This window comes from Bidens hawaiensis, unplaced genomic scaffold (genome assembly GCF_021521415.1).
Source record: "Bidens hawaiensis isolate Kalapana, Puna unplaced genomic scaffold, B.hawaiensis_p1.1 tig00011078_1, whole genome shotgun sequence".
NCBI classification, from domain to species: domain Eukaryota; kingdom Viridiplantae; phylum Streptophyta; class Magnoliopsida; order Asterales; family Asteraceae; genus Bidens; species Bidens hawaiensis.
The window spans coordinates 426,209-498,297 of NW_027491855.1; the positions used below are offsets into that span (position 1 = coordinate 426,209).

At 39.6% G+C, this 72,089-nt stretch overlaps 4 protein-coding genes across 4 annotated transcripts; 1 reads left to right on the top strand and 3 right to left on the bottom strand.

Moving 5' to 3' along the window:
• The first annotated feature begins 19,991 nt into the window (after positions 1-19,991).
• On the top strand, positions 19,992-23,557 carry LOC143537048 (oxygen-dependent coproporphyrinogen-III oxidase, chloroplastic-like). The gene is made up of 8 exons (XM_077030908.1): positions 19,992-20,528; positions 21,537-21,612; positions 21,914-22,008; positions 22,232-22,315; positions 22,542-22,629; positions 22,810-22,934; positions 23,025-23,123; positions 23,409-23,557. Exons 1-8 carry the CDS (start codon positions 19,992-19,994, stop codon positions 23,475-23,477), a joined length of 1,173 nt encoding a protein of 390 aa, XP_076887023.1. The 3' UTR covers positions 23,478-23,557.
• A 14,470-nt stretch (positions 23,558-38,027) lies between these two features.
• Positions 38,028-39,795, bottom strand: LOC143537081 (protein SHORT-ROOT-like). The gene has a single exon (XM_077030933.1). It carries the CDS (start codon positions 39,676-39,678, stop codon positions 38,419-38,421), a length of 1,260 nt encoding a protein of 419 aa, XP_076887048.1. The 5' UTR covers positions 39,679-39,795; the 3' UTR covers positions 38,028-38,418.
• Positions 39,796-43,120: 3,325 nt separating this feature from the next.
• LOC143537049 (uncharacterized) lies at positions 43,121-46,536 on the bottom strand. The gene is made up of 10 exons (XM_077030910.1): positions 46,373-46,536; positions 46,236-46,296; positions 46,093-46,138; positions 45,949-46,003; positions 45,787-45,874; positions 45,584-45,699; positions 45,313-45,438; positions 44,329-44,422; positions 43,968-44,122; positions 43,121-43,227 (listed from the first exon to the last, which is right to left on the bottom strand). The coding sequence occupies exons 1-10, from the start codon at positions 46,472-46,474 to the stop codon at positions 43,168-43,170; spliced, it is 903 nt and encodes a 300-aa protein (XP_076887025.1). The 5' UTR covers positions 46,475-46,536; the 3' UTR covers positions 43,121-43,167.
• A 3,077-nt stretch (positions 46,537-49,613) lies between these two features.
• Positions 49,614-53,276, bottom strand: LOC143537050 (uncharacterized). Its single transcript, XM_077030911.1, has 10 exons — positions 53,157-53,276; positions 52,170-52,273; positions 51,735-51,934; positions 51,376-51,657; positions 51,118-51,176; positions 50,951-50,987; positions 50,806-50,877; positions 50,565-50,715; positions 50,227-50,361; positions 49,614-50,106 (listed from the first exon to the last, which is right to left on the bottom strand). The coding sequence occupies exons 1-10, from the start codon at positions 53,254-53,256 to the stop codon at positions 49,693-49,695; spliced, it is 1,554 nt and encodes a 517-aa protein (XP_076887026.1). The 5' UTR covers positions 53,257-53,276; the 3' UTR covers positions 49,614-49,692.
• Positions 53,277-72,089: the final 18,813 nt, after the last annotated feature.

A 72,089-nucleotide genomic window follows, 5' to 3' on the forward strand; every position in this document is an offset into this window, starting at 1 on the left:
CTTTTTCATCAGAAATAAAGACAACTTTGTTAACATGCTATAAACCATGACATCTTGTGATTTTTGTATGCTTCTATATTAACACAAATTAAATAGACATACCTAGACTCCAAAAATTCAACAACAATAGATTTAAACAACGTTTGTGTATCCCCATCTGTATATACTGGCTTACATGTGTCAATTCGTAGTAGAGTGTGACCTGTACCGGCATGCATGTATCTATTCATGGTAGAGATCACCTGCACGTGGATGAAAAGGTGTCTTTAAAGGACTTACCCTGCATCAAATGAAAGTGTTAACATGGAAATTATGGGGCTACATTAGTGTTTGTAAAGATAGTACAGGTCAAATATGGTAAATTTTATGTGCGAGCCTATTACAACCGTAATAAGTCTGATCAATAGTGTCAATTAGTAAAGTAGAGGGACTGAAATGTAATAGTTGTATAATTGTACATGGTGATGTTCGTTAAAAATAGATTGGCCTAACATAACAAGCGGTTAGGTTGGATTTGGATTAATTTCTTCTCTCTAGTTTTCTTCTTTCAATTCTAAAACTAACAATGGTATCGCGGTGGGTACCATTGTTAAATACTTATATAGTGGTCAACGTCAGTGCAACCATTAGAAGATGATGGTACATTGATCGGCGGTATGGGATATAAAATTGTTGTACGAGTACGTTTAATATAGTTATTTTAGTTGTGTATGTATGAAACTATGAATGTGTAGATGGGCATATATAAAATTCACTCATGAAATTAAACGGTTCATACATCTATCAAAACAATTTAAAGGAGATCTAAAGTTGTAACTTTTTTACTAATGTGGATCATGTGAGACTAATGCCTCCTTTGTGCAACCATTAGAATATGAAGGTACATTGATCGGCGGCATGGGATGTAAAATTATTGTACGAGTACGTTTAATATAGTTATTTTAGTTGTGTATGTAAGAACTATGAATGTGTAGATGGGCATATATAAAATCCACTCATGAAATTAAACGGTTCATACATCTATCAAAACAATTTAAAGGAGATCTAAAGTTGTAACTTTTTTACTAATGTGGATCATGTGAGACTAATGCCTCCTTTGGTTACCTCGTCGAAACCGGAAAGGATCCAAACCCTCTCTCTGTGGTTGCTATTAACCGTCGCATTGCTTGATTTGCAAAGGAACCCTAATGCCTCTGTCGATTACCTTGCTGTAAACTAGAAATGATTCAAACCCTCTCTTTTAACTGTTCTAAATAGAAGCATTGCGACAGTTACACGGCTAGAACTCAACCCGTATCAGTTCGGTTCGTTACAAACTTACAATACCATAAAAAAAATTGTGACAAAAGTTAAAAAATTTGGTGGCCAGAGTACAAAAAGGAAAAAGTTTTGAAATTACTTTCTATAAGTTTGGTGGTTAAAGCATAAAAGATAAAAGTTTTGAATTGAGTTTCATAAGGTTCACAAGTCACAACCAAAGTCACAACCAATGTATAGATAGCAAAACTGTAAGGCCCCATTCCCGGAAGCCCTACTTTGGCGTTGGATTTACTCATAAATACAGTTCTAAAATCAGAGTTAATAAAAAACTTTTCGCGGAATACATAATATTAAACATTCTTACATCTCTTCTTTTTTGGCCATTTTAAAGCTATTTTACTCCGTGACTCTTTATTAGGACCTGATTTTACCCTTTTTATGGGTTTTGGGTTGTATCAACTTTGTATACCCGTGTTTTATGAGATCCGAACATCACCTTTTTGTCCTATAACATACCCGTGAGGTTATAACTCACCAAGTTTATGTTTTTCTTACATTTCACAGCCCGATCTATCATCCTATCAGTTTGCATGTCGAAACCGACTAAAAACTTAACCATTTAAACTGAAACCTACCTTTTGCTTTGGGTTCGGTTCGGATCCGAGACGACTCGAGGATCTGGACGTGATTCTTGTTACTTGAAGACACTTGAACACCAAGATCTTCCTTACTTTAACCCGGATTTGGATTCGGGTCTTGAGAGAGAAAGTGTGTGTTTTTGAGTGGGTGTGTGTGATGAAAGGAAAGAAAAGTGGTGAAAGGAATGATGGGTTGGATTATATATATAGGGGCTATGGGCCCCACAACCCACTCGCAATTCCAATTATTATCCAAACACTTTAACACCCGACTAACTTAACGACACACGGTTAATAACAAAACTTTATGTTATTTATTATTTAACAAAAGTTGGATGTTACAAGTCTAACCTCCTTAAAAGAGGTTTCGTCCTCAAAACCTAACTATTACAACTAAACAAATACGGGTAAAACTTGCGCATCTCTTCTTCAACTTCCCAAGTGGCATCTGATCCCTTGCGGTGCTTCCATATCACTTTCACTAGGGGAATCACCTTATGACGAAGTTGTTTTTCCTTGTGGTCCACTATCTCGATAGGCTGCTCAACATAGTTCAACTATTCGTCCACCTCGATGTCCAGCAATGGCACGTGGGACGTGTCATCCGTTAGACATTTTCTCAAGTGGGATACATGAAAGGTAGAGTGAATTTCTTCTAGCTCTTCAGGTAGATCTAGCTTGTAAGCCACTTCACCCACACGGGCCACGATTTTGAACGGTCTTATGTACCTTGGACTCAACTTTCCCCTCTTTCTAAAACGTATAATCCCCTTCCAAGGCGAGACCTTAAGCATCTGGTCTCCAACACTAAACTCAATCGGCCGTCTCCGCTTGTCGGCATATGACTTCTGACGATCTTGCACAGCTTTCACTCTTGCCTTGATTTGATCAAATCTTGAGGAGGTTTCTTGCACAACTTCCAAACTACCAATCTCCTTCTGACCGATTTCTCCCCAACAAACAGGAGTTCTACAACGTCTACCATATAACATCTCAAAGGGAGGCATGCCAATACTTGAATGATAACTGTTGTTGTAAGATAATTCTGCCAAGTGTAAATGATCATCCCAGCTTCCTCCAAAGTCTAACACGCATGCACGTAGCATATCCTCAAGGGTTTGGATAGTCCGCTCGGACTGTCCATCTGTTTGAAGATGATACGCCGTGCTGATGTTCAGTCTTGTTCCCATGGCTTCGTGGAACTTCTTCCAGAATCTTGAAGCGGGTATCCCTGTCTGACACAATCGATAACGACACCCCATGCTTTGAAACCACTTCCTTAACGAACACGTTTGCCAACATTTCTGACGAGATGGCCTCTCGTATAGGCAGAAAATGAGCAGTCTTCGTCAAACGGTCCACAATCACCCATATGGTATCGTAATTTCTAGCTGTACGCGGTAGCTTAGTTATGAAATCCATGGTGATGTGTTCCCACTTCCATTCCGGTATAGGCTGAATCTTTCCATACGGTTTATGGTGCTCTGCCTTGACCTGCAAGCAAGTCAAGCACTTGCTGACATAATCTACCACCTCGTTCTTCATACCCGGCCACCAATAGTCCTTCTTCAAGTCTTGGTACATCTTAGTAGATCCTGGATGAATCGAGTACCGCGACTTATGGGCCTCGTCTAGGACCCGATCTCTAATATTCCCATGACGAGGAATCCACATCCGATCAAATCTGGTCTTTACGCCATGAGTATTATCTATCAACTCGTTCTGCTGCCCAAAAATCCTCTCTTTCTTCATTAGCCCTTTATCGGCTAACACTTCCATCTGCACCTTGCTGATCTCTTCGAAGAAATCTGAATTGATGATCAACTTATAAGACTTCACTGTCGCGATGACTTTTGCGTTCTTCCGGCTTAAGGCATCAGCAACCACATTAGCTGTGACACCCGGTAAATTCCCAATCCCTTAAACTAAGTAATCAACCTAATAATTAGGTGATTGTAAATATTAAGCGCGTGCATTTGTTATGTGCGCCCTGCGCGAGCGCGCCATGTTAGTCAGCGCGTGCATTTGTTATGTGTGCCCTGCGCGAGCGCGCCATGTTAGTCAGCGCGTGCATTTGTTATGTGCGCCCTGCGCGAGCGCACCATGTTAAGAACCAGCGTGAGCATATGTTATATGCGCCATGCGTGAATGCTTTGGCTTTATGTTTTCATGTAACTTAACGTTATGTTGTCTATGGATTGACCATCCCGCATGATGCTAAGGCGGGTGCATCCTAGATCGTTTATGCGCGTGCGGAAGGGAACTAACCTCCCCGCATGGCGGGAACATTGAGAGCTAGTTTGTCTGAAGCTCCAAGATGGAATTGACTTCAACATGACTGATCACTATGTTGAAATACCAAGACCACCTGGAGAATCTACAAATGAAACTCAATATCCCCAACTGCGAGAAGGTTACGCACCTACCCGCAGCAAAGAAATGTCCTACACGCAGAAAGCTATGCGCACAAAGTGATGCGCACAGAACACTTAGTCTATTCTCCAGACATAAGGAGATTACTCCCGCCCAAAAGGAAACAGTAGCGTGTTTCAGAGATTTTCCACTTTTTACTGTACACTGATAAAAGTACCTGAAAAAGCACACTGTAACATGAAAAGTCAACTGTCAGCCACCCTATTCTCACCAACCCCAGACCTGCATGTCCTGTCCAAATCAAATCAAGATCTTTTGTTCACTCCTCCACTTTTAAGTAAACAATAAACAATAATAATTTCCATACTTTATCATCATTACCCCTAGATATGAAAAGATTTCAATCCCCTAAAGCAAGGGATTGTGTTCCCTTGAGTTTGCCTATAAATATGTAACCTAAGTTATCACTCAAAACACACTCCAAAGAACTGCAAACTTGCACTAATCATCTCCCGAGCATCCGTTATTTTCGATTCCGTTCCAGTTACTAGGTAAGCCGAGGTTATAAACTTGAGATCTACTTTCCAAACCTCATATTCTCCTATTTCTTGATCTTAATATATATACTTCTTGTTATTTAATCGTATTCTAGACCTTCGATTCCGAGGCCAACACCAAGAAAACCCGAATCTCGATTAATCCCTTAACAAGAACCACAGGTGAGTCTCACAGCCCCTATTTTCACTGTTTTCACTATTTTTAAACTGTTTTCGGGGCGAGGGACACGTACTTAAATAATGTTTTATCATGGTATACTTACAAGCTATGCAAGCGATTATGTGTTTAAGTTACGTTTCATGATGAGTAATGCAAACGGTTATCTAAGGTTTTCGATGTATGTGCGCTAGAACTCGAGTAAGTGATCACTTTACCATTGGAACTCTAAGGGTAGGGACTGCTGGTTTGATCCACCCACTCGTAGGGGTCGCACCTCTTTGCATGGACGAGTGCCTAGTATGGTCATGGGGCAGTACTATGGGATTGAACCCGCTCGTAGGGGTCGCGCCTCTTTGCATGGACGAGCGCCTTGTTTTCCGGCACAACGTCCGCGCGTAACCCGCGGGACGGTATTATTATTTTAGCTCGTAGTGGCAGCGCCACTTTGCATGGACGAGCACATGTTCCTGAAACGTTCGCGCGTAACCCGCGGGACGGTATTACTTATTTTAGCTCGTAGTGGCAGCGCCACTTTGCATGGACGAGCACAGTTTCCAGAAATGTTCGCGCGTAACCCGCGGAACGATTTTATCAGAATATGTTGATATAACTATGTTTCACCAAGCATGTGTTTTAATGATGCTATCAGAATTATGTTTCAGAATGATTTGTATCAAGATTATGATGCAATACGATTTATCAAGTTACTAAAACTTGTGAACTCACTCAGTTTATACTGATTCAAATGTTTTTACGTGTCTTTCAGGAGATAACTAGGTAGCGCATGGAGTCACACTTAGAGCACCTCACGCTGAACATCTAAACTAGCTTTTTGGAAGATTTTAGTTCTATCCCTTCGATGCGCGTGGTTGTTCCCGCCGCGCATGGGGATATGGCGTGGAAATCTTCAACAATTTTTATACTTGGATGTTTTTATGAAATTTTTAAACAATGTAATGTATTTGTATTAAACTTTTCATGCGCAATGAAAATCTTACTTTGAATGTTTGCAATGGCCCGTGCTTAAGTATCAATTCCCACTCGCGCGCGCCCGGCTGTTTCCGCCGCTCAGGGCCGGGTGTGACAGATTGGTATCAGAGCACTGGTTATAGCGAACTAGGAAAAGAAGTTTTAACCTAGACTATAACCGTTGGGGAATCGCATGAAATATTTTTCAAAGAAAATATTTTCAAAAGAAACTATACACACACTTAGGAACACGGGTCACACTGTCTAGTAAATAATGATAATATTATGTGCTCAGAGTACATGCGCTAAGTCTGATATTTTCATTCTTTTAAAGCGAGAATGCCTCCAACTAAAGCCAAAGGAATTACCATGACACCCGAGGAACTCGCGGGAATAATCGCGCAGGCGATCGCGACGCATGAGGCCAGCAAGGCCGAATCAAGTCAGGGTCGTCAGAATGAGACCCCAGAACCCGAATCAGGAGCCTTGGACAAAGGATGCTCCTATAAGACATTCATGGCCTGTAAGCCTTGGCCATTCAAGGGAACCGAAGGGGCCATTGGGCTCTACAACTGGATTGACAAGATGGAGACAGTTCTCTCCATTAGCGGATGTAGTGAGAACCAGAAGGTCCTTTACGCGACCTGCATGTTCCAAGAGGCAGCTTCGTCTTGGTGGAAGCTTCAAACGAAAACATTGGGGCGAGAAGTTGCTCTCCACAAGACCTGGGAGGAACTGAAGGAGATGATGATGAGAAAGTTCTGCTCTCGCGCAGAAATCCAGAATCTACAACAGGAATTCTGGAACCACACCATGGTAGGAACGGATATCGACGCCTACAACAACCGGTTCAACGAACTTTGCCAGTTGGTGCCAGACATGGCAAACACGGAGGAAAAGAAGATCGAGAGGTATATTTTTGGGTTACCTCCTGTTGTTAGGGTTCCGCTCAACGCCGCAGCACCTCCAACCTTTGATGAGGCGGTAGCGCGGGCCATCACCCTTACAAGGGATACGATCCGTGCGGGTATGTTGACTACGCGCGGAATCGAGCAGCGAACCTCTGATCCCAAGAGGAAATGGAACTCTCACCACCGAGGGTCCGACACCAAGCAGCCACCGTTCAAGAAGCAGGAAAGCGCAAGGGTTTACGCGATTCAGGCCGCGGAGCCACCACGAAAAGGATACAGCGGGCCTCGCCCATGGTGCAACAAATGCAAGTATCACCACGAGGGTGAATGCGCAAGAATCGAATGTGCCAAATGTGGCAGACCAGGGCACAAGACGATGAATTGCCGTATCAGAGAAGCTGGAGCAAGCGACAACTGCTACGCATGCGGGAAGCCAGGGCATTTTAGTCGGGATTGCCCGCAAAAGGGGAACCAAGCTCGCGGGAGAGCTTTTGTGATCGGCGCAGGCGAAGCTAAAGAAGAGCCGAATGTGGTAACCGGTACGTTTTTGCTTAACGGACATTTTGCATCTGTCTTATTTGATACTGGCGCTGACCTAAGTTTTATATCCGCTGAGTTTAAAGACTCCCTAGGCCTAGCAACCAGTAGGCTAGACACGCCTTATACTATAGAACTAGCCAATGGTAGGCAGTTATGCGCAAACGAAAGAACTGAACAATGTGTTATAGTCATGGGAGGTCACGGGTTCAATATTAACTTGTTGCCAATAGACTTGGGAAGTTTTGACATTGTGGTAGGTATGGATTGGTTAGTTGAGAACCGCGCGGAAGTTATTTGCCATGAGAAGCAGGTTCGGATCCCACTATTGAACGGAGAAACCTTGGTAATTCAAGGGGAAAGAAGGGGAGTTGCGACGAAACTGATTTCGTGCCTAAAGGCGCGAAAGTGCCTAAGGAAAGGGTGCTACGCCTTCCTGGCGCATGTCGTAGAGAAGAAAGGAGATGAGCGAAGAATTGAAGACTTACCAGTAGTGCGCGAATTTCCAGAAGTTTTTCCTGAAGATTTGCCCGGATTACCGCCGCCGCGACAAGTCGAGTTTCGTATTGATTTAGTCCCAGGAGCTGCGCCAGTAGCTCGAGCGCCTTATCGACTAGCTCCATCTGAGATGCAAGAGCTATCCAATCAGTTACAGGAACTATTGGATAAGGGTTTCATACGCCCAAGCTTTTCACCTTGGGGAGCTCCAGTACTGTTTGTTAAGAAGAAGGATGGTTCGTTCAGAATGTGTATTGACTACAGGGAACTGAACAAGCTGACAGTCAAAAATCGGTACCCCTTACCGAGGATTGACGACTTATTTGACCAGTTGCAGGGATCCAGTTATTATTCGAAGATAGATCTACGGTCAGGATACCACCAACTTAGGGTTCATGAGGAAGATGTGCCGAAAACAGCCTTCCGAACTAGATACGGCCATTATGAGTTCTTAGTGATGCCTTTCGGGCTAACTAATGCGCCGGCTGTATTCATGGATCTGATGAACCGCGTGTGCAAACCATACTTGGACAAGTTTGTGATTGTGTTTATAGATGATATTCTGATTTACTCACGGACCAAGGCCGAGCATGAGCAACACCTGAGATTGATTTTGGAATTGTTGAAGAAAGAAAAGTTGTATGCGAAGTTTTCCAAGTGCGAGTTTTGGCTTAGAGAAGTTCACTTTCTCGGTCACGTTGTAAACGAGAAAGGAATTCACGTTGATCCTTCCAAAGTCAAGGCCATCAAAAACTGGGAAGCGCCAAAAACCCCAACTGAGGTGAGGCAATTCCTAGGACTAGCTGGCTACTATCGACGCTTCATTGAGAACTTCTCCAAAATAGCTCTACCTCTGACCGCGCTAACTCAGAAAGACAAGAAGTTTGTTTGGGGCGAAAATCAGGAAACAGCATTTCAAATGTTGAAACAGAAGTTATGTAGTGCGCCAATTTTGTCTTTGCCCGAGGGGATGGATGACATTGTTGTTTACTGCGACGCTTCACATCAGGGACTTGGATGTGTCCTTATGCAACGAGACAAAGTCATAGCGTATGCCTCACGCCAACTCAAGACCAATGAAAAGAACTACACAACGCATGATTTAGAACTTGGAGCGGTTGTCTTCGCGCTAAAGATTTGGCGCCATTACCTCTATGGTACAAAGTGTATAATCTTTACGGATCACAAGAGCCTTCAACATATATTTGATCAAAAGGATTTAAACATGAGGCAACGAAGATGGGTGGAGTTGTTGAACGATTATGATTGTGAAATTAAGTACCACCCTGGAAAGGCGAATGTGGTAGCAGACGCGCTAAGTAGGAAGGAGCGAATAAAAATGCTACGAGTCAAGGCTCTAAGGTTAACCATTCACGCAGATCTCTCTACCCGCATCCGAGACGCTCAGCAAGAAGCCTTGAAACCAGAGTTTGTTAAAAACGAATGCCTTGGGGGTATTGTTAAAAATTTGGAACTTAAAGAGAACGGCAATCTATATTTCGCTAACCGCATATGGGTCCCTCTCAAGGGAAGATTGCGCGAGCAGGTATTGAACGAAGCTCACAAGACGCGGTATTCCGTACATCCTGGCGCAGACAAGATGTACCAAGATGTTAAAACGCTGTATTGGTGGCCCAATCTTAAAGGCGCCATCGCAACGTATGTCAGTAAGTGCCTGACGTGTTCGAAGGTGAAGGCTGAATACCAGAAACCATCAGGGTTGCTTCAACAGCCAGAAATTCCCATGTGGAAGTGGGAACAAATCTCTATGGACTTCATCACCAAACTGCCAAGGACACCTGGGGGTTATGACACAATATGGGTTATTGTGGATCGGCTAACTAAGTCAGCGCACTTCCTGCCGATCAAGGAAACCGATAAGATGGAAAAGTTAGCCCGACTGTATATTCGAGAAGTAGTTTCAAAACATGGAGTCCCAGTGTCCATCATTTCTGATAGAGATAGTCGGTTCACATCAAGGTTTTGGAGATCGTTACAAGGGGCTTTAGGTACTCGTCTTGACATGAGTACGGCATATCATCCTCAAACGGATGGGCAAAGCGAGCGAACAATCCAGACATTGGAAGATATGCTACGCGCGTGCGCAATCGATTTCGAAGGTAGCTGGGATACTCATCTCCCATTGGTTGAATTTTCTTACAACAACAGTTATCACACAAGCATTAAGGTTGCGCCGTTCGAAGCTTTGTATGGGCGCAAGTGTAGATCCCCACTGTGCTGGGCTGAAGTAGGTGACAAGCAAATGACTGGTCCAGAATTGATCCAAGAAACAACAGACAAGATTTTTCAGATAAGGGATCGCCTTAAGACAGCGCGCGACAGACAGAAGAGCTACGCAGATGTGCGAAGGAAACCATTGGAATTTCAAGTAGGGGATAAAGTACTTTTGAAAGTCTCTCCATGGAAAGGAGTCCCCCGTTTCGGCAAGCGAGGAAAGTTGAATCCGCGCTTCATTGGACCATTCGAGATCCTGGAAAGGATCGGTCCGGTTGCTTATAAACTCCGTTTACCCGCCGAACTCAGTGGAGTTCATGATACGTTTCATGTGTCCAACCTCAAAAAGTGCTTATCTGACGAAACGTTGATTTTGCCGATGGAAGAGATTCACATCGACAAACAGCTGCACTTCATAGAAGAACCTATAGCAGTAACCGATTGGAAAGAACAAAAGTTACGCAGGAGCAAAATCAAGTTAGTAAAGGTTCAATGGAACTCGAGGCGTGAGCCTGAATTCACTTGGGAAAGAGAAGACCAAATACGCAAGAAATACCCACACCTCTTTCAGAGCATGGCTTCTGCCAGCAACGTCTCCTAAATTTCGGGACGAAATTCGTTTAACGAGGGGAGAATGTGACACCCGGTAAATTCCCAATCCCTTAAACTAAGTAATCAACCTAATAATTAGGTGATTGTAAATATTAAGCGCGTGCATTTGTTATGTGCGCCCTGCGCGAGCGCGCCATGTTAGTCAGCGCGTGCATTTGTTATGTGCGCCCTGCGCGAGCGCGCCATGTTAGTCAGCGCGTGCATTTGTTATGTGCGCCCTGCGCGAGCGCACCATGTTAAGAACCAGCGTGAGCATATGTTATATGCGCCATGCGTGAATGCTTTGGCTTTATGTTTTCATGTAACTTAACGTTATGTTGTCTATGGATTGACCATCCCGCATGATGCTAAGGCGGGTGCATCCTAGATCGTTTATGCGCGTGCGGAAGGGAACTAACCTCCCCGCATGGCGGGAACATTGAGAGCTAGTTTGTCTGAAGCTCCAAGATGGAATTGACTTCAACATGACTGATCACTATGTTGAAATACCAAGACCACCTGGAGAATCTACAAATGAAACTCAATATCCCCAACTGCGAGAAGGTTACGCACCTACCCGCAGCAAAGAAATGTCCTACACGCAGAAAGCTATGCGCACAAAGTGATGCGCACAGAACACTTAGTCTATTCTCCAGACATAAGGAGATTACTCCCGCCCAAAAGGAAACAGTAGCGTGTTTCAGAGATTTTCCACTTTTTACTGTACACTGATAAAAGTACCTGAAAAAGCACACTGTAACATGAAAAGTCAACTGTCAGCCACCCTATTCTCACCAACCCCAGACCTGCATGTCCTGTCCAAATCAAATCAAGATCTTTTGTTCACTCCTCCACTTTTAAGTAAACAATAAACAATAATAATTTCCATACTTTATCATCATTACCCCTAGATATGAAAAGATTTCAATCCCCTAAAGCAAGGGATTGTGTTCCCTTGAGTTTGCCTATAAATATGTAACCTAAGTTATCACTCAAAACACACTCCAAAGAACTGCAAACTTGCACTAATCATCTCCCGAGCATCCGTTATTTTCGATTCCGTTCCAGTTACTAGGTAAGCCGAGGTTATAAACTTGAGATCTACTTTCCAAACCTCATATTCTCCTATTTCTTGATCTTAATATATATACTTCTTGTTATTTAATCGTATTCTAGACCTTCGATTCCGAGGCCAACACCAAGAAAACCCGAATCTCGATTAATCCCTTAACAAGAACCACAGGTGAGTCTCACAGCCCCTATTTTCACTGTTTTCACTATTTTTAAACTGTTTTCGGGGCGAGGGACACGTACTTAAATAATGTTTTATCATGGTATACTTACAAGCTATGCAAGCGATTATGTGTTTAAGTTACGTTTCATGATGAGTAATGCAAACGGTTATCTAAGGTTTTCGATGTATGTGCGCTAGAACTCGAGTAAGTGATCACTTTACCATTGGAACTCTAAGGGTAGGGACTGCTGGTTTGATCCACCCACTCGTAGGGGTCGCACCTCTTTGCATGGACGAGTGCCTAGTATGGTCATGGGGCAGTACTATGGGATTGAACCCGCTCGTAGGGGTCGCGCCTCTTTGCATGGACGAGCGCCTTGTTTTCCGGCACAACGTCCGCGCGTAACCCGCGGGACGGTATTATTATTTTAGCTCGTAGTGGCAGCGCCACTTTGCATGGACGAGCACATGTTCCTGAAACGTTCGCGCGTAACCCGCGGGACGGTATTACTTATTTTAGCTCGTAGTGGCAGCGCCACTTTGCATGGACGAGCACAGTTTCCAGAAATGTTCGCGCGTAACCCGCGGAACGATTTTATCAGAATATGTTGATATAACTATGTTTCACCAAGCATGTGTTTTAATGATGCTATCAGAATTATGTTTCAGAATGATTTGTATCAAGATTATGATGCAATACGATTTATCAAGTTACTAAAACTTGTGAACTCACTCAGTTTATACTGATTCAAATGTTTTTACGTGTCTTTCAGGAGATAACTAGGTAGCGCATGGAGTCACACTTAGAGCACCTCACGCTGAACATCTAAACTAGCTTTTTGGAAGATTTTAGTTCTATCCCTTCGATGCGCGTGGTTGTTCCCGCCGCGCATGGGGATATGGCGTGGAAATCTTCAACAATTTTTATACTTGGATGTTTTTATGAAATTTTTAAACAATGTAATGTATTTGTATTAAACTTTTCATGCGCAATGAAAATCTTACTTTGAATGTTTGCAATGGCCCGTGCTTAAGTATCAATTCCCACTCGCGCGCGCCCGGCTGTTTCCGCCGCTCAGGGCCGGGTGTGACATTAGCCTTTCCCGGGTAATACTTGATATCACAGTCATAATCCTTTATCAGTTCTAACCACCTTCTCTACCTCATATTCAACTCTTTCTGCTCGAAGAAGTACTTCAAGCTCTTATGATCTGTATATATAGTACACTTGGTACCATACAAGTAGTGCCTCCAAATCTTGAGAGCATGCATTACAGCTGCTAATTCTAGGTCATGCGTCGGGTACGTGCTTTCGTGAACTTTCAACTGTCTAGACGCATAGGCTATGACCTTCCCTCGTTGCATCAACACGCAACCTAACCCTTGACGCGAGGCATCAGTACAGACTACCAAATCCTCTTCACCATCTAGCAGAACAAGGATTGGAGCCTGTGTGAGTCTCTTCTTCAGTTCTTCAAACGCCTCTTCCTGCAACTTACCCCAACTGAACACCACAGTCTTTCGGGTCATACCGGTCAACGGTGCGGCTATATTGGAGAAGCTCGGAATGAATCTCCGATAGTAGCCAGCTAACCCTAGGAAACTGTGTATCTCGGTCGGGTTTCGCGGAGTCTTCCAATTCTTTATCGCTTCAATCTTAGCTGGGTCCACAGTAATCCCCTCGGGATTGATTATGTGACCTAAAAACTGTACCTCTCGCAGCCAAAATGCACACTTTGAGAACTTAGCAAACAACTTCTCCTTCTTCAAAACTTCCAATACTTCCCTCAGATGCTTAGCATGGTCAGACTTGCTTTTCGAATAAATCAATATATCGTCAATGAAAACGATAACCGTCTTGTCTAACATCGGACGACATACCCTATTCATCATGTCTATAAACGCCGCGGGAGCATTGGTTAGGCCAAACGACATCACGAGGAACTCGTAGTGTCCATACCGCGTCCGAAACGCTGTCTTAGGGATGTCTGCTTCTTTCATCTTCAACTGATGATAACCCGACCTGAGATCTATACGCGAGAACCAGCTTGCACCTTGTAACTGATCAAACAAGTCGTCAATCCGTGGCAACGGATATATATTCTTTACCGTAAGCTTATTCAGCTCACGATAGTCTATGCACATTCTCATACTTCCATCTTTCTTCTTAACAAACAACACCGGCGCGCCCCACGGAGAAACACTCGACCTTATAAAACCTTTGTCAAGGAGTTCTTGTAGTTGGGACATTAACTCTTTCATCTCGGACGGCGCCAGACGATAAGGTGCTTTCGCGACAGGCTGTGCTCCTGGTATCAACTCTATCTGGAATTCTACCTCACGTTCCGGTGGCAACCCCGGAAGGTCCTCAGGGAACACTTCGGGATAGTCGCACACTACTGGAACATCTTTCACATCTTTCGTCTCGGCCGTAGCTTTGACAACATACGCCAGGTAGGCACTGCACCCTCGCATTAACAAACCCTCGGCTTTTATCATCGAAATGACGTTAAGCCCTGAACTTTCTCTATTACCATAAACCGTTACTGTACCACCATCCGAAGACTTTAGTCTTATCAATCTGCTCTTACACACTATCTGAGTGTAAAGCCCCGTTCCCGGTAACCCTACTTTGGTGTTGGATTTACTCATAAACACAGTTCTAAAATCAGAGTTAATTAAAACTTTCGCGGAATAATTTAAAACTTCATACATCACATTACAAAACATTCATTCTTGTCTTAACATACAAATTGTGATTAATTAAAACAATCTTGACACTTCTTCGTAGATGCTAATGTCTTTCGTCCATGCCATGTGTCCCTCCTCAAGCCAGCTGCCTCAATCTATTTGCCTGCGTGCATACTAAAAGTCAGCTACGCTGAGTGAGTTCTAGTTAATCATTTAACATACAATACATTCATATCCTTACTCATACGAATCCGAAGATACGTATTCATACCTTATTTACTCCTACTTCTTTCATACAAACTTTATATACATGCACACGCGCTTACATACTTTCTTTCATAAGGCCTTGTAATTTACCATAGGCTATTCTATCTCTACCATCATAGATATTATTAGGGCCTGGTCCCTTCTGTCTCAGATATTATCAGGGTCTGGTCCCTTCTGTCTCAGATATTATCAGGGTCTGGTCCTTTCTGTCTCAGATATTATTAAGGTCTGGTCCCTTTGTCTCCAATAACCATACCTGTCACGTCACTCGATCATACATTCATTTTCATTCAATACTTTACATATCTTCTGGTCATATATATACGTATATGTACATATTCATTCGTGTAAACATTCCATAATAACATTCAATACTTAGTCATACATATAACATACACATATCATACACTTACCGCTTAAGTCAAGTGTATTAACAACTATCACAAAGGAGTATGCACACAGCCCCGAAAACATAACGGATAAAGGGGCTAGAAACTCACCTGAAGTCGGTTTCTCTCGCTGTTAATAGTAATGCCTTCTTTAGCTGTGCACGGCTAACTGTATAATGCATTACGAGTGTCAAATATCCATTACTACTACTTCTTATATCTAAGTCAATGACACCCTCAACTAATGGGGGTCCAGGGCAGCGCCCCTGGTAGCGGGGTCTAGGAGCAGCAGCCCCTAGCAGGGTCCAAGGGGCAGCGCCCCTGGCTGGGGTTGAGCTTTAACAAAAATGCATCAGAAAATGAATTTTATAAAATTTCGCATGGAAGAATTTCGCTTCGCATGCATGGAATTTCGCTTCGTATGGAACTCTTTCGCTTCACATGAAATTATTTCACTTCGCATGGAACTGTTTCGTTTCGCATGACTGTGCGATGCGAAATTACCTTTTTCGCTTCGCATGGTCATGCGATGCGAAATAGCCTTTTTCGCTTCGCATGGCTTATGCGATGCGAAATTCTTCTTTTTCTTCGTTTTTACCATTTAATGGATATTTTACTTCGTGACTCTTCCTTAGGACCCGATTTTACCCTTTTTAGAGGTTTTGGGTTGTACCAACTTTGCATACTTGCATTTTATAAGGCCCGAACATCACATTTTTACCATATAACATTCTCGTGGGTTTATAACTTATCAAGTTCATGTTTTTCTTCCATCATATACCCCGATCTATCCTTCTATCAGTTTGCATGTCGAATCCGACCTAAAACTTAACCTTTAAAACCAAAACTCACCTTTTGTTGGTCTCGGGTTCGGATCTGGACGGATCTGTGGAGCTTGGTGGTGTTTCTTGTTGTTTTATGGTGTTTTCACCCAAGATTCTTCCTTCCTTTTGCTTGGATCCAAATCCGAATTGCTAGAGAGAAAGTGTGTGTTTTCTAGTGTGTGTGTTGTGTAAAGAAATGGTGAAAGGATGGCGGATAGCCTTATATAGGAAGCCATGGGCCCCACCATCCACCTACATTCCAATCTTATCCAAATACAAACACGCACACAACCAAACTAACGACACACCGATAATAATAAAACTTGTCGTTATTTATTAATTCTCAAAATACGGATGTTACACTGAGCCTCAAATTCAGACAGCCAATCCATCCCCAATACTACATCGAATCCTCTTAAGGTCATCACGTACAGGGTAGCAGGGAATTCGTGTCCTTCCAACTCTATCTTACAACTCTTAACCATTCTCATAATTTTAACCGAGGTCTCACTAGCGGTTTCTACCATAAAAGTTTCAGGCACACTACAACATTCCATCTTAGCTGTCTTACAAAACTGGGTAGCTACAAAACTCCAGGTCGCACCTGAGTCAAACAATATGGAAGCGGAAATGCCGTTTACTAGAAACGTACTTATCACGATGTCTGGAATTTGTTTAGCTTGTTCTTGTGTCAACATGTAGGCTCTGGTCCTTAGCATAGCCTGTTCAGCATCCTTTCTTCCACTTCCCCCAGCTTCACCTTCAGTACACTCCCTTGCCAAATGACCCGTCTTGCCGCACTTGTAACAAACGGGCTTGGCATTGCAATCTGGAGCATAATGCCCCACCTTCCCGCATCTGTAGCATGCATTCGATCCCAATCGACACTCACCGCCATGAACTTTTCCACACTTGCGACAAACATCAGCACCCTTTCCCCACTTGCACTCACCACCGTACATCTTCCCACAAGTCTTGCACATATTCTTCTCCCATACCTTCTGCTTCTTCTCCTTGAGGTTCCATAACTGGGTACCGGGTCGCTTAGCGGGAGCAACCCACTCCTTCTCCTTCTTCTCTTCCACCACCACATCATCCACAGCCAGGTCACCACAAACCATTTCTGCAAGCTCGACCGCAGAATCGAAAGTAGCAGGTTTACTAGCCCGGACAAAGGTGCGGATATTTTGTGGTAGTCCCCTCAAGTAGCACTTGATCCTCTTAGCCTCTGAGTTCACCATATCAGGTACGAGTCTTGACATACGGTTAAACTCGGTAGTGTACTCACGGAGTGTCATCTTCCCCTCCCTCAAATTCAGGAACTTCATCTCCACCCTCTCAATTTCAGCATCCGCACAGAACTTCTTCATGACCATCTCCTTCAAGTCTTCCCATTTCATAGCCTTAATCTCAGCGGCGGTCTTCCTCTGCTCAACAGTTTCCCACCAGAACATCGCTTCATCCTCAAACGACTGGGTAGCAAAACCCACGGCTTGGTTGGGGGGCACTCGCTAATCCGAATAACCTTGTCCATTGCAGTTATCCATTGGAGAGTAGCGATTGCATCCCCTGTACCAGACAGCTTTGGTAGGTCACAACCCTTAAACAACCTGTAGCTGCACCTACCTCGGCCTTTCTTACCAGCCTTGACCTTCACAGATCGATCTTCACTTGATTCCTCTTTCTCAGTCTCTTCACCCTTTTTACTGCTTTCCCCTGTCCTCTCAGCGGTTCCTGCACGGCTCTCAGTTGACTTTTCCTGTTGCTGATTCTGCACTGCAGCAGCCACTGCCTAAGTGATGGCAGCTTGGATAGCAGGGTCGAGCTGATACCCTTCATTTCTCACAGTTAGGCTTCTTCCCTCATCAGACTCGATAATCGGTTCCTCGGAGGGTACTTGGATAGCACGTGATTTACCATGATGTCTCGAACTCTCTCCTTACCCAGCATTCTTCTTATTACCAGCCATTCGTATTCTATAGGAAAACACAAACGTCATCACTTCAGAAACTATTTAGTACAAGGATAGTAAGGCTAACAGGTAATAACAGTGGACAGTTGTGATTAGCTGATCACGTTACTCTCCATGTCCTTTACACTTCCCTTCGTGAGTCCACTTATGTTAGGTTCTACTTATAACAATTAGACAATCATACATTTCACATCATCACATGTAAACATACATTTCTGTATCGATAAATCAAGTTAGCTTTCTTGCTCATTCTTTACTATACACAAGATCAACTGACACAAGGTGATCGCTTCCTAAGCTTGCTTGAGTGACACATGGCATTTTCTGACTGGCATCTTCTTTCTTTTCTTCCTTAAGTCCCATTCTCTGTTCGAGTCTAAGCATGTAGGATGCTTATTTCTCTCGAACTTATACTCTGATACCAACTTGTAAGGCCCCATTCCCGGAAGCCCTACTTTGGCGTTGGATTTACTCATAAACACAGTTCTAAAATCAGAGTTAATAAAAAACTTTTCGCGGAATACATAATATTAAACATTCTTACATAACATAAGTGCTTGTTTTTAAACAAAATACATTAAGTCTTAAAAGGTAACATAAACGACACGTGAATCTTCTTTTCTTCGATGCCAGTCTTCATTTTGTTGCCACGTGTCTTCCTTCAAGCAACCCGTCGCATCCTATTCACCTGCGTGCATACTACGAGTCAGCTACGCTGAGTGAGTTCTAGTTAATCAATTAACATACAATACATTCATGTTGTTACTCATACGTGTCCGGAGATACGTATTTCGGACTTTACTTACTGTTACTTCTTTCATTCTTGCTTTACATACATACATACATTCATTCGTGCTCTCATACTTTCTTTCTTAATCCCCTAAGATCTTCCTTACTTTAACCCGGATTTTGATTTGGGTCTTGAGAGAGAAAGTGTGTGTTCTTGAGTGGGTGTGTGTGATGAAAGGAAAGAAAAGTGGTGAAAGGAAGGATGGGTTGGATTATATATATAGGGACTATGGGCCTCATAACCCACTCACAATTCCAATTATTATCCAAACACTTTAACACCCGACTAACTTAACGACACACGGTTAATAACAAAACTTTATGTTATTTCTATTTAACAAAAGTTGGATGTTACAAAAACTAAATGTGAAAGCAAAATTATAAAAACAAAAATTTTCAAGTTGGTTTTTAATTTAAATAAATGAAACTTTAGTTGCAAAATTAAGAATAATAATTTTTTAGTTTTGAATAGCAACACCACAAATATTTGGGATCACAAACGTGGCTCGAACCTATAATATCTCATAAAACATGCCACGAGGCTCCTACTGGATCAATAGCCATTAACAACTGTTTAACAATAACTAGGCCTGTAAACGAATCGAACAAACACAAACAAGGGCATGCTCGTTTGCTTAAATTCTAAACGAATAGTTTACGAACATAACTGAACAAAAATAAACAAACATAAATAAACGGACATAAATGAACGTTTGCAAACATAAATTAACAAATGAGACATGTGTTCATGCTCGTTCGTTTAATTAAACGAACACAATTTATTTGTTTATGTTCGTTCGTTTATTAAATAAACGAACTTTCTATCAAACAGTTCACGGACACATTCGATTCGTTTGCGGTGCTAACAATAACACAAGAAGTTTAGGATGAATAAGGTGCATTGGGAAAAAAAAAAAAGTGAAAACCGTTAACAGCAGCAGCAGCAGCAGCAGTATGAAATATGAATATCTATGGGCAGACCCCACAGGTAATCTCATTTCTCAACCTGGATAGCCTTTCCTATCTTCATATCATCATCACCACCACCATATAACCACCCACTTGAACCTCCAAACCACAATAACCATTAACCACCATGCTCTCTTCACTCCCATCAACCTTCCAATCACCTCTTTCCCACCCTTCACCCAAACCCCTAACCCTAACCCCCACCTCATCCTTCACACCACCAAAGCCAATCAAACCCAAAACCCTAACCCTAACCCTAACTCACGCATCATCATCCCACATGATCGAAAAAGAGATTGCTGAAACCCACCGTCCGGACACCTTCCTCCGCGACTCCGACGGCGGCCCCTCCGACCACGATTCCGTCAGATCGAGATTCGAGAAGATGATTAGGGACGCGCAGGATAGCGTCTGCGCCGCGATTGAGGCGGCGGACGGCGGAGGCAAGTTTAAGGAGGATGTGTGGTCCCGCCCGGGCGGCGGCGGTGGGATTAGTAGGGTGTTGCAGGATGGGGCGGTGTGGGAGAAGGCCGGGGTTAATGTGTCGGTTGTGTACGGTGTCATGCCGCCCGAGGCGTATCGGGCTGCTAATCCTGTTAATGCTGCGGAGAATGGGAATTTTAAGCCGGAGCCTGTGCCGTTTTTCGCTGCGGGAATTAGCTCTGTAAGTTGAGGATTATGGTTTTGATATTTGTATTGCTTGTGTTAGTATGCCTATTTGATGATCACAAATTATCTTATTGAAAATGTAGGTTGATTTGTCCAACGGGGTGTTGTTATATTAAATAACTTATTTGGTTATTTTTAGGGGTTTTAGAGATGTTTTAGGCTGGTTTAGGGCGGTTTTGGGTAGGTCTGTATGCTGTTTAGAAAGTGCGTGGCTTGCATAGAAAAAGCTCAGCTTGGCTTGTAAATGAGCTGAGTCTGAGCCAAGGTGAGGTCGCTTATTTGGTTCGTTGGCTCACTCGTATGGCTTGTTTAAATTAATGATCAAATCTGAATTATATAAGTTATAACCCAATTTTTGATATATGTAAGTTATAAATTTTTAAAAATATTATATTTGTTTTTTGTAGATATCTATATGACTATATGTGTGAAAAGTTACAAACTTTAAAAATAAACGGGCTGGCTCGATATTTTGACGAGTTTGAGGTCAACATTTCAGCTCGTTAAGATAAACTAGCCGAGCCTTGGTTTGTAAACGAGTCGAGCCCAAGCCCATTCTTGCTCGACTCGTTTACGGTCCTAGTTCTAGGCCATTTTTTGGGCACTTCATACCAGATCGGTCCGGATCCAGAATTCGCAGAATTGGCTGGAAAATCAGGCCAGGAACTCGCCACAATTTGACCAGATTCTGGGCGTAATCTTGTCCTTTTGATTACTATGATTTCGCTGGATTCATGTTTTACCTGGATATGAATTATGAATTGCATTTAAATGCATGTTTAAAATCTTGAATTTGCGTTTGATTTAGTTGCTAGCTTGATATTTTACATCTAGTTTTAATCTTTATGTGGTAATGATTCACAAAATGTTTGCTTTATTCATATCTTTTATTATCCTTGAGTTCTCGGTAATCATACATCTCTAATTCAATTGATTTCTTTTCTTTGTTTTTTTATATATCTGATCGGTAACTAACTATCTTATCACTTTCTACTTTTGGCAGGTTTTACACCCAAAGAACCCTTTTGCACCAACATTGCATTTCAATTACCGCTATTTTGAAACAGATGCTCGGAAAGGTAACATTTTTGCATAATCAAAAGTCATCTTTCTAGATAAAGAAGGGTATATGATAGTAGCCCGATTTGATATGTTTTTAAGTAATTTAGTCTACACATCAAACTGACTACATTGAATTGACCCATTGTATTTATAAATTTTGGTTCTTCAAGATTCTAGGCTAATAATAATGATAATAATAACAATAATAATAGCACTAAATAATATCCAGATATATGTTAATTATATGGATATGGGATGATCATATTTTTTACTGATTTGTAGTAAAATGAACAAATATTTACTTGTTAATGCATACAGATGCTCCCGGAGCACCAAGGCAGTGGTGGTTTGGCGGTGGTACTGATTTTACTCCTGCTTATATATTTGAGGAAGATGTAAAACATTTTCATACGGTAAAAACTATGTTTTATTTCTCTTTGTGCAAAATGTTTTGCTTTCATTCTTTAATTGTTAAGTGACGGCATGCAGATGGGGTAACTTTAACCAATTTATGTGAAAGTGGGTCAATTTGGTTAAAAAGGGAACATTTTAAAAGTCAATCTAGGCATTTATATTACGACACTTTTAATATGACTACTATTTGCTAGTAGTTGATGTTGGCTTTTTTCTTTTAAGGTACAAAAAAATGCCTGTGACAAATTTGACCCGAGCTTCTATCCACGGTTCAAGAAATGGTGTGATGACTATTTCTACATCAAGGTATACCTTCTATGATATTCCTATTCTAATCGCTTGTATTTGGTTAAAAGTTAAAATACTGGTTTATCAAAAGAACAATTCAGTTATTTTCCTCATTTATTTCCCATGCACAATCCTATGTCTAAACTTTTTAGTCTTTATCATTGTTTATTATATCATTGTAAAGTTATCCTTATTCAAAATCCAATCATAAACTTATATTTTAATTTAAACTATCCATATGCAGCATCGTAATGAGAGACGAGGACTTGGAGGCATATTTTTTGATGATTTAAACGACTATGATCAAGAAATGCTTCTCTCCTTTGCAACTGGTAATGAGTCAAATTGGTACTTTTAATAACGGGTCTGGTTGGATTGACCCAAAACTCGTTTTGTCCAAATTCGTTTCTTTTCTATGACCAGTCTGTCTAAATATGCTTACAAAATTTGCATTACATAAGGAGTAATCTATTCTTTTAAATGATCTCGCTTTCACACACGATGAATTGCAGAATGTGCGAACTCGGTGGTTGATGCGTATATACCAATTATCGAAAGGAGAAAAGATACGCCATTCACGGAACAAAATAAAGCATGGCAACAATTGAGAAGGGGCCGATATGTAGAATTCAACTTGGTATGCTATATTATACTTATTATATCTGCTTTTATTATTATTATTATTATTATTATTATTATTATGTGATTTTAATTTTGTGAACAAAAGGTGTATGATCGAGGGACAACCTTTGGTCTTAAAACTGGAGGTCGGATTGAAAGCATTCTTGTCTCGTTGCCACTAACAGCCAGATGGGAATATGACCATGTAAGTGTTAAGATTAGAATAAGTAATTAATGTGTCAAGTCGTAGTTACAATCACATATCTTTACAATAATAATGTTAAATATTTGAACTAAAAGCAATTTTGGAGGCTGGATATGTTAGAATCATGTTCCTTTTGATCTTCAATTTGTTTTGATCCATTTAAGATAACCCCTGCCGAAATCAACCCATTTGTGAAGTAAACGGGTTGAAATTGTCACATCTGTATATTACTATTGCTAAATGAATTGTTAAAATGAAAAAAACTTATAATTTGTTGACGTGCAGAAACCGGAAGAGGGGAGCGAAGAATGGAAACTTTTGGATGCTTGTATTAACCCGAAAGAGTGGATATGAATCTGATGATGTTTTTGCATAGCTTTTGCTTGGCCATGTTATCGCTTCCATTTTCGCATTGAGTTATTATTTTAGAGATAGGGACGGTAGTCGGGTTGGTAGATTGTAAACAGAGACGATGACGTAGGGTTGCAATGCTGTAATTTATATTTTATATACGCGTTTTCATTTAGTTCTTGCAATTCATTTCAATCAGTCTTTTATATGTGCAGTGTGCGCTTTAATTACCCATGAAACAATACATTTACGTCGAGTGTGGGCTTATAGACGATAAAGTGGGTTTCAGATTAGGCTGGGTAACATGTTAAAACGGGTAAATCTTGAAAAAAGGAAGTGTTGTATTTTGCTTGATTGACTTGTTAGTTACACAAAACAGAAGCTATAGTAGTGTTATGTGTGTTTTTAATTGGTATCAAATAAACCGGTTAGGATTTGACCCGAACCGTGGGGCTGGAACTGGTCAAGCCTGACCCGAATTGGTAAAAAACCGGTTTCAAGCTGGTCAAACCCCCGATCTTTGACTTTCTTCTGACCGTTTTGAACACTATGCTTTAATTGGAGAATAGGCAAGACAATTGGCTGTTGTTTCCAAATTTATTTATGAGAGATAAAATTAGTTTTTTTTTGTATGGTATACTTTTGTTTCGTAGTAAAGATAAATTTTTTATCATATTTTACTCAAAAATTTTTTTTTTAATGATTCTTGAAGAGTGTAGGAATTAGGTCTCAGTTTTACTCAAAAAAGAAATAAACAAAACTAATAAAGATACTCTATTTATACATTTAGGAAATTGTAACATGTACCGTAGACGTGCACAAAAAAACCGGTTCCGGAACCTAACTGGTGGAACCGAACCGGAACCGGTTCCAGTTCCAACCCAGTTGGAACAATACCCGGTTTGGGTATTTTTGTACCCGAAAATCGTACCCGGTTCTCATATTTATATGTCAGTACCGGTTCCAAACCGGTTCCTACCCGGTTCTTAATTGGAACCGGTTTGGTTCGTACCCGGAATAACCGGTTCCAACGGGTTTTTTTGAAGGGTCAAACAAAGGTCAAACTAGCCGTTGGAACCGATTCCAACGGTAATATAGCCGTTGGAACCGGTTTTTTTAGACACCAATTAGCCGTTGGAACCGTGGAACCGGTTTTTAAGACAATAGATCCGTTGGAACCGGTTCCAACGGTAATATAGCCGTTGGAACCGGTTTTTTGGCCAAACCTATATATAAGTTGTTTCCATTACTTGTTTCACCACCAAACTCAAAAACAAACTACAATACTACTCCTTTAGCAAACCCGTTCCTTTACCCGACCATCCAACTAAATATTATTATGGCACCCATCAAAAAAACTAACAAGGCTAAGAAGAGTGTTTTTGTTGCCCCCGTTCCTGTTACGGAGGACCCAAGGGTTGTTACGGTAGTCAACCATAACCGCAACCAAGACGTATGGAAGAATTGGGATTTGATTGTGGATGACGAAGGTTATCAAAAGGCTCATTGCAAACTATGTGGTTCAATATTAAAGCACGATTCCAACTCTACTTTGAGAAAGCACATCGAGAAGCCATATTGCAAGGCGTTGAAAGGGATTGGCGCGACCGATCAAATTGACTTGGGTAAAGATGGTACACTATTTCGTTACAACACGACTCAAGTTCAAGATAGAATGGCAAAGTTCGTTATTCAACGAGGTTTGCCGTTTAACCACTTTGATGACCCGCAGTTGACGTCGTTGATTCGCGAAACTCTACAACCGAGATACACACATGTAAGTCGTACTACCTTAAGACGTCATTGTATCAGGTTGTGGGAGTGTGCTAAAAAAGAGTTAATCGAGTCTTTTCATTCTTTAGAAGCCATGGTTAGTTTAACTACCGATGTTTGGTCGGCACCACACGGGTTGCCCGAATCATACATATGTGTCACCGCTCATTGGGTTGATCCGGTGACATGGCAATTGATGAAACGCACCATCGCTTTTGAAAACTTCCCGTTCCCACATACCGCCGAAAAATTGTTTGAATTACTTGATGAAGTTATAACGACTTACAACTTGAGAAATAAAATATTTTCGATTTCGTTTGACAACGCTTCAAACAATACTAAGGCGGCTGAAAAATTTATCATTAAATATTCACCACCTTGTTTCGGGGATTTTTTTCATGTCCGATGTGTTGCACATATCATCAACTTGGTTGTCCAAATAGGTCTTGACAATGATCACATTTGTGATGATTTAAAATACTTTAGACTTATGTTACAAGATGTCTTCAAAAGTGGTAAAAGAAGACATCTTGAATATAAGAACTATTGCAAGTCGGTTGAAAGAAAGTATTTGGGGCCGAATTGGGACGTTCCAACCCGTTGGAACTCAACTTGTCATATGTTAAAGTGTGCTTTTGCCCAACGCCAAACTTTACAAGCTTTTCATAACAATCTTGTTGAAGAACGCGAGACCGATATGTTTCCGGAAAGTGTTTGGGTCCAAGTCGGTTATTTGTTGGAGTATCTTGATGTGTTCAAAAAGTCAACAACAAAATTATCGGGAGTCTATTACCCTACTAGTTGTTGGGTTTTGCAAGAATTGTACTATATGTCTTGTGTTTTTAAAAGCTTTGCGGAGAAGAACAAACTCTTCGAAAATATTGTTGCGGTGATGAAAGAAAAGTTCATAAAATATTTTGAAATCATACCGCCGGTCTTTACTTGTGCCGCCGCATTAAACCCCTATTGGAATGTTAATGGGGTTGAAACAACGATTTAGGAAATATTCGACAACTTAGGTATGCACGAGATTGACCCGAAGTTGTCGACGGAAGCGAAGGACAAGTTCAACAAAAACCTTCAAGACCTTTATGACCATTATTTTCAAATGTATGGTCCAAGCACGAGATCGTCTTTTGTGAAAAAAACAACAACTGGTAGGCCGTGCAATGACCCACTTATAAACTTGATGAATGGGATTCGTGAATCGGCATCTAAGAGGCAAAGAGGAAACACACCAAGTAGCGAACTTGGTCGATATAGTGGAGCAAACTATGTTGAGGGCGCAACGGTCGACGAAATTCGCAATATTGATTTGTTGGCTTGGTGGAAAGGTAAACAAAACGAATTTCCCATTCTATCCGCCATGGCTCGTGATTTGCTTGCCGTACAAGCCTCAACGGTTGCTTCCGAATCGGTTTTTTCTCTTAGTGGGAGGGTGTTATCTATGCGAAGAACAAAACTAACTCCCGAGTCTCTAGAGGTTTGCATTTGCCTTAAGGACCATTTGGATGCGGTGGATCGTGTACAACACAAGGCGAACTTTGAAGACGAAATACCAATAGAGCGTCATATTCATGATGAGGAGGCGGAGGACGGGGTTTCTTCCGATAACGAAGACGAGGGTGAAGACGAGAATGAAGACGAAGAAGAGTTGTAATTATTTGTTTTGGTAAAATTATTTGTAACTTGTTCAACTAATATTTAGTTTTGATTTGTTTTATTATAATTACTTTTGTTACTCATGATTAATTGTTTGTTACTTTTTTAATAACGACGAACATTTTATTCATCTAAAAAATAACTATTACAAACATTATTAAAACATAAACGATACTAAACATAACAACTAAAACATAAAAATAACTATTACAAACAACTTATTTTTGGGTTGTAGAGCCGGACGACTCTCCCACTTCCGTTTTTTTAGCTTCCATTCTTCTTTTCTCTCGACAATACTTATTCGTATGTTTTCGTAATGTCGAGTTGGACGCTGCTTTAAGAAACTTCGAGCAATATTTGCAACGTGCCAACTCATGTGAGTCGGTCATGAGACACAAATCGTAATGAACCCAAACATCGGGGCATCTTGTTGTTTCGATCACCATAACAACGTTATCATTGGTTGCCATTTGTTGTCGGTTTAAGGTTAATTGTGGTTTGGAGTGTGTTTTATAGTTTTGGGAGTGGTTTAACAAGTACACAAACAAACCTTGCTATTTATAGAAAGAAGATAACCTATTTATAGTTAAAAAACCGGTTCCAACGGTCAAAAACGGCTATATAGCCGTTGGAACCGGTTCCTAACGGCTATAATGTTTAAATTTCAAAAAAAACCGGTGGAACCGGTTTTTACGTAAAAACCGGTTCCGGTTCCAACCTACCCTGTTCCTAAAAGTTTGCATTTCTGGGCATCGGTTCGGGTCGGGAACCGAACCGGTTCCTGACTGGAACCGGTTTCATTTTCTACCCGGTGTGAAAAAAACCGGTTCAGAACCGGTTCGGGTTTTCAAGGTGAACCCGATTTGTGCACCTCTAATGTACCGTTGGGAAATTGTAACATGTACCGTGTACATATTCAAATGAAAATAACATGAAATACAACATATGATATCAATTGGTTCAAACAGTGGTCTTTGACAAGTGCTTGAATCACACATTGTTGAACGATCTTTTGTGACCCTTTGTGTAGCCTTCGATGAGTGCTTGAGTCATGTCTTCTTGTATGATCCTTTGCTACAAGAACGAACAAACTGACGTTGATGGTCGTGAATGAAGATTCATGTTCAACACGGTCCTTTAAAACAAGTTTCGCGCCTCTAGTTAGACAACGCATCTGTCTCCCATGTACAATAGCCGAAGCAGTATGTACTACCGAGAATGCCACACACTCGAGGTTACACTGGGTAGATTAGTGTATTAGAACTTGGAAAGATGAAAATGAAGTTTAGAGCGTACTCTCTAGTTCTTATTGAAAGAAAGAAATATATTATGTTTCTTTGGTTGGTGTTATTACTAGTAAAACTTGTAGTTTTCTCCATTCATAAATTGAACCTTCATGTTTATTATATAACCGCAAACCATAAAATCCATGCTCATTAATTATGCAATAACCAAGAGTTAAGGGACATTAAATAGTAATAAAAATGGATTTTTGAGATGAACTCGAACCAGATCCTGGTGAATTCAAGACATGAAGACGACAACCGTTCCGGATTTGGACTTTACATGCTTTTTAAGCTTTAATTGAAATAAAATAAAATAAGGCATCTTAATATGATATTATTAGCATATTAGGTTTATTATTATGAGCCCACGAGCCATTAGGTTTCTAGGGTTTGTATTCCGTTCTCTATACAGTAGAAACTCTAAAAAATAATACACTTGGGACCACCAAAATTTATTAATTAAAAGAGTTATTAATTAATCAATAAATTAATAATTATTAATTTATATATTAATTAATATTTTATTAATTTATAGTAGAATACTTGGTTTACAAACATCTTTCAAGCTTCCACTTAATTATTGTATACAATGCATGTATATCAAATGAACGGCCCAATTTGAAAGAAACCTTCAATCTCCCAGGTTGAATTGAAAAATGATCCAAGAAATTATTGAAAGCGTTATTGGAATTAATAAAGATGATATCGATGAAGAAGATGATGAAAATTCTACAATGGAGCCCCGTTCGCGAAACGAAGCTATTAAAGCGGCAATCACATTAAACAATTTCTTGTTGAGCTATGAGAAAACAACACCAGAAGTTCTTACCATGCTAAGGAAAATTAGAGACAAGATTCACGGGAAAATTGATTTCAACAAAAAACAAAAGACAACTGAGTCATTTTTCAAGAAACCTTCATAAATCATTCATGTAATATGCTATATATAAGGAATTATTAATTTATATTTTATATGGGGTCTAAAGAAATTATCAAAAATGTATTATCTTATAATTTTAGCGAATTATTAATTTAGCACCTTATCCCCGAGTTGGGTCCGGCAAAAAATATTATTTTAGAGAGTTTATTAAATATCATTAAGAAATAATCAATTGAACAATATAAGTTTTATTAAAAATAATAATTTGTTTTCTAAAATTGTAAAGTATTATATTCCTCCGAAAGTAACATTATTTTACGGTGAGGGGAATGTATGAAGTTTGCATCGTAATATTATTATAAAATAGTTCTATGGTTTCTTCTTATAATTTTTCGTATATTTTGCCTTATATTCGTGTGTTCTGATGTGGTTTGTGAATGTTAAAGTGGTGACAATGCCACCAAAATCTACAAGGAACTGGTCGGAGCTCCCGTCAGATATAACATTGGATATACTCCAAAGAGTTGGTGCCGTTGACATAATGGAGAATGCCCAAAGGGTACGCACTACTTGGCGTAAAATCTGCATGGACCCTTCCATGTGGAGGGTCATTTATATAAATACTTCTTTACAGGGCCGGCCCAATGGTTTTAATGGGCCAAGCTAGGGCTTGAGGCCTTTAAACAACAAACGCCCCCATTTTGTTAAAATTGTTTTGAAAATAAGTAAATATTATGTCTATTTTTAATTTATGAGATGGAAGTTTTAACAAGCTTGAGGGCCAGAGAAGTCATAAATGGAAATTGCAATTAATCATCCTTCAAATTAATTTTATTGTGGGTCAAACTTCCATTTGTCAATTGCCAAGGGTTTACAACCCTCAAATTGATTGTACCAAACTTTCTAGTATCTAAATCTAATTATCTATTTAATTATATGAATTGCTTGTTATTTGTTACTTAGTGACAAGACATTGTTCATATGCTCTTTGCTTTTTAGTTGAACACTTGAACATTACAGATTAAAACTTTGTTGGATAGTTAATATTATTACTATTCTATTGTTAGTATCAAACTCAGGGAATAAAGGAGGGTTTATATCAAAAAGATTTTGAGAAAAAGCCTCAACCTTTTAGTCCGATTGAGGCCTTCGAAAACTTTGGGCCACCACTGCTTCTTTAGCTCAAAGTGAAAGGGTACTCCACAAGACGTTTAAGCATGCTGTTGATAGAAGCCAAGGCTAATTGCTTGATTTAACCGTCAGTCCGTCACTGGTTTTTTCAGTTTCGAGCTTCTTCAGTATGTTGCTGATAGGTATTATTTGAATTTCTTGAATCAGTGATAGTAGTTAACATACTAGTCTTATTTCTGATATGCATGTTGGCTTTGTTTGTTTTTCTTATATTAATTAATAGATCAAATAAGCTTTGACGTCTTGAAATAGTGTGTTATTTTGGTGCATTGTATGGAGTTTGCGGTAAAGTTTTGAAGAAATTATCACTATTGAAGGAACTCAGCATTGCCAAAGCAATAATTAAAAAAAGAGGATATTGAAGTTGTCGGTCGCTTTTATCCCTGGCTAAAAACACTTAGTGAACCAAAATTCATGTACATGCATGGAATGGTGATGATGTTGATGCTAATTTGTCGTGACTATTCATAATGAGATGGCCTTAGCAATTGGCAAACACCTACCTGGCTTAACTTGCCTTGAACTCATCGGGAGCGAGTAGAAAAAGACAGGGTTGGGGGCCATTTTGGATGGTTGTTGTCACCTTGAATCCCTTGACTTGCGTGAATATCGCTACCTTGAGCTAAATGGAGACTTACGGAAAAGATGTTTACAGCAGATTAAGCATCTCAAATTAACTTCCTCATTGTCATGAATCCTGATTGGATAATATGCTAGGTGAGTTATTATATAAATTACATAAACGCATCATTCTTAGTGACAAGGATACTAAATGCTCTTTTTGGCATTGCAGAGACAAGGTAAATTTAGTAACCAAAATTTGGGTAAATTCTAAAGATATTTGTTTGGGAGTTATTACCTGAAAACCGTGTTTTGTTTATGCATAATTGCATAGGATTGATTTGGGTGCCATTCTCAAATATTTTTTTTAATGGCGACTTTCTTGTATTTAGGCTACCGCACTTTCTAAATTTGAAGAGCCCCGATGCCTCACTCTGACCAGACTATGCTTGGTTTCTTATTCGTTGGTATGATTCTCAAATAATAATAATAATAATAATAATAATAATAATAATAATTGTTTAACCGATATCATATGAGAAATTGTAAGGCCCCGTTACCGGTAGCTCTACTTTCATGTTGGATTTACTCATAAACGCAGTTCTAAATATCAGAGTTAATTAAAACATTCGCGGAATATAAAAGCTTTCATAAAACATTTCATAACAAAACACATCTTGTCTTAAAACATCATTTTGTCTTTCAAATAAACAAACATTAGGCTTAAACGTCTTGAGTCTTCCGATGCCAGCCTCTTGTTCAGTGCCACGTGTCTCCTCAAGCGAGCTGCCTCATCCTACTCACCTGCGTGCATACTAAAAGTCAGCTACGCTGAGTGAGTTCTAGTTAATCATACACTATACAATACACATAAACTTATATCCTTTCATTCATACTTTCATACTTTCTTTTATATTAACTTGCTTTCATATCTTACGTTATAAAGAGCATTGCGCCCTACATTCCTCGAGTATTATTAGGGCTCGGTACCCTCCTTCCTCGAGTATTATTAGGGCTCGGTACCCTCCTTCCTCGAGTATTATTAGGGCTCGGTACCCTCCTTCCTCGAGTATTATTAGGGCTCGGTACCCTCTTTCCTCGAATATTAGTAGGGTTCGGTTCCCTAGTTCTCGAATATTAGTAGGGTTCGATTCCCTCTTCGTTACCATACAACCATACATCATACCTCGAGTATTATTAGGGTTCGGTACCCTCTTTCCTCGAATATTAGTAGGGTTCGGTTCCCTAGTTCTCGAATATTAGTAGGGTTCGATTCCCTCTTCGTTACCATACAACCATACATCATACCTCGAGTATTATTAGGGCCCGGTACCCTCTTCGTAACCATACAACCATCATTTCCTTCTTTTATTAACTTTATCACATTTATACACATAAGCATACATATCATACTTACCTTATACTTAGCGTTACAACCTGACAGTACGTGCAATATCCGAAGATCGTTCACGTACCGTCAAGCCATCATTCATACATTTCACATTATTCACATAAGGCATACACTTATCTCTTAGGATAAGCGTATTAACAAACATATTGAGTATGCACACAGCCCCGAAAACATAACACATAAATGGGGCTAGAAACTCACCTGAATCCTGTTACGCTCTCCGTTAATAGTTATTCCCTTCTTGAGCTGTGCACGGCTAACTGTATAATATTTACACGTATCAATTAACTACTACTACTACTCATGTTGTATTTCTATCTTTATATGACCCACAACGAACGGGGGTCCGGGGGCAGCGCCCCTGGCAGCGGGGTCTAGGGGCGGCAGCCCCTAGCAGGGTCCAAGGGGCAGAGCCCCTGGCTGGGGTCGAGCTGCCAGGTCAGCTTGGAAAAATTTTATTTCCATTAACTGTCTTAACACATTTTTCATTAGGTTTTTAATTTATTTTCTAAGCGAACTTAACTTTAGGCGAAGTTAAACCTTAAGCGAACTTAGCTTTAGGCGAAGTTATCAGTTAGGCGAACTTGGCCGTAGGCGAAGTTATCAATTAGGCGAACTTGGCCTTAGGCGAAGTTACCAATTAGGCGAACTTGGCCGTAGGCGAAGTTATCAATTAGGCGAACTTGGCCTTAGGCGAAGTTACCAGTTAGGCGATTTTAATACCCTTGTTATGGGTTTGGTTTTTATCAAGCATTTTCGGTCGTATATATATCTCGTATATACTATAAAGCTTGGATCTTTAAGTAAAAACGTTCAATACTACGTAAACTTTAAAGGTCAAGAACATACCTTTTATACGTTCGGTGTGGTTGCGGTTTACTTGGTTATCTCGTATATAGAAGATCTAATAATGGTTGGCTCGATTTTGGTCTTGGACGTCTCTCTCTCTCTCTCTCGGCCGAAATATGGTGTGTGTGTGTGTTTGGAGTGTGTTAGAGAATAAGATGGAAATGAAATGAGGGTTTAAGGTTTTAGCTTGGTTTAGGGGATATTTATATCCCTTAAAGCCCATGGACCTAAGGCCCATTCTCATTTAACCCATCTCAATTAATCTAAGTCCATGATCCGTTCTTTACTCGATATTAATTAATTAATAACGCGAAATCACTAAACGTAACTTTCTTTATTCAACATTATAAATTTTAGGATGTTACAGAAATAATTTGTCCTAAATTATTGCTTTATAATTAAGAGAGCAACTAGTGATATATCATTTTTGTCATCAAAATGTCTATTTCTCGTAACTTCACTTTCTGAAAGATATTATTTCACCATCTTTTGAACAAGTTATATATGCAACATAAATACTTCCGTGAAGGTTCGTGGAGAAACTAGACGTGGGTAAAGACCTCACCGACAGACCACCTACAATCACCATCGATGAATCATTGTTGAATATTTAACTAACGAATCAATGACAACTACTTCACCGGCGGATAAATAGAAAACCACAAGGGTCTTGTTGTCAGGCTTAATTTGTTCAATCGGGTTGCACGAACAAAGTATTTAAGTGCTATAATTGAAAACAAACCATTAAGGATTAAAGCCGGTGAGAACTAAACCTAGAAGAACTTTCTTTTAAGGGGACGTCCATCCACTTAGACACATTAATTTCAATTAATTGCTTATATAAATTAAGCGGATATATACTTTAGGTCTTTCATTTTTTCTTTCTCTCTTTTGTTTCTTGTCAAATGCGCTTGTAAACGAACCGATCAAACATAAACGGTTTGTCTTCGTATTTGTTCGTTTAACTTTATCCAAACAAACGATAGAACACGAATATTAAATGAATGGAGTCTTCTTGTTTGTGTTTGTTTGCCAAGAAAATGAACTTGTTCTTGTTCGTCATTAACAGTATTAATGAAACGTAAACGAACGAACAAATTATCTGAACATAAATGAACAAACAAAGCTAAGAACAAATTAATTAAAATCTAAAAGTGATGGGGAACAACATTATGTCAGACCTAAAAAAAGTTATTAAAACTAGACCAATTTATTATTGGCCTAAACAATCTAAATGGATATATTATATAAGCGAATGAAATTAAACAAACGTACAGTAGCAAACATAAATAAATACCAAAGAGCATTTGGTCTAGTGGTATCAACAAATTGTATAAGTTTAACATTTTCAAAGAGGTGTGGGTTCAAGTCTCATGATTGTCAAACAATGCATAATTTAGAATTAGAGTTAGAGAATATATGAGTTATTGTAAAAAAATACATAAATAAATTCAAATTGACGAATGAATGAATGTATACAAATATTTACGGTAAAATGAATGGACGAGACATTTGTTCATGTTCGTTTGTTAACCATGAACAAAAACGTTTGTTCATATCCGTTCATTTGTTATATAAACAAATTTCCCGTAGAATGGTTCACGTACTGAATGTTCAGTTCGCTTATATGCCTACCTTTGAATCATACTAACAAATTAATTAATTTCCATTATACTGGGACAGATCGTTTAATGATATCGTTATGTATATATGTTTCATATAAAAATCTATTTGTACTTGATGTGTATTTTGTACCTAGCTCCTCCATCCTCGGGGTTTCTGAATGAAATATAAACATTTGGTGAAGAAGATAGGAATTAAATTAGGGTAGGGAATTGATATCATGCAAGATTTTTTTTTAACAACTAATTTGGACCACTCACGGACCACTAGAGTGTCATCGTGCCATCAGTGGTACCACGCGATCATATCCACCACCAAGCCATCAATTCAGGAAGAAACTTAATATTTGAGAAAAACCCCCTCTTATGAGATTCGAACCCAAAACCTTATGATCATTAAGTCTTATCCCACCACCAAAATACCATTGGACTAGAAGTCCTTTGGTATCATTTAAGAAATTGAGGGATAAGGATTAAAAGGATAAATTTTAAATATTTTAATAATAAAATGGATAGTGGATTGATTTTGCTTTAGGAATCCACTAGCTAATGTTGGGAGTGAAAGATACCTGCCTACATCTGCATCCATGTACGTCTGCTTGAGTAAAAAGGCAAATATATGCTGTTCAAGTCACAAGACAAACAGGCCAGCAAGCAACCATGGGTTCTGGTTGTTATCATATCCTACCCCCACGCCACCATCCTTTTCTTTTCTTTTCTAGCTCCCATAGATCTTCTTTCATTTTCTTGCAACATGTGAATCTCCCTTAAGTGGAAAATGCTACACTTAAAAGGCACACTTTATGTTCCAAATATATTAACTTGATACTTTCATTGTCTAATAATATTATTGCTCTAGTTATATGATCATCAATACGTACATAAATGGAAAGATGCTACAGAAAGATACTGCCACCTAGGTCACAATTCATATCGACGTATGATTCTTCTATCTTTCCTTAAGAGTTTTTCCCAAGTGACATTGGAGGATCATTAAAATTTTTTTGCCAAATGAGAAAGAAATTAACTTCAGCCTTAAGTAAGGATCTTTTATTGGGTTTAAATAAATATATTTTTAAATAGATGTATTTATTTATAATTTGGGTTATGCAACTTATATATATAAACTTAAATAAGTTGAGTAACTGACTTTAAATATTAAGTATACACATTTTTTTTGTATAGTTTAAAAAATAAAACATTTGGGCCTCCCGGGGTGATCGGACTGGGTACTATCAACCTCCCCACCCCCTTCATATATAGCTGGCCCTGCCTAATGAGGTCATAATGTATAGGTGAGCCATTTTCGCTCTCATCTAGTATTTCTAATGGCATGAGGTTTCTTCTCGTGTTTAACACCATTTATCTAGGAAATGATGCTAACTCAATGAGCAAAAAGTCTATTCACCTTCCTAGACCTATTTCTCATCACAATACCACCATTCTAGGGCATGTTGTGTATAAGCACCTAATGGACATAAAAAGCTCTTTTAAATTTGTATAACTTCAAAAATTTTTACATAAAACTTATGTTCTAATTTTTAGAATGACTTCTAATTTTTGCCCAATGTATCAATCAATATTGTTAATTATCTACTGAAAAGAAGTTCGCAGATTTGTTTTTTATTTTTCGAGTGGAGACTTCTGATATATAAGTCACTCATTTTGTAATCATTCCCACCAAAATGTGTTCATATATGAGGATATCTTCCCGTTCATTGTTACTGTGTTTATATGACACATGACATTTCTTATAAATCAAAATCTCTCATATCCACAGTTATGTTATTTGTCTACGGTACATGCTATGTTATTTGTCTACGGTACATATTACATGACTTCTCAACTTGTGATGTGTAATGAGATTAATAAAAAAATAGAAGTACAATCACTAGATAAGCAAATGATATACAATGGTTCGAGTAGATGTTAATGACACCACTTTATGTAGCCTATCTAGCGTTCTAAAGAGTCACATATCTGCTTTTAGTTGCATATGACGTTTTCTTCTATAAATATTATTTGCAAAGCTTAATTGTATATAAACCATAAGTTACATGAGTATAAAAAGTAAATACTCAAATCTATTACATGAATCATCGGTAAAGACATTACAGGGGTGTGCACATTTAGGTCCGGTCCGAAAAAACCCAAAGAACCGACCCAAAAAACCCAAACCCGGACATACCCTACACTTCCTTGTTTTATTTCGGTCCTTATATTTGGAGATAAACGGTCTCGGGTTGGGTTCGGGTCGGTCTCGGGTTTAACTATGGAGAACTGAATCCTACATAAACCTAAACAAACCTGATAAAGCCTTCGTAGTTCTATTTCTGTTATTTGATCTGCCATGGCTACATGTGAAGTGAAGGTGAAGAAAACTGGTAAATATGACAGATGTGCTGTTATATGCTGATAGGTTATAATGTTTTCAAAGTTTGAGGTTAGCAGGTTACAATTTTTGTTGTACAAAGTACAAATTATGAAATCCTTCAGTATTGGATTTTGAATCTTTTGATTTGGAAAAGTAATTTATATTATATTTTTTTAACAAATGACAGATTAATATAAAAAAATGTGAAATGTAAAAAGATAAACTCATTGATCACTCATCTTCTTTATTTTCTTTTCCCTACAACATATATAACAAACATCAACGATGATTACCAGAATGAGTTTCGGCATACCAATTTTTACTCATTTTATTTCATCTTAACATCTCTACTACAACAATTTAAATAAATGAAATGTCTCTACGACTCTATCGTGTTGTTTCTTTTGGCCGGAATTTTTTTCCGATGAGTTAAACTCGGTGCCATTATAACCCGAAAACCGATTTACCCGAACTGGGACCGACATAAACCGAATGGGGCATTGGAGGTCCGGTAGTTGGTCTCAGTTTTTCTAGATTTTCGGTTCTCGGGTCGGGTCAGGTTTATGTCGGGTCGGTCCGGTTAATACAAAATGAACAGCCCTAGATGATACATATGTATATGGAAAGTAGTTATTCGAATATGATTCGTGTATCATTGATTATATATATATAAATGAATGGAAAGATATTTTTGGGATATGCAAGTACGAAAAGCAAATACTCAAATCTAGTTAAATTCGTATATCTTTTATTACGTGCACACCTAATGATATTCCATGTCTATAATGTGAACCTTTAAATCCTTGCAATTGCTTACTTTAAACATGAATAAAAAAGTAAATCACACCAACTTATTATAAAGCTCGATTCATATCGTGGAAAAACGACTTCAATCTAAAAACATACCAATACCAATAAACACAGAAAACAAAGCACAAATGCAAAACACTTTAGGACATCAAGAAAAGCTTAAAAAACATTATAGAAACCACCCACACTTAAAGTGCCTGCAATATACTCATCTAGACATCTTCATGATCATCACCTTGATCTTTACTATTTCCTATATATAAAAAGACTATATCTTCTAACTTCTAGCTTCTATCTATCTTCAATCTTCAAACCCTAATAAAATCCACCATAGTTTTAATGAACCCAAAAATTAGGGTTTGCTTAATATAGATATGAGTGGATCATGTTGATACCCTTTTAGTTTGTGTCATGTTGCCACCAACTTAAATACTACAATTTTGAGCAACAAGATTTGAAGCTAATTGAGTGCCAACATCATCTACACATATGAGAATAATGCATGCAAGTTGAGTCCTTTCTTGATTAGGGCTTCCAAGCTGAAGCCCAAACAACCGGTTCATCTTTCCAAGCTAACAAGATTCCTGAACCCTTATTCGAATTCGGGTTGGTTTGATCGAGTGCCATAGACCACCCGGTTCGGTACCGCTTTAGCAAGGCCTTTACATCATCCACCACATCATCACTAAACCCTACAGGTGAAAAATGCTCATTGAGCCTCTCACACCATTGATTTCCTTTCTCCCTTCTTTCACAATCTCCTAAACCGATATTATGGTTGTCATCACACGACAAAACCCTAACGATGCTCCTCGAACACTCTCGTTCCAACGCTAATCTTTCGTTACTTGTGGGACTAAAGCTTTCTTCCAACATCTCAAAGTACAAAGTGTAAAACCTTAAAGACTCCTCAAAACATTTGACAAAATCATTTCTTGAGGTTGTGAAATCAGCTTCTTCTTCAACTACGGTCACCACTCGAGGGTTTAACGAACCAAAAAGCCGAATAACATCTACCCTTTCTTCAACTTCAACTCTTCTTAAAGCTCCCATACAATTTACCGCAATAGCTTCATCGTCTTCAACACCTAACTCTTCTTTAGTAAGTTTCCCTAACGGTCTATCCGAACCGTTAATCACGTTAAACGCGAACGGAACTCCCATCAACCGCGCAAATTTCTCCATTCTTGAAGTGATCTCTTTCATAACCGATCGTACCATGGCCGCGGTGACAACCACAGTTAGCTTCAAACTCGGTGTCTCATCGCTTCGTGTCGCTAAAGCCTCTAGCAAAGTTGGCCATTGGGTGCAAAGGGTGTTGCTAATATCAATAATATGAAGTTTAGTCTCACCATCAAAGGCTTCCAAAATGGCACCATTAGATGCAACATGACCAAAAGTTGTCCAAGGTGAAACCTCTTGGAACTTAAGTATTAACTTCCTAGCAGAGTCAAAACAATGGCTTTTATCAGCAACGTTGACCAAAGTTTTGTAGCATCGTTGACCAGAGTCAGTAGCTTTACAAAAGAGTGCTTGCAAGAAATAATAAGCAAGTTTCTGATCAAAATCACCATAGGGTGAAGATAACTCATTTAACATCCACAAAAGGTGGTTGATCTTGCCTGAATCTTTATTGGAGATGGCTTGAGCACACTCTCTAAGAAGCCTTGAAGCCCATTTATCGTCGTCCGGGCACGTTTCGGTGGCACCGGAGTCGGAGTATGGGTGGTGTTTGGTGGTGGTATGGTGGTGGTTGGTGTAAGGAGAGAGGTGGGTTCTCTCCATTGATGATTTGTGTGTGAATGATGAGTTGTATAATATTGTTGTGATAAGCTTTCAACGCTTTTTCATGTATTCGATTTGGCCGTCTCCTAAGTGCTAACACAAAAAACGACAATTCATGTAGGTTTTAAATAGTTTTTTAAAGTTGTTGGATTTGTATTGATTGTTTCTTTTTAATAATTTGATTGGGATGTGCTAAACTCCTAATCTTTAGTTTCTATATTTTTGGGGTACATTTTATTAAACTAACTTATAATAATTTAGTTATATTTACATAAATAATTAAATAACATATAATGATTTCAAGTTGTTGATATAATATATCTTTTTCTTTTATTTGTTATTTTGTAGGTGCATCCTTGCATTGGTTGAATGGGGCCGATTCTTTTTTAAAATGTTATGTGACAACACCACTTTAACAAATGCAAGCTTTATTATGCATGTCACATCCCATTATAATAAATAATAATAAACAATAAGTTTTTAATTAATTAAATAGTATTAAACGATTATTTAAAATTGATATTTAAGTAGGAATATTCTATGTTTTAGTCATACTTTATTTGAATAACGTACTATTGTAAATGTTTGAACATATTTCAGTTATTTGTAAAAGTAATATTTATGCTCATCGTTACGTACTATTCATATAAAAATCGGTCACTTTTTTTAAACGACTAGTTTCTATACATTATTTGTTCTAAATCTACACCATTTTATCCAAACACAAGACTTAAAACTCATCTTACTAATATATTAAAGCAATAATACATGTTTCAGGCTTTCAAATATGTTATTCATATGGGATGCCATCTAATCAATTCTCATTTATACATATTTCACCTAATTAACTATTTTTTTAATTACCATTAATTTAATTTAATTATATTTTATGTTAAATAATATAACAATTAATGTATTTATTATTATTTAATATTTATTAATATTTTTCTGTTTAACTTATCCTTTTATAGTTATATTCTTTTAAGGAGTGTTTTCATACTACATGTTCATCTGCTACTGAAACAACGCAACACTTTCTATCAAAGTCGATCAGATCTTCAAAACCATTATTACTTACTTCATCTCGAGATGTCATGTAATATGTTTTTCAGTACTAATTATTCACTGTATGTCAATATTATTGTTGAATTTTTTTTTGTGAGGTCCATTTGCAAATGTTTTCCACCAATGTTGGTTAAATCAAGTTTATATTCATTTCATTACCTATAAAACATAAAAATTTTAATATTTTTTACTTCATTGACATGTTTGCAAATAAATTTTGTATTATCAAATTTACTTTTTTGTTTTGCTTTTTTACCGGCCCGTGTATCTCATAAGTTCTAACCTAGTTAGTTGTAAAGAAACACCTTATCCCACTGATAACTACATAAATGCTATAAAACTTTGAAAGTTTATTACTAGCTAGATTTTGTATTCATATATATGATCGACTATCCTTATAAATTTTCATATGATAATCCAATAATTAACTATTATAGATTTACAAGTTATATCACGTCACGTTCAGTTTTAATATCGGTATTGACCTATTTAAGTGCCTCATATTGCGTAACAATCATAATTTTTTATTTACGTAATTGTAGATAATTATATAAACAACGGGATTATTAGCTAGAATTAAATTTATCATGGATTTCAAGAGACTTCTTCCGTAAATAGGAATAACCTGGGGTAACTTAACCATTTGAAGTTAGATCGATAAAAGGATAGTACTGCGAAAATTTACGAGGAAAAAAATGAGTTGCAAATTCCTACACATTAAAATTTCATTGCCTTCAACCAGCTCATTAGAATATAAAAATTGACCTCCTATGTTGATTAACTTATACCCTTTATGTAATAATCAATGCATACACTACTATTACATTTTCACTTAGGTATATTGATATTTAATGGTCCTAACTATTACCTTTTGATCACTGTTGGTCTCAACTAATGAATTGGCTATTGATGGTTCCAACTTTCCTCCTATGTTGATTAACTTATACCCTTTATGTAATAATCAATGCATACACTATGCTAATACATTTTCACTTAAGTATATTGGTATTTAATGGTCCTAACTATTACCTTTTGGTCACTGTTAGTCTCAACTAATGAATTGACTATTGATGGTCCCAACTTTTAAAGGATTTGTTCCTAAGTATCCGCGATTAACAGAATCCTAACGTCGTTAGTTTCAGGTCGTCAGGAAAACGTTTTTGGCCGGAAAATTGAAATTTGTTGCCGGAAAACACCACCTGAACACCGCAACCACCGCCAATTGACTCACCGCTAACCAACTACCACCACTTGAGCACCATCAACCGATTCCGACGATGGTTCTAAGGTTTCCGGCGACTCAATAATTGGGGCTTTTACTAGAAAAAGGTTCCTAAAGGTCCGATACGAAGTTACCAAGATGTTTGGGACGAAAATGTTGAGTTTTCGGAAAAAAAATTTGAGTTTTCCGGCCAAAACCGTTTTTCCGGAGACCTGAAACTAACGATGTTAAGATTCTGTTAGTCGCGGACCGTTAGGAACAAATACTTTAAAAGTTGGGACCATTAGTAGCCAATTTATTAGTTGGGATCAGCAGTGACCAAAAGGCAATAGTTGGGATCATTAAAAACCAATATACCTTTCGCTTATTTATATATAAGATAATACCACCACATCATATATTGTTCTCTGATTTTGGGCAATTAACTCACTATATTTCACCTGATTACAAAAACATCACAACGTGAACTTTTTATCCGGAAAAACAAACCCTCCCTATGTAGTTTAATAGTTTTCAACTACCATCAAATTTCACAATTGTTCAACTTTCCAAATCTTTATAGGTAGCTTTAAACTTTGATTACACAAGAACCTTTCCCTACTACGCTTTTAAAGAAATATAAAGTAGTGCATCCAACTTAACATGTTCTAATTAGAAAAAAACGTATGTACTTAAATCGTTTCAAGTACTTTTTCTTCTAGGATTCACACACAACCGTGTTGCAGTATAAAACACACACACATACACACAAAACACACCAATAGTAGAATAAAAAACCATAAAAATAACCATTAAAAAACCTAAGTATCTGAAAAAATCTAAGGGTAGAAACAAAGCTGAAAAGTTCAAAGTTGTTTGATCCCTTTACTCAATATACAAGTCTTCATGGCTGCATTGGTGGTCTCTACAGAATACATACTTGTCCTACTTGGTTGTTGCACCCTACTTATACGGCCCTTAGAGAATCTTATGAACTTGTCATTCCAAAAACATCACAACATTAGCTAACTCATCCTCAAACAAGACATTTTGACTCGTCAAATGATACATTTTTCTTGTTTTATTGGTCTGCCTTTGACCATAGACTATGTAAACCTGTTCAGTCAACAAGACCACAATGGCTAAACAGAATATAGCCGCCCTTGATTTACTACCACCACCATCACCATCACCATCATCAACAGCCAGTTTGGAACGATGTTTTAATATTTCCATCCTCTTGCATAGCCATCCTCCATATACGGTTCAAGAAATCCAATAAACTGTAAATGTAAAATATATCATATACACGAATGAAAATTTGAAAAGGAAATGGTAAGCCTGCAGGAATATTGTCCACCAAATAGCTGGCATGCTTTTTCAGTTTCTCATGTTTAGATTTTAGAATATGTACTTCCGTAGTTCTGTTAACAACTACCCGTTTTGATCCATTTCCTAACCGGCCGAGCCGAGCATTTTGACACCTCATATGCAAAAATAGAGGTGCACAAATGGCTCAAGCCCAAAAAAAGCGTGGACCTAAGCCCGGTCCAGTCTGGAAGTCCTAAGCATGCCTAACATTAGAGGTGCACAAATGGGCTCAGGCCCAAAAAAAGCCTGGACCTAAGCCCGGTCCAGTCTGGAAGTCCTAAGCATGCCTAACATTAGAGGTGCACAAATGGGCTCAGGCCCAAAAAAAGCCTGGACCTAAGCCCGGTCCAGTCTGGAAGTCCTATGCATGCCTAACATTAGAGGTGCACTAATCGAGTCCTAGGCCCAAACCGGTTCGGGTTCGGTCAACATCAGTTTTGGCTCAAATCAGTTCACGCTTAAATTGGTTTCTACGGGGAATAGGATCGGGTTTGAGCGTTTTGAAACTAGGTTTTAACCGGTTTGGTTAAAACCAGATTCAACCAAGCCGGTTTCAAAATCAGATTCGGTTTGGGTTCAAAACAGGGCTGAAGCTACCTAGTCTATATAGAAATACTAAATATCACTAAAATAACGTGTGCATGCGTCATACCTTGGTTGTGTTTAAGGACCATCTTGCACCATAACCATCCTGAACCCGGATCTCAAAAACGGGCCCATGTGGTGGAACAATATGCACATTTAGCCAGCAACAATGGGCTATCAAGTGATTAATCACCTTCAAGGCTAGCATATTCTTACGAGAGTCTGGACATCATGAAAATGAGAACAATACCATTGATCAAAAATATATTCTAAAAAATTAAATGAACTAATTTAGAGGTTGAAAAGCATTAGTGTATATTTAATGAAACAACTTCCTGTTTGATTCAAAGATTTGGATCACTATCCTAATAAAGCTGTTTCAGTATTCATAACCGAACACAAAAAAAGACAAAGATGGAAATACTAACCGTTTCCAGAAAAAGAACCCCAAAATTTTCCGTTGCTCCTGTTGACATGCTTAGCCAAAGCCCGAGCTCCATCACTCAAAACCGAACTTTTAACCTCAAACCAAGGGACATTAAGTTGTCACTAAGCACTATTTATGATTGTTTAGTTGCTATGTTAACAAAATAATGAAAGGATGATATTTATTTGACCCATTTTGACCAGTTATTCTACCACGTCTAGTGCCGTGTTCCCCTGTGAAATTTATTTTTATATCCGCCACTATGTGATTAAAATTATATCAATCAAAAACGATCACAGGATCACATTTAGGCCTATAAATGAACCAAATGGAAACAAATGAAAAATGTTCATGTTTGTTTATTTAAGTTTAACCAAATAAACGATCGAACACAAACAATTAAACAAACGAGTTTTCTTGTTCATGTTTGCACGTTAAGAAAAGGAGGTGCATTCATGCTCGATTATGTTTGTTAATAGTATAAACGAATGGTTCAAGGCCACAGACAAATGAACATAACTGAATATAGAAGAATGAACGTAACTAAGCAAACACTAATTAAAAGTAAACATGAACATAAATAGGTTGTGCCTGAAAACTTATTAAAACTAGACTAAATTGTAATGGGCTTAAAAAATTCAAATAACTAAGTAAATTACTAACATAAACTAACGAAGATAAATGGACATAAATGAACAAATGTAAATGAACGCTCATGAACATAAATGAGCGAATAAGACATGTGATCATGATCGCTCGTTTAACTAAATGAACAAAAACCTTTTAATGTTAGGTTGCTTATTTAATAAACGAATTTCCCACTGAACGGTTCATGAACAGTTCGCTGAACTGTTAGTTCGGTTACAGGCAAAATTACATATACTTTTTAATAATCGCGTCTTAATATTTCAAAAATAGTTTATACGCACTCAACATGCAAAACTTATAAGAAAACTTTCAACAGCATCTAATCATAACTTCATACTTCTGGATTATGTGGCAATGAAAAAGCAGAAAGTAATGTCGATCTGGGCAGTGGAAGTGCATCAGGAACCGTTCCTACAGTGTGTGAAATACCAAGAAGCCTTTGAATGCCATCATAACACATTGCCTACAAAAAGTGGTAAAATTACATAACATCAGCAGTAAATATAATTTATAACTGAAAAAAAAACATTTACTTTGGTCAAACATGCTGAAAAAAATAAAATATAAAGGAGTCTTGGAACAAAAATGTAACTTTTGAAGCAACTAACCACAAGAATTGCTGCCAAATGATCATAAAGCTGTGATGTTTGTTTTATACGTATAGCAAGAACACCATTTGACTTTTCCCTCTCTTCAGTGTAAAACTTCCTATAAATTTGTACCCCTGAAATTAAAAAAAATCTATTCTAGAATCATTTCAATAAAAGAGAATTACCTTTGTCTAATACTAATTTCAATAAAATAGCATTACCTTCTTTGATGGTTTCGACGCCTGGTAAAACTTTATCAAGACCCTCGGCTGCTAACATGTCAGAAAACGAAGCATGCCAATGAACATCCTGTAATATTTTAACTAATTACAACAATGATAGTGGATAATATGTAGAAAAACTGCAGGTAAGTGGTGGCACACCTCAACTTGAAGCAACAAACATTTATTGAATAGAATCAAAGATCCTGCTTCAAAACTGACAGTTGAATATCCAACTGCAAATTAGTCTACTAAAATAAAATATGGACTCAACTAAGCTAGTAATTCATTTTTGTACTGTCATACCGGTTTGCACCACCAGCACACCTTCCCTCGATAGTTTTATGTCCATCTGTAATTATGAAAATAGAAAAATAATTAAATTTTGTACCACACTTTTATATACTATAGTAATAACTAATAATCAGAACAAAATTTTATGCTAGTACCTTTGATCTGAGAGAAAAAGGGCTCCTGAACATGAAGTTCAAAGCCCACAGTCTCCAGCATCTGGTTATGATATACAATTTTAAACCAATATATAGAACAACATTACAATATTACACATTAAACGATTAATACATACTTTTATCAGATCAGATCCTTTTTCCAGAATAATATCGTTCCATTCGCATGCTTTCTGTTTCAAGGAAGAATCTTCATGGATCAAAGGCGAATTGGTGTACATTTTATGAATGGCTCCAGATGATATTGACTTGAGTAAAGCTGATGCTAAGTGTTTGTATAAAGGATATGGCCGAAAGACAAGGGCACATGCACCAATCATGTGGTGGCATTATTGCACTAATTTTGACATTATTTTACTAATCTCATGAAAATAACGTTAAAAGTGGCGGAAGGGTAATCAGGCATCATGTGGTGGCGTTGATAGCCGAAAGACAAGGGCACATGCACCAATCAGCCGGTGTCCCGATGATTGAGTGCTATGTGCCTTATGTCCAAGGCTTGATGCAAAACTACTATCGAGCCGGGGGTCTCACCGGAAGCAGTCTCTATATCCCTATGGGATAGAGGTAAGGCTGTCTACATCTTACCCTCCTCACCCTACCATAGCATTGCTATTGGTGGGATATACTGAGTACGATGACGATGGCGATGGCGATGGCGATGGCGATGGCGATGGCGATGGCGATGACGATGACGATGACGATGACGATGATGATGATATGGAGGAACACCTTCAAAATGGTCTGCAATTTCTTAAAACATGTACCTTTTCTTAGAGTTCAAACTTTAATACAGAAATTTAACCTAGAATTTCTCTTAATTTAAAGTTGAACATGAACACATTAAGCACACTCCAAGTTGCTCATATTTGATCATATTTACAGTTTAACAATTCATGTGTCATGAAATCGAAGTACTAGCTAGGGCTGTAAACGAACCAAACCAAACCAAACCGAACTATTCGTTCATTTAGCATTGAACTTGTTCACGAACGGTTCACGAATAGATAACTTAACAAAAAGTCTTGTTTGTTTTCTCTCATTAAGGACTTGAACTTGTTCATGAACGGTTCACAAAGAACATATACCATTTTTAAAAATTAAAAAAACAACATTCTTGTTCCCAAATATTAGACATAATCATAAACATAATTATCCAAAAACAAAGGCACAAGTTTGAGATAATAAGCATAAACATAATGAAAGTACGTAAACAAACATATTAAACTTTCGTGAACGCACTTGAACGAACACAACCTTTGTTCATGTTCATTGATTTATTAAACAAACGAACGTAAATGACCTTCCTGCCAAACAGTTCGCTGAACGTTCGGTTCGTTTACAGCCCTACGCTAATAGCTACATATATATAAGAAGAAACTAACACAAGTTGTTTTAGTTATATAAACCAAACCGAACTAACTCTTCTAACTAACTTTAGTCAACATAAGTCAAAAAGAGTGCTCTAATTAGGCGAATTACCAATAGCCGAAATGAGATTCAAGTGATAAAAATGAAGGAAGAAGATTGTGAATAATACCTGCAGATGAAGTTGAAGAGGAGTCTGTAGGATCATGATGTTCGTCTTCCTTGAGGAGGAGATTAGAGCACAACTCCTTCGATAAACCTGTATTAATAGATCCTTCGATTGATAAAGCAAGAGTGAAGCTTAATATCGGCTCTATGAAGTCTTTCAGTTGAACCTTCGACATTAGCGGTGGTGGCTCCTCCGTGACGCCGTCGTGCGGTGGTGGTTCTGGTTCTAAGTATAGAAAGATTAAAATTTCATGAATCGTCCTTGAGGTTTGGTTGAATTTCATGTTTGTTTTTTACTTTTTTAAAAGTTTGAATTTCGGTCCTTACACGTCAAGTTTGGAAAACTTTTGATTGTCTCTTGTTTAGATGAGAATAGAGGTGTAAATAAGCTCGGGCTTATTCTAAAGTGAGCTTGTTTAATAAACGAGTCTAGGTTGTGTTTTATTTATAAAGCTTGAATAGGTTTGTGAGAGGCCTAACAGAGGCTATTATTTGTATATTGTTAATTAATTTGTTAACTAGGTTGTATTTTATTTATAAAGTTTGAATAGGTTTGTGAGACGCCTAACAGAGGCTATTATTTGCATATTGTTAATTAATTTGTTAAGTATATAGTTACATAATATATAGTTATTGTTATACATGAAATTAGAATAGTTGCAACTAAGGACTATTTGTTATGTTACATATTAAATTATGATTATACAAATACTTATAACCATGCAAAATAATGAGTAAAAGAACTAGTAAACTGAAAAACAAGTCAAGTCCATGTCAAGCTTAAGTTTAGGCGAGGTTGGTTTGGCTTGATGGGGGTTAATGTGAAACTAGACGAGATCAAAACATCATCAGCATAAATGCGTTTGTTTTATAAAGTTAAACCTAAGGATTAGACACACACAAAATAATAATAATAATAACAAAAAAACAAAACTTTTGAGAATAAAGTATTGAACTTCAAACTAAAATTGAATACAGTGAAGATGGATGGTTCAAGATGACTATTCATCCTAATAAAGTGAAAACGATTCATGTAATTAATTCTAGAAAAAGTTAACACCTAAGTCCTAAACCTTTAGCACCCACTTGGTTTTACAAATAAGTATTCAACATTATATTGCCTTAGAAATAATATAACTTTCTAAAAGATTTTTGAGTGTTTAGTATAATCTGGCTTTCGGTAATTAGATATTATTTGATTTGGATAAAAAAAATGTAACTGATCTTGGCACAAATTTGGTGATGTCTTTTTCACTTAGGAATATTAAAGGAAAATGTAGCCATGCATGTTGTAACTAATAATAAGAATGATTTGTGTGAACACTATTAACTTCAATGGACACCAAGAAAATATTAGAGATTATATTTGTAAACTTACGAATATAATCTTTGAAGTGTCACAGGAAACATTTAATATAGAACCAACTTCGAGTAAACAACTACGAATCATATAAGCACTTGTATTTATTGTTTTAAGTGATGCATTTAGATGGTTATATAACATTTTACTTCATTCTCTTTCTCTTAGCCTATTACATGATATGCATCATATGCAAATGTATACGGTACTCCAAGCTCTATACTTCAAATTGGTTTTGTATTGAATGTTCATGAACACCCGTAGTTGTAGTTCTTTTCCTAAGAATTTATACTTTTTATGGGAATTGATGTTAAAAAAATAAATAATATATTCTGAAGAAATATCAATAGTTGGAACACTGTATACAAGACTAATGTGGGGTTTGTCCCCATTTTGCTTATCTGATTTGTTTCAAACTAAAGAATAAATAAATAAACTCTTGCACAAACCTTCTTTCTTTTCTATATGTTTCCTCTTATCATCTCTTGATTAGCTACCAATATCATAGCTTTCAAGGATGCATAACCCCCTTCAAATCATCTCTTACTTGCTATCAACTTCATCTTTTCCTGTTTCTTCTGCTCTTCCAAGTTCAATAACATCATCTGCATGGTGAGGCTTTACTGATCCATCCGAAAACCGATGGTTGCGTGCATGGTACGCTTCAACGACCCATGTAAGAACCAAGAACACCATTACAATCGATAGAAACACTAGTCCCGCCCACACGATTTTCACGTCTCTTTTTACTGGCTTGCAGTGGTGTTCAAGAATTTCAGCAAATGCATCCTTCACTGTTTGACAATGAAGGAGGCTTTCCATTCCGGGGTAGGAATTTAGAAGTATTTGAATGGAACTTGTGTATGCGACTGCGGTTCTAAAATCGTTTCCTGATATGGGAATCCCTCCGTTGCAAATTCCGTCCACGGGATCAACACAGGTTATCAGCCTCAAAAGCTTCAGAAAGAAAAGTATAAAATGTTAATCCTTACTATATATTAGTGGGACCCATGAGTTTCTGGTAACAAGTTCTCACGGTTAAAAAGAACGTCATAAACATGACAGTATAAGACATACCTCAGGGATGTCGCCTATACGAATATCGTTCTCTGAGCAATTGTTTGGCTGGTAATGGTACTCTGGTGGCCCGGAGAACGGATTGCATACTCCAAAAGACGAATCTTGTTGTATCCGCGATATGTTTGCGTTCACCTTCAGCATTTCCAGCAGTTGTTTTTTAATGACTTTAGTTTTAGTTTATGATCATAGCTGGTAATTTTTATCCATTAACTTATAAACACGTCAACTTGGTTTGTTTAATCCTAATTAACATCTTAACCATTTATATAATATGGTCCAAAAAGTGTTAAGGGTCAATCCAACCAGTTGTAATAAATGATAAACGATATGCATACCTCGTTTACTAGGTCGTAAACTCCTGCACTGACGTCGGTAAGGGCTGATTCGGCTGAAAGCAACTGATCACAAGGAAGGATTGAGCTTAAGCTGTTATTGTAAGGATCTTTTTGAAATCCCTCAATTGCTGTGCATGTATCGCCCGCGAATCTAAATAATTTATAACCTTTTTGTAAGTCATTTAATATTCGCATATATAGTTTGTACAAAGTGAAAGGGGATTATAAATAAAACACATACCGCGATAAGAAGAAATACGCCCCAAAGAATACCCAACATAGAACAGTGATTAACCAACACAACACGATTAATCTGCAAACGTTACAATTAGAAACTGGTCACAATACTGATAACTGATAAAAATGGGTCATCTTGGTGGACTTACATGTGAAGAATTCGCCTTTTTTTCATGACTCCAACAACTGCATGCCATACAGAAAGTTCTTAACTTAGTATGAGAGCAAGAACATTTTATGCATAAAGAGTGTGTAATTTCTGATTATAAACTTTATTCTGTAAGTCAAACTAGACTTAAGTAGATGAAAAATGCACCTGCTAGCGCAATAACAGCAACCAAATTCAATGAGAAAATAACTGTACTTACGACATACCTACAATCAAAAACAAAACGTTGTTTAGCAACGTTAAACAAAGTATTTAGGTTACGTTTAATCTTATCTGTATAAAGGATAAACAAAACTTCCTAAATCATTTATCCATGAAATATGTTATTATTTGATACAATAGCTGACAGACTTTTAATAAAATATAAATTTTGGACGTGGGGGTTTCATGTCGAAAGAAACTTACAGAACACGAAGGATTACATCAATCCTATGTCGATTCGTTCTCGCTTGTCGTTCTATATCATCAGCAGTAGAGTCAAGCCGCCTCGAAGTGGAATCAAGGAACCGTGTGGTGCTTACATCAACATTTGTACCTTGTAAATTCATTCGTGTCACTTTCATTGCTCCGGTTGTATTATATATCGTCTTTGATGCATCATCAGCCGTATCGATTATAATATCAATTATCTTATCCGCCCTCGAATGGAATTTTGCATTCCCTCCAAGTACTAGTCCAGTTCCAGTTCTGTAAATAATGTAAATGGTTTCGGTTATTGCATGTGCAACTCCATAATGCATGTGGGAATAGAATTGAAGGCTTACATGGCTAAAAGTGTGAAGAAAGCTGCAAGAATAATGTGCCAAAGGTAATATTGTTTGTGGGATGTTGGTCTCTTGTGTTTCTTCAGTTTCCTGTTTCTTTTGCAACAAGCGGTTGCTACAAGATATATTCCAAAAACGACGCCGCATAAGAGCCATAAGGCCCCAAGCACATATCCTGCTATTCCTGTGTATGCAGTTGACTGCAACAATACAATTAAAATGTTATTAGCTTATCATTAGATTTATCATGTATTTTATAAATTAATTATAAAATTACATATGAAAATAAAATATTTTTTTATATATTTTTAAGTTAATTAACTATGTATGTTGAACTTATAAATTATTTATGGCGTAATCTAGTTTTTGAAACTGGTCCAATATAAAAAAAGATAGTAAACTTCTGGAATATAATCAAGGTCAAGATAAACATACACTCCAATAATGGACGTTGGTAATGTCATATCCTCCCTTGTATTTTCTCAAGTTTTCCAGAGGATCGGGTCTAACTGTGTCATCTAATATTTGGTTTGCTTCGGCTGCATAAAGAAACATATTTTACATAAATATATAGGATAATAACGTATAGAATGGATGGTCTATACAAAATCAGTTTTAAATTGAAACTGTGGGAACCGTATAATTAAACACTTATACGCATTGTTTTAAATTTGATACAATAATAATATGTTTTAGTTGGTCTCTCTTATAACTCTTTCACTACAAACGATTATCTTCCATTTACAAATACACAGGGCCGTCTCCGAGGATTTAAATACCTCGGCCGAGCCAGAAAAAAAAAGGCCCATAGCCTTAACGAGTAACGAAATATATAAGCTAATTTTTTTAAACGAGGCTTAATGTTATAACAATAAACACAGAAAAATATATTATTATTAACTAATATTGGAAAAAAAAAATAGCTTGGTCCTTGGTGGCTAGCTTTGTCAACCGTGGAGGAGCCTGGTGGTTAACAACGAACCAACAGTGGTGGTCGGCTGGGTTGGCCGTTGTTCAGCATTCGCAAGAAGGAATGAACCAAAGAAAATTTTCAATCGACCGCTATTTCTTTTATTTTGCATCGGGTTTTTATTTAATTTTTTTTGGTTTTTAGTTTTAGTTTAGGCCAATAATTTAAACTTAATTAAATGGATTATGAATAAAAAATAATTTCGGGCCCAATAATTATAATATAGTAAAGAGCAATTCATATAAGTTTTATATTTTTAAATGTATATATAAAAAATATAGATGTAAAAAATTTTGGCCCCTAAAAATTACGTGCCCCGACCGACGGTCTAACCGGCACCACCCTCAAACCGGCCTTGCAAATATATATACTATTCTCACAGTTTTCCAGCTAAATTTGGTTTTGTATTAAACGTCATAATTTAATAAAAGTTATAGAATACAATCATTTACCTGGTTGAGAAGTGGTAGTAGGTTGCCCTTGAATATGAGATAAGCTTAAACTCAAAAGCAATATCATGTTAAGCCATTTTGTGTTCCATCTTAATCCCATTTTTGTCCTGCGTTTTTGTGATATTCGTATGCATATATTAAAATATAATTTCAAGTTTTTTTAATGCTAATGATTTTTATAAGCGCATATATTATTATAAAGTTAACACGATCGTTATGCTCACCTTTCTCTATATAAGATAATATGATCGTCTTTACTTTTTCTACCACAAAATGAAATAATGTTTTAATAATTAAAAATCTAAAATGTGTTCAATTAGTAAAGGAAAAATGCTACTTTTTCGTCCACTAAATATATTTCTTATATTATTATCTATATCATTCTAAAAAAATGCAAAAGTTATATTATTCTGATAAACATATGCATGATTTTCACGAAATTTCTTCATGTTAAAAGCAATTCAATCATTTAATTTTTATTGCTTATGAACAACCGAGATATTATAACATGAAGAGATAGGTCCCAGCAGAGACCAGTTGGTCCCGCAAGACTCACCTTCAACAGGGTTGTCTGCGCAAAGGCCATCTGCTCCCGCAGGACCCACCATGCTCATAGAATCTTACGCGCAGTACGCAAGCTGTACACGCAGGGAAAGCCTCCCAATGGTGAAGTACCCCGCCTGTTCCCGCAGTTGCGGATACAAGCCATCAGGGAAGGCTACCCGCAGACAGCAGGGCTACACGTACAAGACTAGCTACTTCAGCAGTCACATGAAGGCATGAGCAAGGCGGGAACAATCCCGCCCAAATGAGCCAGTCTGATTCTGAAAGATCTTTTGTACCATACCTACCAAGGTATGGATAGGACAGACGATCTGACCAGAACAGCCCATGAGCCAATCACAGGGTGACAGCTCACCGACAACAGTGCGAGGAGGAGCACCCTCTAGTACTGTTTGTCACTATTAGCCGCTGCCTACTCACCAACCCTCACTGTGGAGCAGGCGCAGCCTACAGTTGGTGGAATAGTATTACTGTTCGCCGTAACCTATTCACCAACCAGCATGGCCTGCGTACAATCCACAGTCAGTGGGACGTGCACGGTCTACAGTTGGTGGAATAGTGCAGCCGACTTTATTACTGTTGGCTGTAACCTACCCACCAACCAGTATGGCCTGTGCGTAATCCACTGTTGGTTGAACAGGAATACTATTCAGCCGGCTGTACCTTCTAGAAAACCTACCTTCGGCTATAAATACTCCAATATCTTGGAATGGTAAGATCATCTACTATCTCGTATAACTTACTTGATAATTGCTCTAATAGTATTCATATACTTTTATATTCAAAGAGCAATATAGACTGATTCTCACGCCGGAGGGTGGTCACAAGGAGGAACCCCCCCCTTCTCAGTGACGAGCTTACGGTGTCTGTTTTGCAGGTTCCCTAAAGTACAACTTACTCTGCTGGACCTAACCTTCGTGGGAAACATTATCTAGCCCCCAGATTATCCATAATCTGCCCGGGGTCACTTAGTGTTTCTTCATTGGCGCCATCCGTGCATAAAGCTAGAACTACATCTTTCTCCAGTTTTTCAAAACTTCCAAGATGACTAGAGAAATTCCGGTAACCACAACCCCAGCCACTGGGGTTAACACCGGCAACACAATGTTTACAAACACTACCCCAGCCACCCAAGCTGGGGCAAGTGAAATACATTTTACGAACACTACCCCAGTCACTCATGTAGGGGCAAGTGGAGTAAATATTCCACTGGGATTCACTGATGCCCAGCTGGAAAAACGACCTCGAGCCCCTCGCCAAACACTTGATCAAGTGAAGGCATGGGCCGAGGCACGTCAAAGAGAATTTCAGGCTGAGTTGGACGAACGCTTGCGTTCAGTCCAACAAGCTGAGGAATTCGGTAGTACTCGCCAGCACCTCAACATGAGTAGTGAGTACGAGTACTCAGACGGCGAGGGGGAAGACTCCGACACCGACGCGAACCCTCGCCATAGGGCGAAAGGGAAGCGTAAGGAAACGGATCCCCAGCCAAAAAGGAACTTTGGGGAAGCATTCCAACCAGTCACGGAAAAAAGCTCTCGCGACTTCTCCAAGGCCTTTAGACCTACTGCTACAAACGCAGGAAGGTCAAAATTTGCAAGGGACATTGCAGAAGCAATCGCCCCGAGGAGTGCCAAACAAATGTCCAACGTTGGCACATACGATGGTCTATCCGACCCAGATGACCATCTGAACAGGTTCATTGCGGGGGCAACCGTCAGTAACTGGACGGAACCCACGTGGTGCTACATGTTCCAGATGACTCTGGTAGGAGCAGCCAGAGCATGGTTCGACCGTTTACCGGTCCACCACATTTATGACTGGGCAGACTTCCAGAACAAGTTCAGTCAACAGTTTAGTCAACAGAGGAAACACACTGAGGAGCAGTGGACGATCCTCAACTGTGTCAGAGAAGAGGATGAATCCTTACTAGACTTCATCACCCGCTTCAACTCCAAGAAGGTGAGTCTGGGCAACATCAGTGAAGACCTCGTTCGCGCCGCTTTCATTCAGGGCGCTGAATACCCAGAACTCATCCGCACTCTGACGGGTAAAGACGGTATGCCATCCACGTGGGATGCCATAATGACGGCAGCCAAGCGCTTTGCCGAAACAGAGAAACAGCTGGGAAGAGATCTCCCCCACAATACAAACCTCTACACGCAGAGGACAAGGGAGAATAATGTAAGAACCGCCCGGCTAAACAAAAAGAGGCGGCAAGGTATTTGGCAGTCAAGGATAAACTTTGACGCCCCCTCAAGCTCTCGCCCTCTGGTTGGCGGAAGGGACAAAACGCACCCTTTGAACCGAAAAAACCGCTGGACGCCACTCACCAAGAGCGTCACGGAGATATTTGCCACGGAAAAACTGCCATGGCCAAAAGCTCCAGTGATCCGACAGAAACCCAATGCGGATCAAAGCAAGTCTTGTGACTTCCATGGGACAAAGGGCCATAGCACTGAGGAGTGCACATCCTTGAGGGACATCGTCGAGACATTCGTCAAGGATGGGAGGCTCGCACACCTCGTGGCATCTATCAAGAAGGGAGGAAGGAACGACAACAGGTACAGGGGTAACGGACGGAAGCCCGTCGACATTAGCATCAACATGGTCCATGGTAAGGTCAGAGGAAGAAAGAGACCAATGACCGAACCATGCGCATGGAAGGAAGCAGAAGTGCGCTTCCCGCGAGTGCCGGGAGGCCCAAACAAAGAAGGCCCCATTGTCATTAAAAGCCAGCTGGGGCACTACATCACCTCCCGCACCCTCGTTGACAATGGCGCATCGTCGACAGTGATGTACAGGCAGTTCTTCGACAAGCTCGATGATGAAGACAAGGAACGCCTGGAGACGGTCTACGCTTCAATGGAAGGGTTTGACGGCAGCATGAACACTCCCTTGGGCATCCTATCTTTCCCCGTCACTCTCACTGATGGGAATTATTCACGCACGGAGGATGTGGATTTTGTTGTGATGAAAAAACCACATCATACGTATGACATCCTATTCGGGAGAGACGGGATGGCAAGATTCAACGCTGTGGTATCCTCAGTCCACGGCATGATGGGATGGCCAACAACTGAAGGCGTAGCGATGATCACGGGCATTCCCCAGGTATGCATCGCATCTGTCTCCTCTAAACCCAAACCGAAGATGGCCAAACAAACCATCACTGAGCCTGAACAGTGGGCATTCAATGGGAAATATCCCGATCAGGCCGTTACCATTGGCCCGACAATTGTTGATCCAACACGCACCTTACTCAAGCGCTTACTGCAGCGAAACGCAGACATCTTCGCGTGGACACCAGCCGACATGACTGGTGTACCCCGGGGAAAGGCAGAGCATAAGCTCAAATGCGATCCGGCCGTAACGCCGATCGTACAAAAGCGCAGAGTAATGGGGCCCGAGCAAACCAACGCGTGCAGAACCCAAGTCAAGGAACTCCTTGATGCGGGCATCGTGCGCGTTAGCAAATATCAAACATGGGTTGCAAATCCCGTAATGGTACCGAAGAATAACAAACAATGGCGCATGTGCATAGATTTCAAAGATTTGAATAAAGCATGCCCCAAAGATTGTTATCCGTTGCCAGAAATTGATCTCAAGGTGGATTCGGTGGCACCATTTCGCCTTAAATGCTTCTTGGATGCGTATAAGGGGTACCATCAAATCCACATGGCTGTGGATGACCAGGACAAAACCGCCTTTCGGACGCCCGATGGCACATTTTGTTATAAAATGATGCCGTTCGGACTTAAGAACGCGGGGTCCACGTACCAACGACTAATGGACAAAGAGTTTCACGCCCAAATTGGGAGAAACTTGGAAGTCTATATGGATGATTTGGTCATCAAAAGCCCCGAGCCAGAGACGATGTTGAAAGACATTGAGGAAACTTTCAACACGCTCAGAAAGATAAACATGAAGCTCAACCCGAGCAAGTGTTCATTTGGGGTGGAAGAAGGGAAGTTCTTAGGGGTCATTATTACTAAAGATGGCTTCAGAGCGAACCCTGAAAAGGTCGAAGCCATTGTCAAAATGGAATCACCTACCACCATAAAACAGGCTCAAACACTTAATGGACGACTAGTCGCGCTTAACCGCTTTTTGGCAAACCATGCGGATAGGTCGTTCCCTTTTGTGTCAACACTAAGAAATTGTTTAAAGAAAACGCACTTCCGCTGGACACCAGAAGCGGAAGCAGCTTTCCAGGAGATTCGATCACGCCTGATCGAACTCCCAACACTCACAGCACCACAAGCGGGAGAGGAGTTGATCCTATACCTCTCCGCAACAGATAGAGCAACCGGGGCAGTCCTGCTTGTAGAACGAAAAGGCATCCAGATGCCAATCTATTATGTTAGCCGCGTGCTGGCAGACGCGGAAACCCGGTACTCTACCCTGGAAAAACTGGTCTTGGCACTTATACACGCTTCACGCAGGTTGAGACGATATTTCCAGGGTCACCCAATCACTATTCTCACCAACTTCAAACTCTCAAATGTTCTAGGCAAACCCGAGTTATCGGGACGCCTAGCCAAATGGGCAATTGAATTGGGAGAATATGCGATTCAATACAAGCCGAGACCAGCCATTAAAGGCCAGGTCCTGGCTGATTTTATTGCCGAAGTCCCCGCTGCGCGGGAGAAAGAGTGCCAGGAGGAGGTTCAACCCTCCCCAGCACACGAAATCGATGAGGTCTGGCGACTCTATACTGATGGAGCAGCTAGTAACGAGGGTTCAGGCGCAGGGTTAAAATTAACAAACCCAGCAGGCCAGGAATATACTTATGCTATTCGGCTGGATTTCCCAAGTACGAATAACGAAGCTGAATATGAAGCATTCCTGGCCGGATTGAGGATTGCGCGTAAAATGGGTGTAAAAAATTTGGAAGCCCATGTAGATTCCATGCTAGTGGCAAACCAAATAAACGGGACGTACACGGCTGTAAATGACACAATGGCCCTATACCTTGCCCAGGCCAAAGCCATCATGCGCGATTTTAATGATTGTAAAGTGATACATGTCAAGCGCAGCGAAAACAAATCTGCGGATGCGTTAAGCAAGCTTGCATCACTGGCCTTCACCCACTTGGGTAAGGACATCCGCGTGGAACTCCTCGAAACACCATCAGTCCCGCACAAGGAAATTTGTGTCATCCAAACCGGTACAGAAACATGGATGACCCCAATAATAAAATACCTTGAAGCAGGAACGTTACCAGAGTCGAAGTCACAGGCAAGAAAACTACGCTGTAAAGCACTGAATTATCAGCTGGTCAATGACACCCTTTACAGACGTAACTTTCTTGGCCCATTGTTAAGATGCGTGGACAACCAAGATGCTGACTACCTCCTAAGGGAGGTTCACGAAGGCATCTGTGGAGTACACGCAGGCCCCCGCGCTGTGGTAGCCAAGCTAAACAACGCGGGATACTTCTGGCCGGGTATGCATATGGACGCGTTGGCATACATCAGAAAATGCAGATCTTGTCAGCTTTACGCACCCAACACGCATCGCCCGAAAAATGAACTTGTTCCTGTCACTTCCTCATGGCCATTTCAGAAGTGGGCCATTGACGTGACAGGCCCATTTCCAACAGCAGCTGGGAATGTTCAGTTCCTAGTGGTGGCCATTGACTACTTCACCAAATGGATAGAAGCGAAACCTTTAGCCCAAACAACCGCAAAGCATATCAAAAAATTTATTTGGGAATTTATTATTTGTCGTTTTGGACTTCCACAGAATTTGGTAAGCGACAATGGCACCAACTTTGCTGACAAGAAGCTACAGCAGTGGCTGAAAGAACTTCAAATCACCCACACCTTTACCTCAGTGGCACACCCGCAAGGTAACGGTGAGGTAGAAAGAGCAAACAAGAGCATCGTCGAAGGCATCAAGAAAAGACTCTTGGAACACAGATCCGGCTGGGTGGACGAGCTTCCGCACGTCCTTTGGGCAAACAGAACGCTGAAGAAGACCAGTACGGGAGAAACCCCGTTCAGTCTCACTTATGGCACTGAAGCCATGATCCCAGTCGAAATCGGTTTACCCTCACCAAGGGTCTTAATCCAACCAGAAGACAATGATGCGGAAAGACGGTTAGACCTTATGCTAACCGAAGAGCGCAGAGACTTAGCCGCCGTGCGTGAAGAAAACTACAAACGACAAATGCAAAAGTACTACAACACGCGGGTAAAACTCTGCAACTTCAAGGAAGGAGACTACATACTGCGTAACAACGAGGCTTCGAACCAACAACGCCCAGGAAAGTTGGCCCCGATTTGGGAAGGGCCATACATCATCAAAGAAGTTCTGGGAAAGGGCGCGTACCGGCTCGAAAGGCTCGATGGCACTCCCATCCCTAGAACATGGAATGGAGCTCAATTACGCAAATGTTATATGTAGATCAATTCCAACTTGTAAAGAAAAGGCCTAGAGCCACTTCTAATGGAAATGATTCTCCTTTCACGATGTATTGATAGCTTGTAACCTATGAACTTCCCTTACGGGAAGAAGTAGTTGCGTGTGGAAGGCGGCAATACCCGCATAAACACAACGCCAAAATGTTAAAAAAGTTCCTAAGGAAAACCTACACGCAGGTCAGATGTAGGTAAAGTTTAGCCATCCTTGGAAGTGCAAGTGACGGTCTTACCCGCACAATCACGAACAAGGAAGCCAAACTTAACTTACCGTCTACCACGTTATAAGGTTAACTTATGAACACTTAAAAAAAAGGACAAGAAAAACCTACACGCAGGTCAGATATAGGTCTAAAGTTAAAGCTATCCTAGTAAGTGCAAGTGACGGTTACACCCGCACAATCACGAAAGAGGGAGCGAAAACTTTAGTCCATTATCAACCACGTTCAAAGGTTTAACTTAATGCCTTAGAAATTTTGAAAAACCTACACGCAGGTCAGATAAAGGGTAAAGATTAGCCATCCTACCAAGTGCAAGTGACGGTTTTACCCGCACAATCACGAAGGAGGAGGCGAAACTTTAACCCATTATCAACCACGTTCAAAGGTTCTTATTCTAAGCACTTGGGAAATTGCTAATTTAAACTAAGTATGCAAGTCATAAGTTTATAAAGCAAAGAACCCAAGGAAATAACAATCTTATACGCAAAGAGATTAATATTTCACAATCAATTACAAGGGCTGGGTAACTACCCGCCTAAAAGAAATCTATACAAAGCTGTCTATCCTAGCAGCGGGAAGGGATCTTCAGGATCAGGCTTCAGGGCCACCTCCGCTTGGGCCAGCACCATCAGAGCGCGGCTGCCCAAGGAAAGCCTTAAGGATGTTTAGCCCATCATCAGCAGCAGCGACTTCATTCACCTTCTCCACCACTGGATGCGGGAAGGCAGCATACTGATTCACAGCTTGGTCATAAGCAGCTTCAGTATTAACATTGAATAAAGGGAAGTTGGAGGGCGGAAAGCCTCTCTCAGCAAACCCTAGACCAAGCAGGAAGCCAGTCTTCTGCCCATCCTCATGAGAAGCGTTGAGGGCTGCGCTCATTGCATCGTCGTAAGAGGTCTCTGAGAGGACCTGACGCACAACCTACAAAAGAATACTTAGAACATTTTCTAATTACGAGCAGAAAGCGTAAAGAAAAAGAGGATACCTGAGGCAACGCTTCTCGAAGCAACCATTGGAGGGTAGCTTGACTTTCTTTACAAGCACGTTCGGCTCCGCTTTTATCAAGGTTGGCAAGTTGAACTTCCTTGGTGGCAGCTTCTTCGACGCTTTTGAGTTTCCTTTCAGTACGGTCAAGCACCCCCCTCTGGTCAAGGATCTCCTGCAGCTTCTTGGCATCTTCCATTGCCAAGGCGTCATGAGCATGCTGAAGAGCCTTTAATTTGCATTTAAGCTGCTCATTCTCTTCGCGAAGTGGCTCAGCAACAGCTTCAGCCTTGGCAGCCCTCTCAGTTGAGTTTCGCGCAGTCTCCTTGGCCAGCCGAAGCTGTTCATTCACAGCTTGGGCAGCCTTGGAGCGGGCCTCGAGTCGCGCCTGGACTTCAACCTCAAGGGCCTTGAATGCCTTCTCCTTCTCGGCTGCGGCAGCGGCCAACTGCCGGTTCTCCTCCCGAAGAGCCCGCGCTTCAGATATATCTTTGGCGCGAGCTGCTTTTAACTTGTCGTTTTCACGACAAAGCAGCTCGACGCGGGGCTGCGTTCGGGCCTGGAGAACCCGAAGCTCATTGGTTAGCCTACCCTCTTGGTAGCTAGCCATGGCTTCCCCCAACGCACCATGAGGAGCAGCGTGGCGAGCCCAGTCCACGCACTCCACAGGGGTGCGAAGGGTTGTTCCTCGGCGTATGTTCCATCTTGGAACATACACTTCATTGGAATCCGACACTGCAAAAGAAACAAAGGCAGTTAGGAAAAGATGATAAAAATATGTAAAGGAAAAAGAACCCTACGTACCTGTAGGGTCAATAACAGGCCGATAGCCGCCAAACCCATCACCTGAACCTAAAGGAAATCCATCCAACAGGTCAGGCAGACGGGAAGGTGGCATAGATCGGCGGGAAGCCTGGCGCATACCTGAAGGTCCGGCCGTCGGTGCCGGTGGCGCAGGTATAGTGGCAGCCGCTGTGGTAGCCATGGTTGGCGCCACCTCCTCAGCAACAGTAACCGCCGGCTCCGTGAAAGATGCTGTAAAAATTGCACTCACGGCCGGCGGAGACACCTTCTCAGCTGGAACAGCCTCAGGAAGGCTGGAACCAGCGGAAGCAGGCGTAGACGCCTGGGTCGATGCCTCGGGAAGGCTGACCGAGCCTACCGTCATTGGCGGGGGAATACTTGCTCCAACTCCACCCTGGAATGCGTCAACATCCACACCTACACAAGCAAAAGTGTTAGAAAAATTTATTTTAAACAACAAATCTAGACAAGAATTATGGGGGTACTTACGGGGTTTCTTGAGCTTGAACGCACGGACGAGCGGGGGCGAACCCGATGGAGCCGGCCTCTTGCCACCGGTAACCGTCGTTGCCGCTGCCTCCTCGGAGGTGACACCTGCAGCCTCCGGAGCGGTGGTCTCTTCACCACCGGGCTTCCCCGCCACCTCTGCATTATCTGACTCCGAGTCAGATAGGACTACCGGGTCGGCCGTAGAGGCCACCTTCTCCTTGCCCTTCGCGACGGCAGCCTTTCTCTTCCGCACCAGTGGAGGACCTTCTGCGGATTCCTCAGAAGAAGAAATGTCATGAACTCCAGCAGCAGGCACAGCTTTGAGAGGTTCAGGGTAGAAGATAGGCTTACCTGGCCGACGGTGGCTCAGGATCTCTTGGCCTGGCGGGTAAACCTCCACAAACCGACCCGCAGTCTGCTCGAGGATGGGCAACTCGTTCTCGTCCAGAGCACGAGTACCCATCCGCGCAGGACCATCTTCCTCCCGCGGATTCAGGAGCGACTGAAGATCGTTACCCTCTGAAATCAACAAGAAAGTTAGAAAAAATCGTAGTCAGCAAAAAAGAAACAAGACATACCATAAGGGGTAGAGTTCGAACCATATTCAAGGACGATCGGAACCTTATCCGCATTCGCCGCCTTCCACACCCGGCTCATCCCCAGCATCACCATCGCCGACTCCGGAAAACGGAAAACCGGGGACTGGACCCGGGATATCTTCGAAAACCATTCCGCCTCCTCGTAGTTAAGGGCGGGAAGGTTCGGAAGCGCCTGGCCATTCTTAAACTTCATGGCGATGGGGACGGCGCGAGCGGATATGAAGAAGAACTCTCTTCTCCATGAGCGAAGACTCCGCTCGGTGGTACAAATCTTTAAACCCTTTATACGGGTTGTAAGAGTGTACCACCCCTGGATGCACCTCCAAGTGTAGAAGGTCATCAGACGGTCAACAAAGGGCTCAAGGCCCAGTATCCGGCACACCCACTCAAAGTGCCGGACCTTGGCAATGGCCATGGGGTGCACCTCTGTCAGGTGCACACCGTGCCTCTCCAGGACACGGTACACAAACTTTGTCAACGGAAACCTAAGGTTTCCGTAGACAAAGAATGCAGCATAAACCCCGATCTTGCCACTAGGGGCATCGTACACAGTATGGTGGGGTTCAGGAAACTCAGGCTCGAGAGACTCGAGCATGAACTTCCTGACGATATACTGGTACAGATCGACAGGAAGAGAACACTGGCATTCGCCAGCAGTCTTCTGATCATCAGTATCATGAGAAGACATGGTGGAAAAAAGAAAAAGATTTCAGAGTAAGGCTTTACTGAACAGAAAAATTTGCCGGAAATTACTTGAGAAGAAGAAGAAAGGTGAAAGTGTGAATTACAGATAACTCTCTTCCCCTTTATATAGTAATCGCAATTAATGCGGTGAATTTAATGCGGAGGAGAGAGAAATCAAAGGTGCAATGAAACTATGACACGTGGCAAAAAGCAGGCTGGCAACAGCTGTTGAAAGGACGTGTGCCAGTAATTTCGCGGCCACGCGCCAGAAAAATCACGCCCACGCGCCTGAAAAAGCGACTGGAATGACCATGTTCTGTCACGTCACCATAACTTCCTGCACGTCCTGACAGTCAGAAGAAACTGTCGCGCGACGTTTCAGAGGTTTGGACTGTTCTTATCTTTTCACCAACTCTTCGAATTTCAAAATTCAAAATTCGAAAATATTAAAAAGTAAGCGGGAAAATCCCCCCTTACCTTGGCAAACAAGTAACCGTAAGACGGATGCGGGTACAGTGTTAAGGCGAAACCCTTCACACACCTAGCACCCGCAGGGAATTGAAGCCAAGAAAACCTTGGCAAACAAGTAACCATAAGACGGATGCGGGTACAGTGTTAAGGCGAAACCCTTCACATACCTAGCACCCGCAGGGAATTGAAGCCAAGTATTCCTCGGCAACCAAGTAACTATAAGACGGGTGCGGGTACAGTGTAAAGGCAAAATCCTTCACATACCTAGCACCCGCAGGGAATTAACGCCAGGAATACCTTGGAAGTAAAGTAACCGTAAGACGAGCGCAGGTACAGTGTTAAGGCAAAACCCTTCACATACCTAGCGCTCCGCTGGGAATTGAAACCAAGAAGGATCTTCTGGGCAATGCTTGCGGAAACGGAAATAACATCCCCGCATAGCAGGAGCGTCGAGAACTACGTTGTTTGAAGCTCCAAGATGGAATTGGTGGTCTTAACATAATTGATCACTATGTTCGAAACTACCAAAACCTCATGGAAAATACATACAACTGGGACTCAATGCTCCTGACTTGCGAGGAGGTTACAGACCTACCCGCATCATACCCAAAGACCAAGCAGGAAACTCGGGCATTTCTGCAAGTGACAAGGACTTCCCATGGAAAACCTTACAAAACCCTTTTCAAAACCCTTTGCTTAAGTCCAAAAGTTCACCTCACTTTATTAAACACGCATGAGAAGAACATTGGACTGGGGGGACTTGAAGAGGTAGGTCCCAGCAGAGACCAGTTGGTCCCGCAAGACTCACCTTCAACAGGGTTGTCTGCGCAAAGGCCATCTGCTCCCGCAGGACCCACCATGCTCATAGAATCTTACGCGCAGTACGCAAGCTGTACACGCAGGGAAAGCCTCCCAATGGTGAAGTACCCCGCCTGTTCCCGCAGTTGCGGATACAAGCCATCAGGGAAGGCTACCCGCAGACAGCAGGGCTACACGTACAAGACTAGCTACTTCAGCAGTCACATGAAGGCATGAGCAAGGCGGGAACAATCCCGCCCAAATGAGCCAGTCTGATTCTGAAAGATCTTTTGTACCATACCTACCAAGGTATGGATAGGACAGACGATCTGACCAGAACAGCCCATGAGCCAATCACAGGGTGACAGCTCACCGACAACAGTGCGAGGAGGAGCACCCTCTAGTACTGTTTGTCACTATTAGCCGCTGCCTACTCACCAACCCTCACTGTGGAGCAGGCGCAGCCTACAGTTGGTGGAATAGTATTACTGTTCGCCGTAACCTATTCACCAACCAGCATGGCCTGCGTACAATCCACAGTCAGTGGGACGTGCACGGTCTACAGTTGGTGGAATAGTGCAGCCGACTTTATTACTGTTGGCTGTAACCTACCCACCAACCAGTATGGCCTGTGCGTAATCCACTGTTGGTTGAACAGGAATACTATTCAGCCGGCTGTACCTTCTAGAAAACCTACCTTCGGCTATAAATACTCCAATATCTTGGAATGGTAAGATCATCTACTATCTCGTATAACTTACTTGATAATTGCTCTAATAGTATTCATATACTTTTATATTCAAAGAGCAATATAGACTGATTCTCACGCCGGAGGGTGGTCACAAGGAGGAACCCCCCCCTTCTCAGTGACGAGCTTACGGTGTCTGTTTTGCAGGTTCCCTAAAGTACAACTTACTCTGCTGGACCTAACCTTCGTGGGAAACATTATCTAGCCCCCAGATTATCCATAATCTGCCCGGGGTCACTTAGTGTTTCTTCATAACATGAAAAAACATAATCGAGCGAGATACTAGGGCCAGCGAAAACCTTTAACGTATATAAATAATCATTCAAAACGATTACAATAAATTGGCATGTGTTTTTCAATATGAAATTTACAGTAACAATTAAGCCGCTTAATTGATGATAAAGCGCTATTAACCTACACATTAACTTAAAAGAATTAATAAGATGCAGGTCATAAAAGCGTAAAGTAATAAAAGAATAAAAGTGGTGATTTTTGAAGGTACGAAAGTCGTGATATTGCCTCCCAACTTTGACAAAAGCCTTGCTTTATGTTTTGGCCCTTTAATGAACTTATCATTCCGTGTGAACAATTGTTTTAACATGAAGTAACAAAGTAAAAAGCGTCACAACTCACAATATTAAAAAGAAACTACAACTATAATTAAAAAGTAAATTAATTAGTGTTAATAAAAATATGTCTGCATGATAGTTCCAAAACGATAACTAAAGGTCATGCCTAACTTAAAAAATCCAATTTTTTTCAAAATTTGAGTATATAATTTTATAAGTTAATTTTGTTTTCGTTGTTCTTTGGTGAGGTAGGCTGCAGACAGTGCTATCAGGTACAGTGCTATCAGGTACAGCGAAAACACTGCCGCCACCCTTATTGTTACTATTGCTTGTTTGATTTTTACAAATAAGATCTTGTATAAATGAAATTAACTCATTTCGTATAAATAACTAAAGTAATTATTATTATTAGTTATTTTTGAATTAAAGTAATTACACTATAAAAATTAAGTATAGTTCGTAATAATAATTATTTTAGTGTTACTCTAATTATTCTATTTATTTTTACGTTTCCCACATGTAAAGTTGTTTCTATTTGATTTAACACACATTTTTATAATCATAATTATTAACTTTATAACAAAAATTATAAGAAAAAAAAATAAATTAACCCACCCAACATAAGCCGTATTTAAAATCAAACTCGTAACACCTTTCCCAGCCACCCGAAACAGAAGCAGCAGTAAAAAACAGAAGAAGGAGAAAGAAAAAAAAAACTCACCGGCCGTGGAAGTGTTAGCCGGAGAAGAAGCTTTTAGCCTATTGATGTATAAATCTCAGTCTGTAGCCGACATAGATTATTATCCAAATCACTAGCTTGTTTAACTTTCAAAACGTGTCCCAGAAGTGATCACTTTTCTTGAAAATATTAAACTCCTTTTATATACAAATTATGTGTTCTATGAAGGGATTATATGTTATGCATGTATATATATATATAGGCACCTAGAAGGTTTCAAGGGAAGTGTGATTTTGGTCAAATTTATGCGTCAAAGATATTTAATTTTCAACAAAATACAAGGGTGGAAGTAAAACTTGACCCACGTTGTGTGGTGTTTATAATAATAATATTATTATTATTACTATATTAAATAAATAAAAATGAATGGGGTAAGCAAGAGGTGTTGGGGAATATCGGTATCCACCTCGTTCCTGATTTCGTAAGGCCATCACTCCTCGTCAACCCCCCATCTTATACAATAGACCATATTAATTGTTTTTCTCATTAGTCTTTTTTTCATTTTAATATATATATATATATTAAGTGTTAGTGTCTCGTACGTATTTCTAAGAATTACTCCATAGACTAATGCTATAAAACTAAAAGATGTGATCTTCATTCCGAGATTTAGGTCGGTTTAGCCTTACCCATTGAGCCAGGACTGTCGGGTCTATTAATGATGCTCTGCTTATGTGACAAGTTGTGTGGGTTGCATGGTAAGAAATATCTTTAGGAATTATTATCAAAGCGATAACGTTGTTCCAGATACACTACCCTTTGGCAATTAAGTGAAGCAATATCTAGTATATATCTATGAGAGAGTGGAGAATTTAGAGCATGCACTATGTTACAAAATTTATTCACTTTCTCTGATTATTCTTTCTAACACAAATAATTACTGTCACGTTTGAGGGCGGTCACCTAAAGAAACCCTTCCTGAGACGTGACTAGCGACGCGCTATTTTACAGTTGCCTAATTGTCATGTCCTTGAAGTATTTTATCTAGATGAACTGCCCACTAATATGATTCTACAAGAAAAACTGCATACCTTTCTTTTTTAAATTTAGACAAAATGGCAAAAGACGTCCTTTACGTTTGACCTGATTTTCATTAGACGTCCTTTAATGAAAGAAATAGCAAAAGACATATTTCATGTTTCAAATTTCTTTCATGTTACGTCCTTTAGCACTAATCCAGTTAATTTTTTTTATTAAATCTGGTCATGTGCTTTGCACATGAGGGCAGTGTGGTCATTTTTACCCCTTTAAGGACTATTTCTATAATTAGACTAAAGAGTTGGCCTTTTAAAAATATTCTTTTATTTTTCAATAAAATAAAAAATATAGAAAACCATTTATCTCTCTCTCTCTCTCTCTCCTGAATTCATTCACCACCCACCCCACACCTTTCCGCCAAATCGGAATTAGAGAACCCACACACGCAACGCAATTAGTGGAAGGAAAAATGGAGTTTGATGAACACGAATAGCAAGAGATTGGATTTTAACTCCGACCGGGAGAGAGACACCCGGTGGCAACAAATATCGGTATAAGGAATTTGAAGAACCACCTTCACCCGCATCTATCTCTATCTCTAACACTAGCCACCGCCGCCCACCTAAACTCGCCGCCGCCGTCAGTTACAACCATCAGATCTACAACCACCGCCACCCACTACCGCCACCATTTACAACCATCATATTTACAACTATTAGACCACCCACCTCAACCCATCCTTAAATCAGACTGGTGTAGATGCCAAAATCTTCACAAGCACGATGACCCGATTCGGGTCCGATTTCGGATCTTTTATGCTCTAGTTCTTCACATAAGCTCCGGTTTGTTCTGATTCAGGTGTAATATGTCTTTGATTCGGGTCTGATTTGGTCAGATTCATCCAACCCCTCTAGATCTATGGTTTTTAATGTTGTTTCACCTCCATTTCTGATATGAACCAATGACGGTTCAGTTTCGTGGCGGTCCCTAACGGTGGTGGCGAAGACAGGTGGTGGTGGCGCTTGTGGGTGAGAGAGTTGGTGGTTGTGGGTGGCTGCTACCTGTAGGTGGCTGGTGGAGAGAGAGAGAGAGAGAGAGGGAGAGAGAGAAATTTAAAAAAAATATTTTTTTTAAAGGTAAAATCTTTAGTCTAATTACATAAACAGTCCTTAAAGGGGTAAAATGACCACACTGCCCTCATGTGCAAGGCACATGACCAGATTTAACAAAAATATTTAACTGGGTTAGCGACAAAGGACGAAACGTGAAAGGAATTTGAAACATGATGTATGCCTTTTGCTATTTCTTTCATTAAAGGACGTCTATTGAAAATCGGGTCAAACATTTAAGGACGTCTTTTGCCATTTTGTCTTAAATTTATAAAAAAGACACAGTTTTGAAATTCGTTTAAGCACACATACTTGTGAAGTTTTTCTTTCTTTAAACTACTTATTACCTAGTAGGGGTGAGCAGAAAACCTAAACCGAATCGAAGCATTAACTGATGGTTACGTTTTTGTTTTTTTGAAAAACCGAAAACTCAGTTTTGGTTTGATCATCCATTTTTAAAAAGCCGAAAAAACCAAACTGAACCGATTGATGGTGATAAAGATGAAGAAGACCAGGACTAAACTTTGAAGATGAATAAGACGACGAATAAAGATTGGGACTAAACTTTTAGTATTTTTTGATTAAAAACTTTGTTGAACTTTAAACTATACAACTCTAGCAACTTTATATTCGTATTGTTACACGTAACACGCGTCTTTTTTTTAATTCAGTATATATGTGGTACATTAATACATTCTTACAAGCTTAAAATCATCTTTTTCATTTTTAACTTTTTTTTTTTTGCAATGTTTAAAAAAATTGAAAAAAACTATAACGAAACCGAAACCGAAATAACCGAAAGTCGAACGGTTTGTATATTCAAAATACCGATTACTTAGATTTCGTTTTCGCCTGATAACCGAACAAACTGTGTTCAACCCTATTACCAAGTTGGTCACGGTAGGATGAAGTGGTATTCCAATCACGCAAACTTTTTAAGGTGAACTTTATTATATAAGAGGGTATGAATTTGTAGTTGAGCACTCAAAAATTAAAGAATTAGAACGTGTTCGTTTCACATAATAGAATGGAATTGGAATTAATTTGTATAGGATTTGAAATTAGAAGAAATTTGATTTAGAATACGAACATTCCAATAGGAATTAGAATTACTATTACTACATTTTGAATTTGTAAAGACACGTGTTGCATTATTACTATTTCTATTTTATATATAAGAAAATATAAAATCATAAAAAACAGCAATCCTTTGTTGAACTGTTCTGTCAGATCATCACTTTTATTAACGACTGCTATTCGAGGAATCTCTTATTGTTGAACCGTTACGTCTCTTCAACCGCTCATGTAAATAACCGTTACGGGCAATGGGTATAAAACACCCTCTCCGGTTATTTGAAAATCCTTCACATACACATTCAAAAGTATCGCGTATATAATGATTCGTTCCGTCTCTTCACCGGATAACCGCTGGTGTAAATAACCGTTTCTGGAGGGTATAAAAAACTCTATCCAGTAGGTTGTTAATCCCACACAAACCATTGAAATGAATATACGAAATGAAACCTTTCCGTATTATTTGTGTTCGTAATTTTAATTTTGTAATTCGCAATGCCCATTCAATTTCTATCAAATTGATAATTGTAACACTGCTAACTCCAATTTCGCATGGCATTAAGTGACAGTCCTTTGAACGGTGAGTCACACGATTCTAGTAGTAATATAAGCGAAACTAAGACGAGAACAGACCAATGAGATTGAATCAAAACAAGAGGGGTGTGCGATAAAGATGTCGATTTGATTATGGCGATGAAAATGCCTATAAATGATCGCCATATCTATCGGTTCATGGTGACAACAATAAGAACCATGCAACCGACAAATACTGTGGTGATTTACTCTTAACAACCAAAGAGGCGCATCTCCTCCAAACAGAGTTTTTGATCCGTCGCTTGCACCATTTCAATTGCATTAATCATTACCCACGCGCTACAACGGTTTATTTGTGTTTATTTAGATGGTAATATTACTTTTACGTACTATATTTATAGTTGAATATAGTTGTGACCATGCAACAAATTAATATTAATTTCTCATGGAAAAATGTAACTGATTTCAATTTTTTTTTTATAATTTCATGAATTTTCATAATCTTTTTCAACAAATAAACTTTTAGGGTTCGGTGAATTTTTCTGGTTTGTAGAGAGGTCTGTGTGTGATAAAAGATACAGGCGGAGTGGATAATTTATTTTTTTTACATGGAGACAATTGATTAATATAGGGATAATATTATATTTAAATTCTATTTGTTTTTGCGTTTATTTTTCAAAGTTATTCTATTAATATGAATTATTTGATAAATAAATTCAGATAGTATAGTACGTAGAGTCCTAATCCATTGTCTCATCTGTGGTTACATAGAGTCCCAATACATTATTCCATCTTTCGGTTAATTGAAATATTATTTGATAATTATAATAAACCAGAATTATTAAATTCGGATAGTATAGTGCGTAGAGTCCCACTGCATCAAGGTTTTTTTAGTTATATGAATATTGATACTATGTCGATGTCATAATGAATTGAACCGAGTCAATACTCATCAAATTCCCGCCGCAACGCGCGAGTAACTATGCTAGTTGAAATCCAATTTCATTCTTGATTTCTTGATGTGTTCGTTTGACAAATGAATTGGAATCGGTTTTTTTTTAATGAGGATAACAACGAAAACATTTTAGTCATTTTAGATTTTTTGTTTTTTATTATATTTTGCGTTATGCTTTTTTTATT

Excerpts from the sequence above, each read along its gene's own strand:
- LOC143537081 (XM_077030933.1), bottom strand. The coding sequence starts at position 39,678 with ATGGAGAGAACCCACCTCTCTCCTTACACCAACCACCACCATACCACC.
- LOC143537048 (XM_077030908.1), top strand. The coding sequence starts at position 19,992 with ATGCTCTCTTCACTCCCATCAACCTTCCAATCACCTCTTTCCCACCCT. Across the intron at positions 21,613-21,913 it reads TGAAACAGATGCTCGGAAAG|ATGCTCCCGGAGCACCAAGG; the intron begins GTAACATTTTTG and ends TAATGCATACAG. Across the intron at positions 22,630-22,809 it reads GCTTCTCTCCTTTGCAACTG|AATGTGCGAACTCGGTGGTT; the intron begins GTAATGAGTCAA and ends GATGAATTGCAG.
- LOC143537049 (XM_077030910.1), bottom strand. The coding sequence starts at position 46,474 with ATGTACACCAATTCGCCTTTGATCCATGAAGATTCTTCCTTGAAACAG. Across the intron at positions 46,139-46,235 it reads CTTTTTCTCTCAGATCAAAG|ATGGACATAAAACTATCGAG; the intron begins GTACTAGCATAA and ends TCATAATTACAG. Across the intron at positions 43,228-43,967 it reads GGTCCTTAAACACAACCAAG|TTTATTGGATTTCTTGAACC; the intron begins GTATGACGCATG and ends TTACATTTACAG.
- LOC143537050 (XM_077030911.1), bottom strand. The coding sequence starts at position 53,256 with ATGGGATTAAGATGGAACACAAAATGGCTTAACATGATATTGCTTTTG. Across the intron at positions 50,988-51,117 it reads TGCTGTTATTGCGCTAGCAG|TTGTTGGAGTCATGAAAAAA; the intron begins GTGCATTTTTCA and ends TATGGCATGCAG. Across the intron at positions 50,107-50,226 it reads GTATAGGCGACATCCCTGAG|CTTTTGAGGCTGATAACCTG; the intron begins GTATGTCTTATA and ends TTCTTTCTGAAG.